Genomic DNA, 70,673 nt, shown 5'->3' with positions numbered 1-70,673 from the left:
GATTTTAGCAGACTGCCAGCGTCCTGGCAACTTTATGTGGTGCTGGTCTATGAATAATGCTGCATTGCAAAAGGAAATGGTTTTCTTTGGATGTTACCTCTTGTCAATGAGAGCAAGGGCATTTATTCCCAGTACAGCCACCCTCTAGCCAAGCAAAGTGCTGGGATTACTTGGAGCTGAACAAGGTTAGCAGTCGGGCAATCTCAGCTCTGGATAAAAGATTTTAGAGCAGCAGTGTTGTCTCGTTCTGTAAGTTCACGGTGGGTCTGTGTGTGGGAGTACAGGGCACATGGGAACTGTGATTTGCTAAGCAAAGTAGGATTGCTCCTCGGCAATCCTTGTGTGGGAGAACTTGGAGGAAAAGCCAAGGGCCAGGCAGGCAGCAGTAACTTGCAGACCCTGAGGTGATGCTCCCCTGGAGCGTTGCAGGGCAGCCTGGCTTCTAAAGACACTGTCCTTAAGGGCAGGGATTTAGCAAGGTCCTCTGCTCCCAACAAAAATCTCCCAGTGCCTCTTGATAGAAACAGCACAGTTGATCCTTGCCTGGCAGGAGTAGAGGTTGCTGGCTCCTCTCCCCCTTCATGCCCCAGTTATTAAAGTAGGATAGTTAACATTCATCTTGCCCTGACCCTCCCTCATTCTGAAAGCTAAAAACAGCAGTAAAGGGGTATTTCAACTATGACTGGCAGATTTAATTTATTTTTATGGTTATGTCCATAGCTATGAGTTAGGCAACAGTGCTAGGCTTCATGAAAGCCCTGACTGTGACTGCAGCAATGGGACTGACGGTCATTGGGGTAACACTGCACAAAGTGCCACTTCAGAGACCAGTGCTGCATGAGCCTGGGTGGCAGCAAGGGATCTTGTCCTCTCTGCTATGCTGGGCTGCCTTCCTCACTGGTCCAGCCATTGTGTTCATTGTGTCTCCCCTCCGCTTTCTCCAGCGGTGAGCTTAACAAATGCCAGGGTGAGCTTAACTTTCTCCCTGCTGATACTTCATTCCCTGGATCCTTCTCTCCTGAGGCCCTTCCCCCAGCCTAGATCCACACAAAGGTGAAAAGGAAGGAGGAGACGATGACTTTCCTCTATCTGCCAGCTTCTCTCTCCACCTCTGACGTGAATGAGGCCCTTCATGGTTTTCTCTTGAGCAAACACAGATGCTTTTGTTTTATGGGCTTGTGGGACGGGATGGAATTAATAAATCAGAGCGCCAGTGCTGTGCCGCCACATTCCTGCAATTTTAAGGCAAGATCACACACAGAAAAGGGCAGAAACAAAATAGGCAATCTCTTCAGAGAGCACTCAGATGATTTGACTGTGCCTCCTGCTTGCTGTCCCACTTGGTCTCCTGCTCCCTCACCCTTGTTCATTCCTCCTCCTCCTTTTGCATTCCCATTAACCTCATTTCTTCTGTTCCCTTTCCCTTCCTCAGGAATCACTTTCAGTCACACCTTAGTTTCTCACCTACACCTATTTTTCTTCCCTTGTTTTCCTGTCATTTAGGCTTCCTTTACCCTTACCCCACATTAAGGTGTGACCACAGTTTTTGCATCCAGGTATGAAGTTCAGGGTCCTGCATGTAAGCTGAAGAATCAGGAATGCCTCAGCTTTTTCACTGTGGACTGAAATGTCTGCTCTTACACCTGCTTCCTCCACTCCACTTCTGTTTTTCCTCCTAAGAATGTTGCTGCCTGAGAGATTCAGTGAATGACTCTGGGAATAAAACACAAAGTATTACTGTTCTCCTCTCAGACATGGTATTTAACAGCGTTCCTTTGAGCAAAATTAGATCCTGCCCCAGAACTGGCAGACCCTTTCCTTTCTTGAAGGATAACCAGAAATGCTTTGCCTAAAATCAATTCTTTTGAGCCAAATGACAAGTTTTAACATCTGTGCTTGGCTACCACCAGGTGGTAAGGAGCTAGGAGAAGATCTTTTTTCTCCCCTGTAATTAGCTAACTGTATGTGGGGCTTCAGGAGGACAAAGTGAACCGTGTGGTTAGTACAAACTACCAGCAAGGGGCTGAGACAGTTTTATTCACTGTGCTGGTTGTTTTTTCTCTAATGAGCTTAGGCACTTGAAAGTCATTTCCCCAGAGTGCTTATACATTGTTGTGCTTATCTCACCTGTGGGGGAACTGAGGCACTGAAGCAGGTGAAATGATTTGCCCAGATCCACATACTGACGCATAGTCGAAGCCAGAAAAAGAACCAAGAAATCTTGTTTCACACTTGACTGCTTTATCCTCTGGCCTCACAGGAGGCCAGCAAAGACCTTTATCTTGTTTAGATGAGTGGATAGTCATTCCAAGAGGGCGCTGGGGCAAGGATATCTTTCTGTACTAATACGTGTCTTAATGAGTCCTGTTGCTAAGCGGCTTCTATGATAGATCATGCATCTTCTTCACTAAGCATTGAAATAATTTTTTAATCATTAAAGCTAATACAGAATCCTCAGAAACATCCAAATCTCACAGCAGGGGCTGAAATTAGCAAGCAAACAGAAACCAAATCCTGATTATCCCTGTGCACCTCTACAAAGCCCACAAGCAGCGTGTGCTGAAGTCAAACACAAGCCCAGCTGAGCTGTAGCTCAGGGCTGGGCTGGGCAGTCAGAGGCAAGCTGGCAAATCCTGCTGCTCCACGGTCCACAGCAAGCTTTTTCCTCCCTCAGACATGTGTGCCAGCTCCTCATCTCCATGGAGCAATAGAAAAGGAGGTAGGAGTGTTAATCATTGACCCCAGATAGCTGAGGCATCCCCTGGCAGATCTTTAGGAAGGAGAAATTATTTGCATTTTGTCAAGTGTTATTAAGTAGCAGATCTCAGCCTGGCCAACATTATTACCCCAGCCTATTTTTGTTTTCTTTTGCCCTTGGAGCCACCTCCTCCATCCTACTCCCACCAACCTCTTACATTTTCTGTTTTGTGAACAATTAGTTATTTCAGGTGTTCTCTCCAGTCAAGTCCCCTGCTCTGCCTTAACTCATGTCTGCTCTCCAGCATGGGATACCAGCACCTCTTGAACTGTAGCTGCCCACAGGCTTCTCCATAACTCCTCCAGTAATCCTAGTGTGTCTCCCATTCTGGTTAGCAACTCTCATACTGTTTCCTATTTTCCTCAAACCTACAGTGCTCAGCAGCATGTCATCCAATTATAACAGGAGGTTTTTTTACAGCCAAAGTGAGGTTTCTAACTTCTGTGTTAGAATAGGACTCTTGGAGCATTAAGGAAAACACAATAAATCTCTTATTACTTGATATGCATCAGCAGCTCCATTACAAGGGAACAGGACCATTACAAAGTCACAGGACACCAATAAGCATTTTGCTAAGATCATCACTGCTGACCTCTGTGCGGACTTTTAGGGGTGAATATAGTTTACCCCAAAGGATTCTTTGAGAAAGGATAATTTAAAATTGCTCTTACCACCTCTAAGAGCCTCTCTTGTCACCCTCTTGAGAATAAATCCAAGCCTGTTCCTGTATCATGACCAGTCTCCCCAGCTGTGCTCCTGGTCATGTCAGTCCGCTAGACAAACTCTGTACTTTTCTTCCCACCTAGCAGCCTCTTCTGGAGGTGCTGCAGAGGATGCTTGTGGCTCTTCTGTCAACACCAGCTCCTGTTCAGTGGTAGATAAGCTGCCATCTCAGCAAGTTTTATTCACAGTCCATCAAACCATGCCAAGCCAAGCCACACTTGGGTTGTAACTCTCTTGAAGACAAACCAAGTCCTGGAGCTGTTAAACACTGGTGCAAAATAGTCACTAGGCAAGATTTCTGCTCTTGTGTGCTCCCTTCTGCACTGCACTTACCAAACTGATAAAATCTGATACCAAGTCATTCTTTCCTAACCCAAACATGGGTCCTAACCTGAGCACCAGAACAAACACAAATGGCCTAGAAATTAGTTACAGCAGCAGAAGCAAAAATCCAGTTTCTTCCTTCTTCTTTCCCAAGCAGTTTTTGGATGTTTCCTCTACCTAGAAGCTGTTGCTGACCCTTCAGGGGTATTTTTTGCAGACCTGGTAACCAATGGAGGTAGTTCACATGTGCATGTGTGAAGCTAGAAACACCTAACCCGGCTTGTTGACCTCCACAAACATCCTCATAACCAGAGACACCTTTCCTTCCCTGAGCACAAGGAGGGAGCCAGATTCATCCCCAGAATCAGGAGAGATTCATATCCACCTCTCAGATGTACAGCAGCAGCCCATTTCTGATTTTAACAAGAAACCACTCTTTGTCTGCCCTGATCTTCCAGGCCAACTTGGTCTGCCTTGGAAGCTCCAAGGGCTCTCAAACTGCAGAGAAGGGTTCAAAAAAAGTCTAGTTCATCTTCCCTCTCCAGCCAGAAGTATCTATTCATCAGTTATTCTGCCCAAGGCCAACTGGCAGCCCATGAATGTGGAAGGTAGGCAAGACAGCACTGCCCAGCACACCCTGCAGAGGGCAGAGGTGTAAGAGCTGGGAGGACACATCTCCCAGGGTTATCGTGGTTCTATTTGTGCAAAGATGATACTCCAATCTCAGGAAACAGATCCAGCCTGAGGGAATATCAAACCCCTTTTGCATCCAGGCCTAGGGCAGCCTGAAGCACACAATTTCACAGATAGGCCCATGAGTACAATACTGCACAGGCTGACCTCCCTCCCAAGGGAAGCTGTATAAACACTACATGCAAAGACACTTTCAGACCAGGCTGCTTTCATGTGCAATTAAGGAGCATGGCAGAGAGCAATCCCTATACAAGCAAGCCCTATGGCAAGCTCCATGCACTCTAAGAGACAGAGCAATTTGTTTCTCATGCTGTGAGCTCATCTGCCCTCAATTTCCTCACTGCCTTCCCTGCCTTCCCAACAGACTCTTCCATTTTAACTGTGCAAGACATGGAAAAACAGAAACCAAAACCCAATGCTTTTTTTCTGGTAGGCTTGGATTGTTGTTAGAAAGGGGCATGTGACTTTTGCTACTCCTCAGCTCCATCTGTTCACCCAAATGCATCCACTGCTAACTTTTTCTACAAAATAAAACTTACTCTGATCATGATGCAGGGATATATGCTGGCAGCTGCTGCCAGTGCCCAAGTTAGATATTGCTCCCCTGGCATTCCCAGATGGTGGGAATTGCATATGGGTTTGATCTCAAACACCTTGGTACATTATTTGAATGTGGCCTGTCTGTAGTCCAGAGTCAACAGTTTCCCTGTTAGGACAGGGAAGGACAGCAGGACACTGACCATCAGCTTCCTGTCCCTTCTTTCTTTTGCTCTCTTCTTCCCTTTTTATTTCACAAGCAGAAGGCAGAAAAATAAACACTGTGTGCTGACTCTAATTTTCATTCTAGTGCTTCTTTTAATGAAGCCCAAGCTATACAGATCAGCTGTGGCATTTAAGGTACAAATCAAGCAGCGGACCATAACGTATATCAATGGCAAAAGACAATTCTCTAGGTGCCAATTTATCCATTCTGCGTTTATTTCTAGAAGTGTCCACATGACACTCGGATGCTGCACAGCAAGTGGCAAATATAATGAGTGCTGATGATTTATTTGGAGGAAGAAATCAGAATTAGCATTTTGGACCATCCCAGTCAGTTTCAAAGTGAGCGTATTTCACACAGCTCAGAGAGCTGCAACAGCAAAAATGTCCATCAGAGATGCCAGAGTGGTGTTTCTCCTCTCTGTGATCCCACACAACTAACACCTGCATGATGTGGCATCAGTGCTGTCCAGTGTCCTCTCTGTCTTAATCTATATGGAGCAGCCACCCACAAGAACATTCCACACAAAGTTGCTGTTTGCACGATGCTTTTATTGATCACATAATTCAGCCAGCATTCCCAAATAAAAACTCAGGGGGATTCTTGCCTTTACACTGCATTCATTCTCTGCCCACAGTTTTCTCCATACAATAACAGATCAGGGCTCTGATTCTTCAGGGGGCCAGCACACACATGTAACCATTAAAATGCCAGTGCTTTCACAGATTTTGGGAAGACAGTAGACATATTTAGCTACACTGGTGTTTTAAGTGACATAACTGCTGCTCCACTCATTTGCACTGTGATTTCAGCCAGAGCAGCTTCTCCTTTGCTTTCTTTTGCCCTCCCTAGGAGTAATGGGGAAGTCCAGCAGGGAAGAGCATTTCAACATTGCCTTTGAAAGCAGGAGGAAAACAAGCTGTCTAAATCAACCAAGAGTGTGCATTAGTGATAGCTTGTTCCTCTGGAGGTCTGCATTTGATGTCATATTGACACACAGCTGAGATCAAAGCCTGTCTCTGTATCCTGGCTGCTATCAGAGGAACAGCATTGGCCTTTGGGCCCCATATCTTTACAAGGAGCTCATGATCAATGTGATTTTTCCCCCCATAACAAGAACCTGTGAAATGTAGTTATCATCAAATAATGCCTAATGCCTTTTTCTCTGAAAAAGTAATTCCTCTCCATCTTTGAAAATGTTCTGGAAGGCAATACTATGGGTTTTTCCTTTCTGCTTTTGTAAAAAAGCTGTAAAATGACAGCTCCCACTCCTGCTGAACAGGCATCAGCTGTTAACTCAGTAGGGAAAGCTCTGAATGAGATATACAGAAACTTTGGAACAATCCACTATTGTTTTTGCTTCCTTAGAATTATTTTTCCTCCTTGGAAAAAAAAAGAGCTGCTTTTTTTTTTTTTTTTGGCTAATGCAGATATTGGGCTGATTCATGCTGATACATTTGGAATTATTATTCTGTAATAGTCATCAGCATCTATAAAGGACCTCAGTTCTGCCAGTGCTCAGCAGCAGGGAAGAGGAGCTGACGTCTGAATAAGCCTGAGTTCCCTTTCAAGATGGGATAACTCCAAGCTTAGAGGTCTTTCAGGAGAGAGCAAGCTTTCTCAGGAGACATCTGGTACCCCCTGCTTCTCTTCGGGCCTGAGCTGCTAATCTTTCTCTGGGTATTTCTGGCACCCCTGGATTATGGCTCTGCAGTGCAGGGAAATTGTGCTGGGGCAGAGGGCTGTGTCCCTCTGAGTCACAGCCCAGCCTGGCCTATGCTCAGGGGGCAGAATGTGGTGACAGGTTATATGGATCAATCATGAAGGACATTTGGGTCTGGGCTGATTAAAAATAGCCTGGCTTAGACCTCCTTTTTCAGGCTCCGGAAGGCTCCCTGCAAGGACGGGCTTTGCAGCCAAGTTCAAGGTCTAGTCTGTATTCAAACTGGGTTATCTCCATTCCTGCTGATAGCCCAGATAGGGCCTGGATACCCTTGATCTATCTGGGGATAGCAGGCTGAGCCACGTGCTGTCTCTAAAGTATTGGCTCCTGTGGGACCTAGCCAGCAGATTTCATTAGCTCTGTCAAATTTCTTTTTTGTTTTCTGTTATTTGTGGGTTTGGGTTTTTTGGGTTTTTTTTGGCTTGGAAGAAATCCCTGTATAAAGCATCACCCTCCTTCAGTCCATGCTCCCACACACAAGCCACATGTCTAGGACAAGGATGCTCTTCAGAAAGGTGCAGTGTCAAGTGTTTATGGACCAGGCTTTGAGGAATGCTCAACTTGGCTTCATGTGGGCAGTGGAGGGATGGGGGCTGTGCATGGTGTATTCCTGAGGGACAAGCCTGGTTTCTGGGCTGAAGTAACTGTGCTCCCATATGGCGAAGGGATCAGAGCTGGCAGGAGAGGATGAAGCCTTTCTTTGCTTCTGAGGAAAAGGTGCAGGGGCTTGGGAAGGGGCAGCTGTTTCATTGGGAGTGACTCACTTCCTGGGGAAGTTGTCCCCACAGGAGCCTGCGCACCAAGGGACAGACTTGATGGGGCTGAGCCTTGAAACTACACAGCTGCTGGTAGTTCTGCTCTTCCTGCTGTGGGGAAGGACCTGGCCATCCTTCCCTGTATTGTTTTATTATTTGGAGTTCCCTGGGTTTTGTCTCTCCAGGGGACTCAGTTAATTTTCCTTTGCCCTCTCTCCCCATGAGCAGCAGGGGAGTGCTCACCTCATTCAGATTGCAGGTATCACTTGCCTGCAGCCCTTCGCCAGGTCTGCGGCAGAGGGACAATTAAAACCCCCAGCAGAAGAGCACTCTTACACCTTGGGACAGAACTGCAGTCTCCTACTATTACATGGGCTACTGGGAGGTCAAGATCCCAGTTGTGGGATCAGAGCCTTTCTTTTCCTGGTTCTATCCACCTTTCCTATGAAGACAGGCTGAAAGAGTTGGGGCTGTTCAGCCTGGAGAAGAGAAGGCTCTGGGGAGACCTCAGAGCACCTTCAAATACCTAAAACCAGCTACAAGAGAGCTGGAGAGGGGCACTTTGCAAAGGCATGTAGGGAAAGGATAACGGGGAATGGGTTCAAACTGAAAGAGCTAGGCTTAGGAAGTTCTTCATTTGAGAGCGGAGAGGCGCTGGCGCAGGTTGCCCAGAGTTGTTGTGGATAGCCCATCCCTGGAAGTGTTCAAGGCCAGGTTGGATGGGGCTTTGAGAAACCTGGTCTAGTGGAAGGTGTCACTGCCCAGCAGAGGGGTTGGAACTAGATGATCTTTAAGGTCCCTTCCAATCCAAAACAGTATATGATTGTATGATTAACATTTCACTTCTGAGAAAAATAACTTCTTTTTTTTTACCCCCTCTTTGTTTTTCAGCCCCCCAGTTCCAGCAGAATTCAGGGGAGAAATTGCTACTTTCTGAGCAGAAAACCAAATCTGTCTTTTCCCTTCTCTTTCCCACCCCCTCAAGAAATACAGCTGGATATGAACCCTCAGGCACTGTCCTTTAGATCTAGCCTATCCTTTCTGTCCTACAACGATGCCATTCCTGAAGACCTGTCCAAGGGTTGGAGGAGTCTCACTGCTGAGAAATGCCCTGTTTTGGCTGTGTTTGCACAGTAATTACCCGTGCTTATCCCAGAGCAGTAACCCATTCCACCCACTTCTGTGGTTCCTTGAATCCATCCTCCCACTTTATCATGCACATCTCAAATAGGGAGGCAGCTGCCTGGTGAGGGGAAGCGCTGCAGCATCTCGGCCTGTCTCAATTTTTAGCACTATTGTAGTTTCAGCTGAAGGCTCTGATGGGCCCAAGGGAATGGAGGGAGAGAGGACAGCAGCTTTCTGTGCATTTCAGCAAGGCAGGGACTGAGCCGGTGCTGCTCACCACAAATACCGGCGCTGCCATGAATTATGCATTCCTTGTTTAAAGAGAGGTCGCTTTCATCAATAATTGAAAGCTCCCTGCTCTGCCTTCAGCATCACATCTCCCACACCGGGAGTTAGGGAACTCATGAAATCTGCATGGACTTCCTCAAGGTGGCTAGGGGCTGGTGGAGAGAGGCAGCAAAATGCAGGAAAACAAACCAAAAACCCTGCTGACGGCTTTGGTGTGTGAAATTAAGAGTCATCTGCAGCTACCTGCAGGTCTGCTCCAGCCCTGCTCCTCACAGCCCTGTCTCCTCCCCTCTCCACACCTGTCTCCTCCCAGGATACACACAGAATGGGAGGCTTGCAAACATGGCTCAAACCAAGATTAGGGAGCGGTTCTTGAAACTTTTGGCTCCATTACCTGAGAGTAGTTTGCTTTGGGCGCTCGCCTAGAAAATCGTTACACTGGATGGCAGGATGTTCCCAAGGGACAGTTTGAGCTGTGAAATTTGTCCCTCTGGGAAGATAAGGATCTTTAGAGCCTGTGTCTCTGACTAGAGCCATACAGTCCTGGGGCTGGGGTTGGTCCAGCATTCAGAGTCTTGTAAGACCGGCTCAAACAGGCTGGCTATCCTGAACCAGAGGCTGGAAAATCACCTTTCCTGCAGAGCAAACTTTTTGAAAATGTGGTTCTCATTCTGGATCAGGCAGGCAGAGGGAAGAACCAAAACTCAGAGAGCTACCAAAGCCCATATGATCCTAACCATTTCTGACTTATCAAAAAGGATGTAAGTTGAGCAGCTTCTCAACAGGGCTGTAGGAAAATCAGAGGCACTGAAACATATCAGCCTTATAATCCCCAGTCAGCTGCGTCTCTCCCTAACTTTCACCTTTCTCCTGTTCACCCAGCATGTCCTTTCAAATACTCCTCAGCTCAGGGAGAATGTCACTCCCTGGGTCATTTTGCAGCCTGGAATCCTTATCCCTCTCTCAATATCTGGGTTGTCCTGCCTGTAACAAATTGTACCCTGTTGGTAATTAGTCAATAACAGATGAAGGGATTGGTCACATGTGATGGTCTGCACCTCAGCCAGATCTTGTTTCTCTTCATCATCATTCCAGGGAATCCAGCTCTTCCCTCTCTGTGCTTCTCCCATTGTCTTCTCCTGAATCCTTTCAGAATAATGCCCCCTGTCTCAGAACAGGAGCTTAAATGGAGACTGAATTGTATTGCATCCGAGGAGCTGAGAAGTCTGACAAAGCAGCGTGAAGCCAAAGTAGTATGAGAAACATTTTGTCCCTATCATGCTCAGCTTTGTGCTCTGTTTGTTTATTTTTTAATGGAGAACAGAAGATTGATGGATGAAATTAAGAAGAGGGATGTGTAATTGGAAAACAGCTCAAGAAGGCTACAGGCAGCATATTGAAGGCATCCATCAAACATTCAGCTAATGTTGTTAAGGGTGTGTAACACAAACAAGGGCTGCAGGAGACACTAGGGAAAAAAAGAAAAGGAAAGAGAATGGGGAATAGGCAGGACAGGAGAAATAGCAAGGGAGGAGAAGAGCCAGCAAGAGAGTACAATCAATAATATTTGTATTGCAATCGCATCCAAAGGCTCCCATTGGGATCAGTGCCGGACTGTACAAGCACATTAAGAGATGGTCCCTGCCCTCTACAGCTTAAACCCAGGAATTACCAGATGAATGCAGGAGATGGGTTTAGATGATCACAAAATTTTCTTCTGATCTTGAATCTCATTTAACAGGATCTACTCTGAGAGGGGTTAAAGGCAGAAGGAAGGTAGCTGGTTGTGCCAAGAATACACACTGCAATGTTTGCCAGCAGGCATGCAATTAATCCGAGCCACTTAGGAGACTTTGGTTTTAATTATAAAAAGTAGGTAAAAATATGTGCAGTAAGCCCCACTGGGGCCATCAGCAGGCTACCCAGAGGCATCGATATGTGACTGGATTTTGATGCTGTGTTTTCAAAAGGATGGACTGATGCTTTAATGGACCACTTTGTGGGAAATATTCCATGAGGGGCGGACATTAAGAGAATGCAAAGGGCCTTTGTGTGGGTAAGGACAGAAGACAAAGGCTAAAATTATTAGTAAGCCAGGGGATTTCTGTAGTCCTGGAAACAGGGAAGAAAAGAGACTCTGAAGGACTGAGAAAAGGTAGGTGAAAGATATAAAGCAACAGAGAAGAGTACACATGATGGATTCAGGGGGAGACAGTGGGAGAGACAAGGTAACATTTTAAAGAGAAAATAAAGTATTGCAATAGAGATTTTTTAAAATGGGGTTGAAGTCAGCTCCTCTGTGAGGTTCACAAGTTATCTGGGGCTTTATGCAGGGTTTAACTTGTTCAGCCTTGCTTGCTTTGGAAAAGCAATAGGGAGAAGGTGCATGCAGAAATAAATGAGCACGGAACACCAGGGGAGTTGCACACACAGGCAGCATCTCCACTTGTTTGCTGTGTTCGGGAAGCATGAACAGGGCTGGCTGGAAGAGGGAAGGAGGAGAAAAAACTAGAAAAGGAATTCATTAAAAATTCTTCCAACTCTGATCCACTCTCCTCTGTGCTCTATTGGTAACACGGCTGCCACAGCTGCCTCCTCCTCTCTTTCCCTCCAGAAGCAACCTGAATTTGCAGCAGTAGCAGGTCTGCTGCATAGAAACTGTGTCTGTATAATTAAGGCCTTTTATTAAAGGGAAGAAGCAGTGGCTGCCTGACTCTGGTGCAGGGACATTTGTAGTTGGAAGCATACTAGAGGAAACAAGGAGCTGTGATGACCCTGAGCAAGGGCCTGGGTGGGCCTAGGTATCTGCAGTTGTTAATAGCAATCCTTGGATTTCTTTTGTGGCTCTGTCTGTTCTCACAGCCATGAGTGATGGGAAGCTTTACTCTGTGCTGCTATGCTGGTAAGAGAAAAGATTTCCTGTAGGGAAAGCAGTCCCTGGTGTGGGTAACCTCATCCTGCCCTGTGTCTGGCCTGGATCTGTAGCTTACCAAATACCTATGCCTCTGGCACTAAAGCCTGACGGACACTCTTGTACCTGCCCCAGAGCCAGTCATCAAAAAGCAATGCAGTTAAGCAGAGCCAGCATGTTTGCTGCACAAGGCTCCTGCTCACATCACCAAAACACTCTGGTGTGCCCCTAGCCATGCAGCTTCCTTGGTCCACTTCTTCATCAGCTTTTTGTAGCTTGAAAGTAGTGAAATGGGCACCATGGTGTTTCCTGAGTGAGGAGGTAAGAAACATTAGATATTAACACCATTAATGGTTGGCTTGGGGAGCAGTCAGTGGGAATATGTTTCCCTAAGGGACTGGTCCATGATTGGTACCATTGGTGTCCAACAAGGAATGAGCTTGTGTTGCAGTAATTTCCTTAATAGGGCTTATGAACATTCACTTGCCCACCAGAGGACTTGCTCAGCTAGTCTTCTGTCAGATGTGGCTGAAACAGGATTGGCAGTTACTGGTGGTAGGGCACTGACAAGTCCTGCAATTGCATATTCCTTGTTTTTTTAGGACACCAAGGTAAAATGTCAGAGAAACAATCAAAGACAGATTCTAAGAGGTCCCAGAGGATGAATTTAGATTACCATCTCCTAATATCTTTCAGGAGTACCCTGTGGCTGCTGTCACTGCAGAGCCCTTTTAGACCAGTTGTCATATTTCTTCTCCCACAACTCTCTAAGGCTGAAGCAAGACAATTCTTCCCCTCTGGACAGATGAGGAGCTGCTGGACCCAAATGCTGGGCAAAGAGTTGCTTTAGAACAAAATGTGCCTGTGTCCCTTTGAGGACCTTGGTTTTAGCTGACTGGCCTTCGGTACACTTAAAAATCCCTGGCAGAGCTGGAATTTAGAGTCAACCCATTTGAACCTCCTATCAGCACGATGCCATCACTCTCTTCCCTCAAAATACCTTCAGCCTAGGAGTGCAGGAGAACCTGGTAGGGCCTGGTAGGTACTCCAAAGTCTGTGATTCCAACAAAATGCTGCAATGGCCAAACACTGCAGACCAGAAGTAGAAAGGGATGTGGGATAGTTAAACATTCAGCAAGCATCACCAGCACTGTGGAATGACCAAGGCAGGGATTTCATGGAACACTTGGTAGATGATAGCATGCATGCCCAATTGCCTCAATGCATCTGCCTAAGGAGGATGAATTAACACTGCAGAAGTGTTTAAGAGGTGCTGGCTATCTAGAGGATGCCTGACATCTGACTGTTTTGTCCAGGTGCATATTCAGTCACACAAATCTTGCACACAGCTCTAAAAAGTTGTACAAAAGAAGCAAATTAAATGGTAACAACAAAGCTCAGGAATGAACAGAATTCTCAAAGAGGGGGCAAGTAGAAGTCCTCTCCAGCTTCAGAATCAGCAACATGAACAACCCTAACTCAAGGACAGTGGTTTCATCATGGGATAGTGGGAGGTTCTTTAAAGCAACAGAAATAGCTAAAAGCTTCTATTCAGTGGTACCGGAGTTGACCAGTTGGATAATGGTTTGCACCTGAAGCGTTAATGGAGCTTCTTGTAAACTTAGAGAAACACTTTGCTGGATCAGAGCCAAACATTTGTCATGCCTCCCTGCATTTTTGGTGACTTGTATTTTGGAGGCCTTATTCTTTTTTCTTTTCTGAAAGGTAGAGAGATGCCTGGGCATTGGAAGCTCCCTGCAGCATGCTGAGGAGACGTAACCTTCTTACCACGCTCCTGATTGCCTTGCCATGGGCTCTTCTCCTAACCTTGTGGCACCAGTACCCAACCACCCACTACCTCAGCCTCCTGAGAAGTAAGTGCCAAAGTTCTGCTGTCAGTGTGCTGGTGGCTGTGATGACTTCTGTTGCAAATCCTCAGCAGGGATGCTCTCTCATGGGAAGAGTTAAATAAAGACAGACTTGCCTGAAGGCCCCCTCTGGGTTTGCCGACAGCAGAAACATAAACTGTTCTTAAGAGTGTGTTAAACATGTACCTTAGGCTGGCTTTGGAGCGAGGATGCAGCACTAACTCCAGATAGATGTATGCCTCCCTGAACATGAGGCAGTCTGTTAGTTAGTAGTCCTCTGACACAGTTTTTTCCCTCTTTCTTCCTTTGTTTTGTCCCAGAAGAGACAGACGAGAACGTGACCTCTAAAGCTCTCCTTAATGGTACATCTGCGCTGAGAGACGAAGTCTTCCCATCATGCACTCGGCAGCAGCAAAGCATAGGAGCAACACCTAAAATCATCCAGAATTATGTGTACTCCAGGCCTCCACCATGGTCAGACACCCTGCCAACCATCTTTGTTATCACCCCGACCTACACCCGGCCAGTGCAGAAAGCTGAGCTGACCCGTCTGGCCAACACCTTCCTCCACGTACAGAACCTGCACTGGGTGGTGGTGGAGGACTCTCCACGGAGGACCAACCTTGTATCCAACCTGCTGGAGAAGGCTGGGCTCAACTTCACCCATCTCAATGTGGAGACACCCAAGAGCCTGAAGCTGGGTCTGTCCTGGATCCCATCCCACACCCCAAGGGGGACACTACAGAGGAACCTGGGGCTGCACTGGCTGAGGGACAGCTTCAGCAACACTGCACCACCGGAAGGCGTAGTCTATTTTGCTGATGATGATAACACCTACAGCCTGGAGCTCTTTGAAGAGGTAAGAAACATCAAACTACATGGGACAGGAAAGCAGGATAGAGCTGCAGAGCCTCTTAAGCCCAGTTGCACTTGCAAAGACCTCGCCACTCTGCACACAGTGGCAGCTGGGTATAGGGCAGATGCAAGCTGAAAGGGCAAAGAACATATCTGCCATGCTATAGGATGTGGATGTGAACAGCCACTCACACATCATTGCACCAGCTGGAGTTCCTCTTGCAAGGGACCACAGGATGTGTACCTCAGAATTTATACCTCTCCTCAGGGAGAGCTGACCTCATTTAAATAAGCACCAAAGACAAACCTCTGGCAAGGTATAAATCTGTGCTGTTGTAGGGGTGTGATGGTTAGGGGATGATAGAAGAGTTGTCTTACTTTCTATCCACCTTTACTCCTTGGCTGCCCTTCAGTTCTCCAAGTTTCAGCCACCACAACAGGGCTGTGCCTCTGGGATCACTGAAGCTTGCCCAGACTTCTGCTGGAGACCTGGCTTTTGTGAGATGCCAAGTCTATTGTGAACTTGCAAAAATCCACTAAACTCTCTTGTCACCCATTTAAACCAAACTGTACTAGGCCACTTGAAGAGCAGAATTATGCATCACAGAATATTTCCAGCTTTCAGAGTTGTTAGGTCTCCATTAAGCTCATGCTTTTTACTTACTTCCAGGTCCTTTCTGACAATTTCAATGAACCCCCACACTTCAAGGCAGTACCCATGGATGGAAAAACAAGGCAGGAAGTGGGGGGAGAAATTGGAAAAGATGAGGACAAAGATGAATCAGTCAGGGAGATTACTTGCATGAGTGTGAAGCTAGAGTGAGTGGAGTTGATAATACAGAGCTAGAGGCCTGGTAAAAGTACTATTTGACATTTACAAAATTGATAAAATTCTACCATAACAAAAAGTTCAATGGGATGAGAAAACCAGAGGTTTTCATTCTTCTGCAGGACTGAATGTGGGCACAGAAAAGCAGTGAGTTTGTTGTTCAGAGAATAACGTGCTAAGAATTTGTCTTGTGGCTGTGGAAGCTGTAGCTCCTCAAGCAGCAGCACAGGTGAACTAGAGCTTGTGCTGCCGAGAGCGATGCGATTGCGTAGGATGTCTGTGGGGGAGGACAGGTGCCAATGAAAGCAGAGGATGGTGCACTAACGGGTTGGGACAGACATGGTGGGGTTGAATTCTCACAGCACTGTCTCTTTCTGGCACACAGATGCGCTACACAAGGCGGGTCTCAGTCTGGCCAGTGGCTTTCGTTGGGGGGCTGCGATATGAATCCCCAAAAGTGAGCCCAGCAGGGAAGGTGGTGGGCTGGAAAACCGTCTTTGACCCTAATCGTCCCTTTGCTATTGACATGGCTGGATTTGCTATCAGCATCAAGTTGATTTTGGAGAAGCCTCACGCCAGTTTCAAGCTGGAGGGAGTTAAAGGAGGGTACCAGGAAACAAGTCTGCTGAAGGATTTAGTGACTATGGACGGGCTGGAGCCCAAAGCAGCTAACTGCACAAAGGTGAGTAGTACAAGAAATCTCAAAGATACAGTCTCTTTGCTGGGTCCTGGCTGCTTTTACAGCCTCCTGCCACACTCTTTCACCTTCCATTGTGCCTGCCCTGTGCTGGCACATGTCAGTGCCAAATGATGCTGGGACAGACAGATGGACAAAGCCTGTTAAATTCTTCACAGATGTGAAACTCAGAGAGAGCTAAGGAGCAGTGCTAGGCATTCTGTATTAATAAAGAAGCTCAGATGTACAATTTGTGCCCAGATTGCTTCTCCAAAATCCAGGAGGATTGGCAGAGGGTTGAGTTGTAATTTTGCTCTAGAATGATCCCTCCCCCTTGTCACTTTTCCATGTGGCCATAAAGCATCTCCCAGGATCAACCACTTTCAATCACATGCTTCAAACAGGTGTGAGCCTCACTTTTCTGAGGATCCCACCCAATGGGTGGAGTACTTTCCATGCTAGTAGTTTCCATACTATTCAGAATGCCCTGAACTCTTTGTGCTTCCCTCTAGGTGTTGGTCTGGCACACAAGAACTGAGAGGCCCACTCTGGTTAATGAAGGCAAGCGTGGGTTTACAGACCCCAGAGTAGAGGTGTAAGCAGAGAACCAGCTCCAGGGTGTGAGTATCTTTGTCTTTATTGTTTTTAGCAAGGCAAATATTCTGCACTTGATTCCTTATTTCTGCTATTATTTCCTCAAAAACTGCATATGTGACTGCTCTGGTAATTCACCATGCCCGCCCCTTGGACAAGAAGTAGATTCTCATCTTTACCCATGTATGCTCTGTATTTCTTGCTCATTCAAGTCTCCTTGCAGACCATATGGGAGTTTTGCCTGACAGAGAGAAAAGAAGCAGCAGAATCTCCCAGTTTAACTCAGTATTAAAGACAAGCCAAAGTCTTGCCCCTGGACTCTTTCATCCAGCTGTAAACTCCCTTTGGTGTGGGAGTTGTCCTACAGCATGGAACAAGATCACACTGCTGCAGGCAACCTTTTGTCCTGGCAGCCCTGCCACCTGTGCAGTACTTCATGCATCCCCTTTCAGCTGCTATCCTGCATTTCATGCATCCCCCTTCAGCTTTTATCCTGCATGAACAGCTGGGGTGTGGGTGCGGCAGGGAAAGGCTGATGGAATGCTTAGAGCACCTCAGAACAGGAACCAGCAAAGCACAACCTACACAGACTCTCTCAGTTTGAGGTGCTGGGTACCAGTGCTCCCAGAGTTAGGAGTACATCTGCTGCTCAGGAGAGACAGGGAATGCACTAGGAAGTACCTTTGTGGTTCACAGAGCACGGTTCAGCAGCAGGATGGGGGATTATGGCAACCACCACGGGTGAGGCAGGAATGTATCAGAGATCATTGATATGTTCTTAGAAAGAGAATGATGATGAAGAAGTGTCCAGATGCCATGCCCTCTGATCTCAATGGGAGATTCCTGCCCCAAAAGTGCAAAAAGAATAAAAGTATCCCAATTTCAGAGTACCCAGCTTTTTCTGAAATCAGTCATAACTGTGTCAGGACACAAGATGCTGAATGATTTAGTCCTACTTTGGAAGATATTACAGCAGTACTTTTAGTTTTGACCCCAATATATACCTCAGCTCAGCTCTACCGGTGGAAATAAAACTGACAGCTTTTATACAGGCAGTCATGAGTATTTCAACTCCTGCACTGATCTCTGTGTGCATCACTAGAAGGTGCACTCAGCATTGCCACAGCACCTCATCATCTCTGAGTGACACCACACAAATAGTGCAAAGCAATCCCAGTGCCTGCACATCCAGCAGCAGATGGTAGGGACTAGAGTCAGTTATCTAAACACAGACACCTGGTGCCACCACAGGGACCCTGGAGTAGCCTACGTGTCCCTCCTACAGGGCACAAACCCTGTACCATTTCTGACAACTTTTTATTAATATTACGGATGTCCTAGAAACCCATAAACGATGCCTGTGCTTAGGCAGCAGGTCCTCTTTTCACCAGTGCTTTTGTGAGACCCACTAGCAACAGGCTCATTTTGCACACTCACCCATGCTGAGTCTGCAGTTGCCTAAAGCTATGATTGCCCAAACTCAGCTCATAAGGACTCACAGTCCAGTTAACTGCTCTGCACGAATCACTTACTTTGTACACGGTGAGCAGGCCTATAAAAAGTCAGATAGATTAGACCCTCCTTGCCTACTTGCCAGAGGAGGGGCTGCTCCATTGGAGATGCACAGTGCAGATGTAATGAGTTCAGAAATGTGCCATTTTTGGATGGGCTCTTTTGCCCTCACCTCTCTCCCTGGCCAAACACTCAGCCATCCTCCATAAGAAATGTAATGCACCAGCTATGGAGTCTCATAAGAATGGCTTTCCATGAGTGATTTGTTGTGGGAAAGGAAATCAACCAGCCTAAAAGATCAAAACACTGCCACTGATCCACCAGCAGGACTTATGCCTTAATCCAAGCCGTCCTCTCCAATGATTTCAATCAGATTGTTGGCTGGATCAACCCTGCAGATTTTTAAGGATCTTTGTACTTGCATTAGCAGTCACTTTGACCACAATCCCTTCTGCACCACTGTCTGTCATGTGGGGCAGCTGCTGTGACACATCAGGTTGGCCGGTGGCATCTACTCCAGGAGACACATGCAAGGTAAATTGCTTGGCAATCAACAGCAATCAAGCAAAATCGTTACATTGCATCTCTTAAAATTTTAAATTGAGATCTCTGCTGAAGGCTTCAGTGTATTGGAAGTTCATACTATCAAGGCTGCTGAATTTCAGAACATTGATAGACATGATCTAGATAAGCCAGTACTGAGAACAAAAAGAGGCAGAATTGCTCCCCTGAGGATCTTCTGTTCTTAGACACAATAGGAAGAATGTTTCCATCTTTCCTTCCTGGCAATTAGTCCTCCTTGAGGATCAGATCAAGCCAGTTAAGTCCAAGACCTCCCAGAACCCTCCTTCCCTTTAAATCCTGCAGATGTGAGTCAGGCAGACATTGCTTGCTGTGGGATTTGGTACTCCCCTAATCTCTAATTGGACCACTTGCATGGCTGCTTGCCACAGAGCAGCCCAAAGCTATCACAGCATACATCCCTGCTGACTGTATTGAAACACCTTTGCAACACAGGCTTTGCCTTCTGAGAACAGGAGATGAAGATGAATTTCACCTCGTATTTTTTTTCTTAAAGTCCTGAAAACTATCACAGAAGACTGGTGTTATAAAAACTACCTATTCTTATTGCTAATTTTTATTTACAGGCATACAAAAGAGGAGAGTGTGCTTAGGTTAGCATAGGACTCCTGCTATTGTGAAATTTGGAAACAGAGAAGGTTCATCTGCATTTCACAGCTTCCAGACAGTCTGAATAGATCCTCAGATCTCATCCTCCTACTCTTTCTTTAAAAAAAATTATCAGAGAAGTTAAAATAATGATTTTAAGTGCAGACAAAAAAAAATCTGTCAGAAACTTTCTCTAATTCATATATAAAATCTCCCAGCTAAGACTCTAGTGCAGAGAGAACAAGCAGCTCTTGAGCCATATCCCAGCCCAAAGCCAGGCACAGTGTGGTTGAGGAACCTGTTTACTGATGCCTGCAAGGTTGTTTGCCTGAGCCAGGGGGCATAGCCATGTTGTATTTACAACTTCTTACCTCACCTTGTGTTTGTTTTGACAGAGGCAGAGGGCTGTGATTGTTCCTGAAGTTCATCAGCAACCATAGCAACTGTGCATCCTGCCTGTCCTGCCCAGCGCCCTGATCCACTGCTGGAGGATGACAAACACCCCCAAATGTCACCACTTCAAACAGCTCCCATTGCCCAAAGAGGTGGTAATAAGGAGGGACAGAGCTGAGGTGATGCCCTGAGATCCTCCCGACCTAGGAGAGGAGCGCTTCCCTTCCCCACTGGGCCCTGTACTTTTAACCATTTGTTAAAACTTACTAGATGTGATCTTCATTCTCCACTGTGCCAGCACAGAGGCTGAAATCCAGGATGGGTGCAGGTGCCTCCAAAGGTCCCTTCTGGCATCTTGCAAAACCTTAGCTTCAGTACAGCAACTGTAAACTGCAGTAGTTCAAGGACAGGAGTTGTCACTAAAGCACAAACATGGACTTGTTGGCCTGAGGCTGGTGTGTTCTCAAAACAGCTTTAAAGCAAAGCTGGCATGAGAGTCTCTCCCTCTGAGGGATGCACTCCAGTACGTACACAGATCAGCCCTCAGTGTTGGAGAGGAAGCTGTGCTGACGAACCTCATTTGGGGTTTGGGAGTTCAGAAGGGATGTGGTGCCTATCCCTCAGCTCAGATCTTGAACTGTCCCTGTTTAAGGTTGTTTTGGAAAACTCCATCTGAGAGCCCCAGGCACAGACCCCTCTGGATGAAGTTCCCCTCCTGCACTGGGAGACATGGCAGGTACTGTACCTCAGAGGCCATGCCTCCATGTGCTGCTGCAGAGAGCAGAAGGCAGGGGCAAAGATGGGTGGACTTGAACATGTTCATGGCCTGGAAGCCTGCTGCAGCACCATCAGGTGCTTCAGGAGCCTCAAATCATGTGCATGGACTTGCTTCCTAGACCTCCAGAGAGGAAGACAACTCTCTGAGAGGGAGGAGGGTGAGAAGTGCTCAGAGAAGAGGAACCCTCAGCCTGCACTCATCTGCCGTGAGAACATCAAGGAATGTGGAGACATCATCGGAAAACCTATCTTGAGCACATACATGACAACTGAAATAACAAATGTGGCAAGGTTTTCCAGCTGAAGTTTGAAAGGAGTGTGTGGTACTGTGAAGAGAGAGGAGTCAGTGTCATGTGGAAGGGTTTCCCTTTCCCTCAATAAAACAGGAAGACAGCCAGGTGGGAGGCAGCCTACAAAACAGGAGGTGCAAATGAGGACTGAAGGAAGGATGCACTGGATTAAAAGCACAAGTGTTGGTACCATATGTGTGCGTGGGGAGTGGTGTCGCTGTGACTTTTCCAGGAAGACTCCTTGAATGACCCAGAAACCCCTCTGAGCAGATCTTTAAAACCTTCTTCACTCAGGTCATGAGAAACAAGGCTTAAGGCATTCAAAACACATCAAGGATTTCACAGCTGGGAGAAAGTTATAAGCAACTGAGTCATCCCTTGCCCAAGGAATTCAGGGCTAGCAGGAAACTTATTTATTTGTTGATTTATTTATACTAGAATTCTTCTCTGCCTATTCCTTGTTTAGCTTTGGTTTTTAGCTTAGGTCACATGACATATTCATGAAGAATATTTTCCCCCTTGCCTCAGAACAGTGGAGCTTGGTGTTCACCGATGAATGTCATATGTTCTGTGCTCCCTGGTGTTTCTTTACAATGGTATCTTAAACTGGCAAAATAATCAGAAACACAGCAAGGGGGGCAGCACAGCGAAGGAAATTACAGTTCTTTTATGCAACAAACGTGGGTGGCACTAAGTTTCTGTCTCCCAAGCAATCACACTGAGGTAAAAACATGAGCAAAGCTCTGCCTCACTCAGCAGACAGTCCCTATGGGCTCTCAGAAAGCCTCCATGAAAGGGGCTCTTTGAAGGGTATCTGAGAGAGGGAGTTGGTCCATATTCCCTCAGTGGAGAAGGAGCACCCATGCATCCTGCTATAGGACAGGACTAAAGTATGGGAGAGGCACAGGGGATGAGATGCCTCCTTTCAGAGAGAGAGAGACAGGAGAAATCAAATAATAGGCAACAACTACAGAAATGGAGACTGCATTTAGTGAGGCTAAGGCCAGGGCCTGTCTGGATAAACACACCAGAATACAAGACAACCTTGCCAACTGTCTCAGCATGAAGGAAATACTGAATGGGGTGAGAAAGCAATGTATTCTCTGGACTGTAGAAAAGTCCTTACAGAGCTTACTGGCACCTGATAGCATGAAGGAAGTCCAGCATCCACAGAATGCTTTTCACTCTGCATTTGTCAGAGCTTTTTGTCCTGCCCTCTGCAGAAGATAGCAGGGCTTGCACTCCAGTGGGTTTCAGCAGCCCACCCTGCCAGAAGGCAGGTGGGCTCAGTGCTTCTACCCAGCATTAACCCAAGATTAAGCCCCCTTCTTTGTGGTTTCAATGAATGAGCAAGAGTGAGGGAATAAAGGAGTTGATTTATGATCCTCCATTTTCTCCTCTGAGATGGGCAAAGTTTCTGCCCGTATGAACAGAAGGAGATGTGGTGATTAATTCTCCAGCCTTTAACCTCACACAGGTCCTACATAGGTCTAGGCACTGACAGTGAGTGTCTGTAGCAAGGATCTATTCCCATTGCAACAGATCCCACCACACACATGTTTTTAGAGAGCTGTTCTCTCTACATCCTTACAAGAAAGCAAAATTACTCTTTCTGTATGTACCACACTGTCAGTTCAGTCTTGGTCAGAGTCGGCTCTCAAGACCAGCCCTATTGGACCACCTCCATTCTTGCCCCAGCCTGGCCCTGTGGAGCAGACCCTCTGTGAATCAAGAAGTTCTGTCAGGCACTACATTGTGCAGAACCAAAACCTCATCTGGACAGCTGGCATTCCAGGCTAGCAGAGAGATGGACCTGTTCAGCACAAATACTCTGTTCCCTGTAGAGCAGCCTGAGGACAGCAGGACTGCTGGTGGCCAGGCATATCAGCTAAGGGTGGGTGAGTAACAGGCACCACAAGATAAGATGGTTGTTTGCCAGCAGAGAGGGGTAGAAGAGCCCAGGACAGCAGCAGCTGCCAGGGTTACAGGCTTCAGGGGAAGTGAGTGCAGTAAGGAGGGAAGCCACAGATCAAGGCTGAAGTGTTTAAACAAGAGAAGGCATCCCAGTGCCTGGTTTTTACTAGCATCTTAGTACCTGATATTCATGTTCTCTGAGATTCACCCAACTCACCAACCAATGAATATTACTAACCTTTCCTGTTGCAGAAAATACTATTGATGAACAAAAGCGAATGTCGAGAAAGTACTTTTTAATGGTTATTTATTTATATTGAATGGTACTAGAGCATTATTAAATATGATGTGAATAGTATGATATTGCATTGTCTTGTCTGCAGCCTAAGTCCTTACTCCTTTTCCAGGAAAACACAGCAGAATCTACAATGGGAAAAGTATCTATTTTAAGTGTTCTCATTTCAAGGCTACTCATTTCACTCTTCCTCTGACCTAAATGTCATAAGCAAAAGTCAAGCAAAAACATTTCAGGTCCCTGAGACCACTGCCTGCATTATGGAGATAAAGGAAATAGGAGACAGGAGAATAGAGCCTAAACTCCAGTGCCTCATGGCATCTCCAGCAGTCATTTTGGGCATGGTGTCCATCCCAAATGAGATTACTCTGTAAAGGTCCTGACCATGACTCAGAAGTGAGTGGTGGTCAAAACATAGTGATGCCAAAACATGACATCAGCTATCTGGTTTTTTTAACAGCAGGGCATCCACCTCTCAGAAACATGGAAGCAGTTTTAAAACTCTTCTGAGGAAGCCTTGCTGAAAATTTAGCATACTAGAGAACAAGCCAAATTCATACATTTGTAATAAAAAAAATCACATTCACAAAGGTGTTGCTAGAAAACAATGTGAAGTTTACAAGCCAAGGTCCTGCAAAGGTTTACAAGCCAAGGTCCTGAGAAAGAACTGCTGTGGCCAAAGTACTTGAAACATGCACCTCACTAGAAAAACACAGTGTCATGGTTTAAAACCACCACACTCCCCAAAAATCAGGGACAGCTCTGCTTGGCTGAAAGCATCCACCTGTAGAAGGACTAATGCTACCTTCCTCTTGCCTTAATGGAAGCCCTGGGAACTGAGAGGGCACTGGATAATGCACATTGACCAGCACTGTATGAGCCCCCAGCCTGGTGTCAACCACTCTGCTACACCAGCTGCTCCTCCCCTCCTCAGGCCCTGCATTTTCAAGGCAAAGCTTCCCAAAGCCACTTTGCTGCACTGTCAGTAGGGATCTACTGCAGCCCCCAGGAGACAGGGCATGGAGGAGAAAGGAAGAGAAAAAGAGCAAGCAAGAATGAATCCCATTAAACAGAATGAGGCACCCCTCTCAGTCTCTCATCATGTTCAGGGCCAATTGGAAGTGAAACCACACTTGGAGGGAGGGAAAGCCCCCTCCCTTGGGACAATCCAGAGGCTCTTGCACAAACTTAATTTCAAGCTCCGTTGAAGATGGTGTTTGGTTTGGGTGTTTTTTGGTTTGGGTTTTTCTCTTTTTTTTTTTTTTTTTTTTTTCCTTTTTTTTTTTTTATGCATTCAACTTAATTTCCCAGGGAGCTGTGTGAAAATGAGAAAGGCAGACCTTTGACTGTGAATCCAGCCCTGTGCCTGGTTCTTACAGATCCAGTCTCACATTGTTTTCCTCCATCACTGCCCTCAATAAATCTCTGCACAAAGGTTGCTAAAATTCCTCCCACCTCCCTTCCACACTTCAGTGGAGACAGTCACATTTTTTTGCATTTAAGCAATGCAATTCATTTTTAATTCAAAACACACCCTAGTCTCCACAGCTCTGTTTAAAACAGGAGCGCTGTGACCTTGAAAAGGTTCAGACCTGCTGGCACCATGAAATTTCTGACCGTGGTACTTTGCTCTTCCTGGCTTGCTTGCTTTCTGGTGAGGAAAAGGCTCATGATTGGGTTTATGATCCACTCATTCCAGTGCTCGTGGTTGAAGGGGAAGGAGAGGAACTGTATTTGGTTTGGAAGGCTCCTGAGGGAGACACACCTGGAGATTCAGCTCTCCGAACCCACACAGAAACACGTGCTGGCTGGTTCCTCTGCAGACAGCTGATCTGCCTAGCTATGTTTAGTTTTCCAGTCTGGAGAACAAATATACACACAGGTGAAAATACAGATTAGGGTAGGCTGTTTCCATCTGACCTCATTCTTCTGCCCAAGAACTGGCACAGGGTGGCAATTTTTACAACTAAGCCCTGACTGCAAGGAAGTCAGCAGAGCCACTGAAGTGGAGCAGCTCTAATAGTCCAGCTGCTCCCTTCTCCAAGACAGAGAGAGGCAGACGTCCTTTGTCCAAATTCTTCCTACACTGAGATTTCCTACTGTGACCCAAGGAGGGATTGCAAGAGAAACATAAAGCACTACTGGCCCTGAAACAATTGCCATCCATAGCCCCAGGTCATACCATGAAAATCTTGATTCCTTTCTTTGTTTCTCAGCTGATGCAGAGATTAATTCTTTCCTGTCCTTGGCATTGTACTTGCTGGAGCTATCAGCAGAACAGCGAGTGTTGCTTTGTTTTGTGGAGGGGAAGGCAAGCAGGGTGGGTTTGCTGTCATTGTAGAGGGAATGGCACAAGGAGAATGTAAACAGTAGATGTAGGTGTACAAAAAAAGCAACCTTGTGGCAGCAGCACTGCATGGATTTCAGTAAAGCAAGACTTTGCCTGGGGAAAAGTTCTCTACATTTTTTATTTAAAAACCCAATTAAGTTAAAATTAAATGTAAAATGATGACAATTTGCATCCAGGCCTTAAGCAATCCGCTTTAATTGAATAATGGGTTGTTCTGCACGGGAGAATGACTGAGATCAAGTTTCCCGTACATATGTTTTATACATCTCAGTCCAACTCTGAAGCAAGAGTACTCCCAGCTCCTGATAAAAGTGATATCACTCTCCCCCCCCATCTTCTTGCCATGCCATCCCATTTGGAAGGCAAACAGCAGCACATGAATCACAGAACAGGTAAGACTGGGAGGGGCACTGGTGACCATCTGGTCCAACCCTCTCGCTCAAGCAGCGTCCCTTAGAGCACATTCCTCAGGACTGTGTCCAGACAGCTTTAGAATGTCTCCAGGGAAAGAGGCTGGCAGTCTGTCTGGGCAGCCTGTCCAGTGCTCAGTGCTGTGCCTGGTCTGGGCCAGGACTCAAGGCTGCCGGGCCAGTGGCCATGCCTGGGAGCAGAATGCAGAGCTCAGGAGCCTGATGCTGAGCTCAGGGAGCCTGCTCCCCCTCACAGATTTCCTTCTAACCCTCTTCCCAGTGCAAACGCGGCCAATGCCAACTCTTCTTTGAAGCCATGTAGGAATTCAATATCTGTAAAATGTCTGTTCCTCTAAGAAAAAGCAGACACATGAGAACAGACAAATGACTGACAGCACAGTCTAAGCCCCATCTGTTTTTTTAAATCAGCCAGAGAAGAGAGGGGCATAAAAGCTGAAATTTTTCAGGGCAGCATGGCCATGACAGGAGGCCTCTCACAGCGGCCAGGCTGCTGTGGTCCCTTTAGGCACTGGCTGAGGTGTATCTATTGCACCGAATCACCCAATCAATCAGTTTGGAAAAGACTTCTGAGATTATTGAGTCCAGCCTATGACCGAACACGACTATAGCAACTAGCCTAAGGCACTGAGTGCCACGCCCCGTCTTTCCTTACACACCTCCAGGGACGGAGACTCCACCACCTCCCTGGGCAGCCCATTGCAATGTATAAATTTCCATTAATCTCTCCCTGATCAGTTTAGTAGCCAATTTAAAGTGGAGACAGCAGTCGGGTTTTCACCGACGAGACGACACGGGGTTCAGCAGCTACCCCATCCTTCTCCCTCCTCGCCCACAGCGGCAGCCGCTGAGGGAGGGGGACGATGACTACATCTCCCAGCATGCCGAGCAGCAGCACCGCCCGGCCGAGGCCCGCCCTGCCCCGCTGTGCATTCTGGGAGCTGTAGTCTCGCCGGAAGGCAGGCGGGGGAGGGCGGGCGCTGCGCCTGTGCCACGGCGAGCCCGTGCCGCTGCCCCGGGGCTCCGAGCGGGCTGGCTCTGGCTCGGCCGGCTCGTCCCTTCCTCCAGCCCGCCTGGCACAGCTCGCACCGGGAAGGGAAGGTCTGGCTCGGCGTCCTGATGAAGCCCAGCTAGGGGAGCACGCTGCCGCCTCAGAAAGTTGGAGGAGAAGAAGGAGGGGGAGGAGGAGGAGAAGGTCTGCGCAGCGATGTAGCCCAGAGCGTGGAACGGCAGCCCCGGGAAGGCACTTCAGCTCCTCGCCGCCCTGATCCTGGAGCATGGGCTAAAAACTATGTTCCTCTCCCGTATGGAAAATCATTGTTTCCTGCTGTTTGTGTTTGTCTTCCAAGCGATATTTATCCTGATCCTCTACCGAGGCGGACCTTCACGTGTGTTCCGCGGGTTTGTAGAGGCGCCTCAGGTGGTGGTGGATTACTCGAAGCGCCACGATGTGTACACAAACCTCAGCTTGTTCACCCGGGCTCCCAATGAGGACACCATGCCCTACTGCTCAGCGCAGTCCCCAGTCCTGGGTAGGTATGAACCTCCACAAACCCTGGAAAGATGGTTTGAAAGAACCTCTTTCATAACGCTGAAGGTGCCATATATGTAAGTTGTATCTTCTTCAAACTTTGAAACAGGCGTGCTGATGTACTTGCACTGACAAAATTCTCTCCTGTTAACAACCCGTGTTGTTTTTATTGCTTGTGCGAGGAAAAGTATTTTACTGGCCTACAAATTTCCAGTACTGAGAATTTGGTTACACAGATGTCAAGATTGTAGAGCAAGAGTGAAAACAGTGCATGGTGATAATATCAAGTTAGTAATGCTTTTTCTTTTTTTTCTTGGCAGTCCTGTGTAAAATGACCCAACAATTCAGAAACTGCATAATATTGACCTCTGACTTTACCTCCTTGGTTCTTTGTCTTAGTCTTATATCAAATCTGTAGTTCAACATGAATTGATTAAGTTGACTTGAAATCAGCTTAAGGAGGATATCTGAGAATGGCACCTTGCTCTTCATGGTGATCTTCTAATCTATGATTGTTACACACCCTTTAGGCTTAGAAACTTCTGTGTTAGACTTAAAAGTCTGGTCACAGTTTAATTTGTATTCACACTAGGACCAAACCAGATCTGATCTAAGAAGCAGCATTCATCCAGCTGTTGCAGTACTAAAACAGTTGAGAAATTTTAAGTCAGTACAAAGTCAAACCAGGTGTGTAAAGCAGGTGTGTTTCTAGTAAAGTGGTGGTGCTGCTCAGGCAGTAGTGAATCCCTTTGACTCGGCCAGCCATTAATGGATTAAGTTCCATCAGCACGCACTTAGAGCTAGTTTGGGGCCATCCCCTTCTTAGAGTACTGTGTAGTAAGTTACTCTTGTCAGGTTTTTCCATACTGCACGGGTTTCTGCATGTCTAAATGTTGTGTACACCTAGCCTTGGACTGCTGATCTAGGAAAGCTGATCACTGCACATGGAGCCCATTAGGAGCAAATGGTTGACCTTGGTTCACGTGGAAGTTCTGTGGGAAGCCAGTGCTTCTGTGTCAAGTTGCTTACTTAGGTTGGAGAACTCTGCTGGGACCCCTTGAATGAGCCTGCTCAGGCTACTACCTTTGTAATGATGCTTGTTCTTTTGAGATGTTTTCTTCCTTCCGCTGTTGCTTGCAATTAAATTAAGTACACACAGTATGTATGATGAAAGTGTAAGATAGCTTTGGGTGTGTGTTTCAGCATTTCCCTCAGAAATGGCTCTACTAAGTCCTGAAATCCTGGTAGCACAGAGCCTTTTTGCACAGGTGCTGGTGTCATGGCCTCAGTGCACTGCTGCCCATTCAGTTCTGGGAAGCTACAATTCCTTGTTTCAGGCTGAATTGTTTTATTTGGAAAAGCACAGCAGAAACGTGACTGCACCTAGTTTGTGTCCACTACTGATGAAAATCCTCTCTCCTAAAGACTCAAATGAGACAGCCTTAGTGTCAAAAAGAAAGAACCAAACAATTCTGCAGCTTGCTGGCAAACCATCAGATAAGTAAAAGTAGTGACGTATATGGAGGAGGCGGACGCAGAGTAAAATTACACTAATCTGTGCTCTTAGAGCTGGGAAATCTTTTTAAGAACTCTTCTTCTGCCCATCACTGAGTGCTGAGAACAGGGGATGGTCCTGGAGGCGGTACTTCAGAGCTAAAATGGAAACATGATGTTAATCGCAGACAGAAACAAACACCAAGCTGTCTGGGAGAAAAAAAAGCCAACCATGAGGCAAAGTAACTGTGTGAGCTTTGCTGTATGAAATTACTGAGTTGAGCATATGAACCATTGTTGAAGTGAAACACAAATAATTTGGAGCACTGATACAAATTCAGCTTAAGAAAAATGAGGTCTCTGCTGCTGCTGAACTTTTACTCAGTGGTATTTCCCTGTAAATATAGGATGTAAATTATTGCTTCTGTCACTGCATGCCAACCTCCTCTGGGTGTTTAGCTTTTTTCTTAGCTCAGAAGCATGCTGTTTTGTGAGGGAGCTGTCCCTTGTTTTATACGTGATGGGCACATATGAATTGAGATATAAATACTTTATAAATGTCTTGAATAGTTGTTGCCATCATCTCTCATGAGACTGATGCTTCTTGGAAGCATTATATTGCAGAGAGCAATGCCTTTTAATATTAATTTCATAAACTCTATTAAACGAGATTTCAAATCAATTCTTGAGGACTCAGCCTCCTGCTCAGAGCTGGTAATAAGTCACTGTGGCCACTCTAAAGTGTGTTAAAGTACCTGGAAGGATGCCAAATGGCTTAAATGGTTTCTGCATCAGGGCTTTTATGAAGTGCAGCACTTTTTCCATTTATATATGTAGTAGATCATTTTGATAACTGTTTGAATGTTAATCAGCTTGCAGCTCATCTGTCTATTTCCTGTCTCCTGAATCTGCAGCAACTTGGTTCTTCCAGGGCTGTGAGGTAAGAATTAAAGTGTAATTGCTAATCATCTCTGCCTTAGAGGAACTAGACTCCTGCTGACTAGTGGCTTTTAAACACCTAGTGGTGTCCACTGAATGTTTTGTGACCAACAACTTGAAAAGCATTGCAGGTATTCAGTGTCTTCACTAATGTAGTGAATAAATTACTTGAGTTCCCTCAAAGGTTAAAGTTTCTACGCAAATAACCCGTTGCCAGTTTCTTCATCCTCTGTTTTTAGAGAAAGTGAAGTGCTTATATGCCAGGGTTATATTTTGTTAAACACAACTAAATAGCTTTTAAATTCCAAATCTGACTTTCTCACATTGCATGCAAGATGTCTTGCTTCAGTTCATCTTTTCCTCTCACAAGGAAAAAGTTTGGTGCTAGAAGATTTGGCTTTATTGTATTATTTCTGGTTTGGTTTAAAGGGGGTACCTTCCTTCGTGCATGGTATGTGCTGAACAATTTGGTTTGGCCCTCAAGGACTTTAATAGTTGAAAGTTCTGTCTGTAAGTTTGCTGTTTATAATTTCCTCATGCTATGGAAGGATTTTTTCCAAGCCCTTCTTATAGTAGTTACTGCCTTTCACTCCCATCTGTCATAACCTTTTCATGAGCAGGACCATCTGCTGTATTAAGTAGCTCCTGCTATGTTTTCTAATGCTGCCAGAGTTTCTTCTCTTGGATTGAAAGACAAATAAAAAAGTGGCAGTGTTGATGCTGAGATTTATTTTCAGGTGCCATTGAGGCAGCCTTGTATTCTATCATTAGAAACTGATGCTTAAATGAAAGCTGTTGGTCTGATTTTTTATTTCTTTTCCTGAGCACTGGTAGAATCACACAAATATGACTCTATTAATGTAGTGTGTGGTGCTGCAGTATCTGAGTGCAGCATTCACCCATGCTACTGTTCCTGTCTGTTCATCTTGTGTAAGTTCTGGTTATTCTGATTGGGCTTGGTAATGACAGCTGCAAACTCTAAATGAGTTCAGAAGTCCTGGAGTTACTTTCATAAGGTGGGATAGATATGGTCAAAGTCAATAGGTCTCCTCATAGGTAAATACCTTGCCTGGGGAGTGAAGCAAGCAGGGAGTGTGCTGTCACTGGCACCAGCTGACAGCACAGGGAATTGTGAGACCTAAGTGTACACTGAAGTTTCATATTCATCAAACACCCTCTGTGTGATGGTACAGGCACAGAAACATCTTTGGAACCGTGGAAAAATTGCTTGGACATTTCAGGGTGTTGATTCCGTACCCTGCCTCAACAGGGATCCTGTGCTTCCTAGTATGTGTAAGATTTTTTTTTCCTTTTTTTCCAAGGCTATGCTTTGGCAGTTTTATTTATCCCTCTTTGGTCCAGCCTGCAAGTGCTCTGTTCACATTTGGGATTTAATTGGATTAGATTGCATTAGCCTTTTGTTAGTTGGACGGCAGGGAGACATGAGAGCCAGAATGTAGCTTGTAGCCCAGGAGTGTAGGGCAGCCAGAGGTTTTGGGGATGTAAGTCACACTGATTTTTTTTTTCCTTCCCTTGGCATATTCCAGATTGAGTTTCTGATCTGATTTGTTTGAGGTATGGAGCCAGGCACCATAGGAGAACACAGTATCTTGCAAAACCTGGAAAATACAAATGTTACAGTCCTGAATGCTTGGGTATGGAAGGAGAGAACAGGAGTGAAGATATTCACATTATCTCACTCATACCCTTACATTCAAATTAAGGTCTTCTTTTTTCTGGAATTTAAAGATTGTTGCTGCAGAATCTTACTCTGCAATACAGAGTCCCAATTGTTTTATAGAAAATAAAACCCCGCCTTTGTGGGAGAATAAAAGGGATTAATTCCCTTTCTTATTTTTTCTTTAGAGAAATAATCTGTAGTTTAAATCCCTGAATATAATACTTCTTTAGCAAGCTCCAGTTGTCATCAAATCAGTGGTTTATGGTGCTTTAGGTTGAAAGATCTGATAATCAGCGACTCAGTTAATCTAAACAGCAACATAAACTGTTGATAACAGTTCGGTCGATAACATTATTGGACTGAAATGTGGGAGTCTTAAGGGTGGAAAGGGAAACTGCTTGCACAGAGGTAGGAAATAACCTCATGAAATGTTCACTGTAAATGTGACCTAGGTTCATACCATCACAATGATTCTGTGAAGAACCCCTCTTCTATTTTGGGTACAAATATATGGCAGTGTACTCTGCTTTCCTTCTGCGGGTAATGCAGTGAAAATCAAATTCTCCAGTATTTTAAATAGTTGGAGAAGGACTGAAAAGTGATGTTTAAGAGTCAGCTATTGCAAAATCTTGCTGACAAGCAAAAGTCAGGCTTTCTTTTTAAAAACAAAGCAACAAACAGAAACCAATGAACAAAACCCACACAGTAGGATTCAGACCAGACATTTTTGACAGCATGAGAAATGGGATCAGTGGCTCTTCAGACTGATTTTGAGGAAATGCCATTTGTGTTTTCCTTGAGGAAGGAAAGGAGACACTTATCAAATGCAGGTTTGCCCATCAGGAATGTGAGGTGTACCAACTTCCTCATAGTAGCAAAATGTTCCCTGGTTCAGAATGGACACTTTGAATTTTATGGCAAATTTAGTCCTTAAGCTTTGTTACTGCTCTAAAAATCCTGCAACCAACCCAAAACCAATGAACCAACCAAACCCCAAACCCCCAAAACCAGTGGAAGGATGTTGCTTCTTTCTGTGTCAGTTAAATAGGATGTGGGTGTGGGCAGGCTCAATTTTTTGTTTTTGTTAGAATTGTAGCAGACATTTGAATATAGGATGGACTGAAAGAAGCATATTCTGGACTCACTTGCTTATTTAGGCTTAAATCAGACCTGTACCTTCTCCTGCTTAAATGAAAGCTCCTAAACACCAGGCCTAAACATTTGCTTTCTCTCATGCTTCATTATCAGAAGGTTTTTGAGAGAATAATTTATTTCAGTGGTTTAAGAGGGAGTCTCACTTAGAAGATACTGAAAGCCTGATTTAGGACAGCCATAGTGTTAATTATCAGCTTGGAAAGAAAAGAAAATCTTGTTTATAGCTATTAAAAAAAAAAAAAACCACCACCAGCTACGAACTTGCCTTGCAGACTTCCGGTGTGAAAAACCATTTTGCCTTTGGTAGCATGGTCTGCAAAGAATTTTTGAATAGAACTGTCATTTGAAATTGCCAGCTTCTAATTATGATTTGGGTGAGTTTTTTCCTAGTTCATTAAAGCATTGGATGCTAATCTTGTTCTGCATCTGTGTATTACTTTCTTAAAAGTTCACAGTTATAGAAAACCATTAAGACACACTGAATTGTAGTATAAATACAAGTCTTCTGCTACTTATGGAAGCTTTTCTCACTACCCAGGAGGACAGGCATTTAGATAATTGTAGCATTTGTTTATTTATATTGTAACAACGAGGTTTGTGTTAAAATGGGTATTGACACTTTATATGGATTCTTTTTCACTTATGACTTGTTAGTATTTTTCCATCTGAAGAAAGGAAGAATTCATGTAAAAATGCAGATTTTTTTTTTAATTAGGCAAAAACTCTTGAAGATATCCAGTATATTTTGTATTTTAAAATGAGGTGCTGAGTAGAACAACAACCATGTATGGTTTCTTTTGCTATCCTGTGCCTGTTCCTGAAAATATAACATCTTCTTTCTCAGTTCTGTCATCTGCTTCTCCCAACATTTTGAAGTACTGCCTGCTTATCAAAGTGTCTAAAATGAAATAATATAGCAAATTCAGCTATTGTGGCATGTGATTGCAACATCAAATTGAACTTGAAATGCTTTTAAAGGTAGAACTGATATTTTCTAAAGCATTTCTATTCATGCAGGCTTTAAACTGTTTCTCCCCTAACCTGCTGAATATCCACTTGCACATCTTTGACCTTGAATCTCTTCTGAAAGAGGCTTAGAGAAATTTTCCAAATGGGTAGCAAAAGCAGATGTGTCTGTTCATCTTGAATGATTTTCAACGCTGTTTCTTTCAGCGAATCCATTTACTCAAGGATCTCATCTAAGCAACACAAGGCTGTAGTAGGCAGGCAGTCCCAGGGAGAAGCAGCTGTGCAGCAGCCCAGTGAGGCTTGCTGGCCGTGCCAGGGCTCGGGATGCCTGGCAGGTAGTGTGTCCTCCTGCTGCTGAGCTGGCCAGCAGGCAGCAGTGAAATTTATCACAGCCACGTCTGCATGGGTGTTGTTAGCTCTTCTCTGGTGGGGCTGCTGTCTGAAGGAGCAAACATGAGTAGCTGGTCTGAAAAAAGGTGGAGAAACATCACTGATCTTATTTATTCCTTTTTCTGTTTCTCCTTACAGTTGGTCCATTAACCATCACCTTCAAGGTGCTCCCTAGTGAGAGGATGATCATAAAAAGAAATCCTTTCGTTCAGTCTGGTGGCCACTACAAGCCACCTCACTGCTTTCCCCGCTACAAATCCGCCATCCTCGTGGCCTACAGGAACCAGGAGAAGTACCTCCGCCACCTTCTCTACTACATCCATCCCTTCCTGCAGCGCCAGCAGCTCAGCTACACTATCTACCTGATCCAGCAGGTAAATCCAAGTCAAACATGCCTGCTGGGAGCTCAGCTACACCACTTAAGGGTTGGGTTCTGAAGAAGAAATGTAACTCTTCTGATGTGGAAGTACTCTTTTATGCATGAGCTGAGAGGAGGTCAGATAGCTGTCCTGCCTCCATGACTGCTAATGATTGAAACAGTGTACCACTTGCCAAGATCATCATTCTGCTATTAATTGGTTCTTTTGTGGTTTTGGGTTTTTTTTCCTGGGGGTATAAATTTGTCACTAAGTGGTAGTGCTGGTTTGAAAGTAAACCAGCGGGAGAAATGAACCCCCACACAATCACCTTGAGAAAGATTTCAGATTGGAATTACAACTTAATAGAAAGATTACAATAAATGCATTAATACAGAAACACTGGCTTAAAGGGACAAAGTCAGAGTATAGCCTGTCCCCCTGTTGGTCAGGATGGTGGTCACAGCCTGATTAAGTGATGGCTGCAGTATTGAAAACGATGGTCCTGTGGAAGATCTGGTCCTCCTCTGGCTCCCTCGAGCAGTGGTGGTGTCCCAAGTCCCCAAAAGGAGATTACATGTGGTCAGGTTCAGGTGGTACCTCCCAGGACAGAGAGTCTCACAATGGAGTGATGTAGTCCTATGAGGGACAGAATATTTTTGGAGTCCTTGGTGGTTGTTGTTGCCAGGTATCCTGCTGGTGCCACTGATGGCCCCTTAGCAGAGACCCCTCAGGATGGGTGGGACTGCTGCTTCACGGGAGGGAGGTACCACAGCTGAGTGTGAAGAAACACTATCCTGCCTTACAGGGCTGCCTCTTTTTTCCTTGTGTAGCCTGAGGAGTGGGTGTGCACTGGGCAGCTACTGCAAACGTCTCTTCTTTAAGAGTTTGTCTGAAAATGATGTAGAGGAAAGTAGAATACAGAGTTCGGTTACGGTCCACAGTAGCACTTTCCTTTTGTAACCCAGGACAGTTGTAACTTTTGTTTTTCTCTTTTTGAGATTTGCATGCAGTTTGTCTGTAGCTTCAGTGTGACTACTGAGCAAAACCTGGAGACTACCTGCTGAAGGGAAGCTGGATATTTTTAGTCTGTGTCAAATACATACATGTGGCTTGGCAGGGCAGTCTGTGCAGGTCAAGCAGCCTTTTGTACCTGACATGGAATGGTGTTGCAAAAGATCAGTGGCAAGGGATCAAGTTTTGGATTCATCAGTTAAAACCCATAGTTTATTGGGAGGGCAAAGAAGCTTTTTTGTTTGACCAAGATATTTTTCTCATTTGTAAGTTTTAGTAAACAGTAGTCAGGGCAAAAGTGTTGCTGTACAAATGTGCACCTGAGGATTGGCTTATGGATCTCTTGAAAGGTGCCAACAGTGCATAGCCCCTGACACAGCAATGGGTGACATTTTCAAAGCTGTGAGCGTGGAATTTGCAGACAGGATTGATTCATTCATTTGAATAAGGCTTTTTGACTAAAACAAGTTTTAACTGAGCTATCTAACAATATCTGTGTTGTTTTGGTGAAGAAATGTAGGTTTTCTTTTCCAGGTAGGGACTGGTTCATTTAACCGAGCAAAGCTGCTTAATGTTGGTGTCCGGGAAGCCATGAAGGATGAAGAGTGGGACTGCCTTGTCCTGCATGATATTGACGTGGTGCCTGAGAATGATTATAACCTGTACATTTGTGATGAATATTATCCCAAGCACATGGCCAGTGCCATGGATAAGTTTCAGTACACGTAAGTGCCCCCATTTGCTTTCTGTGGATATATTCCAGTTGGTTCACTTCCTGTTAGAAAGTATGGGTGGGAACAGTGAGACACAACCTTTATGAGGTTTTCTGTGCGTTAGTTTTGCAGCAGTTTCTTCCTAGGAAAGGATATTTTTGACCCAAGCGTGCAATCTTGAATGTTTCCTTGCCTGTAGTTCCCTGTTCCACAGTTAGCTCAGCTTGGCAAATGACTGGCAGGTTTCTGTTTGACTTTCCCTCAAGAAAAGAAGTATAAGGTGGGAATATTGGATCATGTGGAATATGATGTAGTAGGATACAGGTACTTTAAACTGATCCAAGATACGAATTTTGAAACCAGCTTTACTTTGGCCAGTTTTGGGGGAAGGTGGTGGGAAACAATGAGGGGAATGGAACATGATGGGAATTACACTGGGTTTACTGTTTTGGGGTTTGGCATTGTCATGAGAGTGCCTACAAGTATGCAATTAATGTATGTGTGACTTGGATCACACTGTTAGTTGTGGAGGACAGGCATTACCTTCAATAGTGAACTCTGGTTTTTGGTGGTTGGGTTTTTTTGGAGGGTGGTGATTGTTTGCCTGTTTGTTTTCTCTTTTAGTCTGCCATACAAGTCCTTTTTTGGGGGTGTGTCTGCTCTGACTCCCGAACATTACATGAAGATGAATGGGTTTCCCAACACATACTGGGGTGATGGTGGTGAAACTGATGACATTGCTACAAGGTACCAATGCACAGGACAGGCTTGAAATGGATCTAAGCTGGCAAGTGAAGCACAGCAGCACCCTAGGAAAGGAACCAATGACGTTGTTCCTTAGTGTGCTTGCAGTACCATTATAATCCCAAATGCTGTTGGTATTGGGAATGCTTAATGTCAGGAAATGGTCAGAACCTATGAATCCAATCACTATGTGCTGGGAAAATAAAGTTTTCTCATTTCTGGGGAGCAGAATGTTATTTCACATCCTTGTGCCTTCAGTGCAAGGGGTTATAACCACTTGTAGTTGACAAGTGCCTCCGCTGATGTTGACAGCCCCAAGGGAGGGAAGGAATCTGCAAGCTTGAGGAATAAGAAGGTGCTTAACTAATTCTCAGACAGTTGAGAATTTAAGTTAAGTGCATTTAGGCTGCTCCAAGTGTTACCTAATCACTGATACTTGGGATTAAGGAGCACAAGGAATCTATCTTTTGTCTGCAGTGCTGGGTGATGGAGGAGCCTGTGTACCAGTGTGAGTCAGTGACAGCAAGAGTTGATGGTTTTTCTTGTACTTTGGTTGCCATGGCAACAGCATTCTATAGATGAGTTTAGTTCCAGGTGCTCTGCCTAATGTGAATTCTTCAAGTACAGAATCATGGCTGCAGCTTCTTTATTTATTTCAGCTTTGGAATTGCACTGTGCACCTTTATGATCCAGCACTGAGGCAGGCTTATGGAGAGTTTATAAAACTAAACTGACCATGGAATCCTTTGTTATTTTTGTCTTGCATAATGTGACAAGTTACAGGGTTTTTTTTCAAAGCAGTATTCATCTGGGAATTGAAAGCCAGATTTTCTAATATAGAATTCCTCTTTTGCCTTTCAGAGAAAGCCAACTAAAAGGTTGTGTGGTTGTTTAGAGAGTCAGCATTTATGAAAGGAATAGAATGCCAGGAAAATAGATCTTTACATCAAGTACTACAATGCTGGGTCTATTCAGCTGTTCTTAGTATAGCTTAGGCATCTAATTTGGTTTTTGGTACCCAGGGTGGAGTCATGCCAGTTATGCATAGGAGTGCACTTCTTTGAAGAGAATCCTGGAAGGCAAGTGAATTATATAGCTCCCAGAATAGCCCTTTCTGGGAAGGAATTACAGCCTATGTTTTCAGAGGAAACTTACACTAATGATTAGCAATGTTTTGGCCCAGAGATACATGGAGGCTGTGGACAATGCCTGTTAATGATTTATTCACATTCTGAAGTCTCAGCCTGCAGAAGTTCGGAATGAGCTGGCTGTTCTTCAGTGACCAGCTGGGATCTGGATTTTAGGAGGTGCTCAAGCACTTTTTACCACGTAGCAAAAAAATTAATGAATCTTTTTTTTTGACATTTCAGTGTCTAGTTTTAAAAAAAATTCTGTGCAAAGATGATTTTTTTCTGGGATATTGCTTATTAAAAAGCAGAGTTAATGAAAAAAACTGCCAGCTGCTCTTATAGTTGCCAGACTGCAGTACTCTCTAATACAAGTTGTAGCAAATACCAGAATCTACTTTTTATTAGAAGAAAACACTATTCTAATTGGAGCCACTCATGTGTTAACATTTTCAACTACAGGAAAGTCTCTTGGACTCTTTTTAACAGTAAATGAATGTATTAACAATTCAGTTCTAGTCTTATTTGCAATGCAAAAAACTGTGACAGCAAAGCTAGTTCTTGCTTTAGTTCTTACTTTTTTGTCTCTTTATGGTTGAATGTGCCATAAGCGTATGTTCAGAAAACAAGAAACTGTTTAAAACTCCATGTGAAATAATGGAACTGTAACACTGTCAGTGAAGTGTTATAGTCATCTGATGCCTCTAGCCTGACAAATATTTTCAATTCTGTAGCCTTTCAGCTTCATAACATTCCTGCTGTATCAGATCCCGATGGAACACAGTCAAATGCTGCAAACATGCCAGTTAGATAACCTCAACTGAGCAAACATTCATTCTTACATTCACAGGAATTTTCTCTGCCTAAGGGCTGTCCTGTGATAACAGAGGTTTGGTAGCCCTAGCACTATTGAAGGCACTTTTTATTGGCAAAGTAACAGAGGTGCTATCAGCAGTGGGCTGTGAGTTGCTTGAAAGTCACCAAAATGCTGGGCTTAGAAGCTCTGTTCTGGAATTCTGAGCCTTCAGTTCTCTTCTCTTATCTAACTGTACTGCAGCTGAGTTTACATATGTTTGTCTGGTGCCTGTATTTATCCCTAATCTTTTATGAACCAGTCTAATCAGGCCATCTGAATGAATGGCACTTCTCAAAGAACAGAGAGGCTTAATCTGGTTTTGAAACTCGGGACTGGCTTCCTTTCAGAAACTGCAAGTTTGAGGTATTTTTTTTCTTTTCCCTTAAAGTTTAGGTGGTGGACCTCTAGGCAGCAAAAGCTCTGCTCTTAGGAGGAAGTGGAATAATGCTCATTTGTCAGACTCAGGGGAACTGCTCTTGAATGCTCTGTATGTTGTAGTTCATTCCCAGCTTGCTCTAATCCCCTTGTGCCCTGTCAAAGTGCACTGCAGCTGGGAGCTTTCTAGCCCAAGCCTGGCCTAGAGCCTGCTAGAGAAGGTCATGTGGCCCTGTGCTGCTTCTGCACTTTGTTTTTATTGCATTAGCACTGAAAATCATCTCTGACCGTAAGCTTGGAAGTGGCATCTCTATGCCCAAGCAGGTTTGTATGTTGTTTTACAGGATTCACTTGGCAGGAATGAAAATAGTCCGGACATCCCCTCACCTTGGCCGCTACCGAGTGATGGACTACAATGAAGAGACAGAGATCCTGGATCCTTGGAGGAGGTACCTGGTGGGGCTGGGGGCTACTCTGGACCTTGGGGCAGCTTGGCTCTTGCTGTCACCTTCCCTAGCACAGGCTACATATGCCTCATGTCCCTGATGCTTTTTCTGCTTTAGGAAGGCTATTTAAAAGCAGCCCCCAGTTAGTTTCAACTGAATCATTCAGCTCCTGTCTTCACATTTGAAGGGTTTCTCCTAGTTTCCTGCCTTTTCTTCCTATTGTGAAGGACAGATGCCAGCTAGGAAGCTAACACATAGATTTAAACATGAAATTATATAGGGAGTAAAACTTAAAGAAAAAAATACTGCCTGTCTTATTTATAAGGAGATTTCAGTTTGAAGGGGCACTGTGTTACAAGTTCCCAATATTAAAAGCTTGCTGTTCAGTCTGTGTGGAGTTACAACGTGCCATTAAAATAGTGGAAAGCAATATTCTAGTTTGAAGACATGAGAAAGGTGCTATGAGAGACTTTATCAAAGACTGTTTTATATAGAAGAGCTGGAGGAGGGTGTTGGGTCAAGTGTGGCAGAGGCTTCTCATACCGGCAGTGCAGATCTCTCTGTATCATCTCAAAACTCAGGTTTCCATAACAACCCTGTCAAAAACCTACCTACAGCAGCCTATGTACACCGTGGCTGCAAACTTCTGCCTTGCACTCCCAGGTCTCTCTAAGCTGCTGACAGCTTCTTGGTTTTTGGAGACTCTAGCTGCCACCTCGCTGGTCTCCCTCTCTGATCAGGGTCCAGTCCCAGTTGTCCTCCTTGTTTGGAATAGTCAGTGTGAACTCACTCTAATCTGTACAGTCTGTATTGTGGGAAGAATTGGCTCAGGGCTTTTCTGCCCTCTGGAAGATTCTTTATTCTGCACCTTATTTCTCTAACTGCAGGTCTTATTCCTCCCTCAGGCCTCCTTCCCAACACAACACCAGAAAAACATGGAAAGCTGATGGAATGAATACATTGCAGTTCAGGCTCCTTTCCAGGACTAAGCATCCTCTTTATACCAAGATCACTGTGGACATTGGATATGTTCCCCCATTTTCTTAAGAGACTGAAAACAAAAGCAGAGGTTGGGTGCCACATGGGCATTCAGCCAATCTCTCCCATTTTCCTGTGGCATCTGCCCCACCTGAGATTAACTCTTGCCTTTCACTTTTCTTTTAGAAGAGGCTCCAGGAATAGGATATGACAGCTACTAAACAGTCTGTGGCTTACTGTAAAAATTGTCCAAGTCACTGTAAAACTGACTCCTGAGCCCTGTCTGTGACAGTAAGCCAATCCAAGCTTTCTGGAACCTTTGTTCAGTAGCTGGAGAGCTCTGTCCTGCTTTGTACTTAAGTGTTAATTGAGATGCCATTCAGTCAGACTGGCCTCTGACGTGTTGTATTTTGAGAAGGTGTTGAAGCCATTTACAGTTCTATAAATATCTTTTGTGAATTTGAGTAAAATAAATGGAGTTATGTGTTTGGCTTAACAGTTTTATAGAATACTGAATAAGAGTCTAATAAAAGAGAAAGTTGCCCTGAAACGAGACAAACCAGAGTTTAAATCCCTGATTTTTTTCTCTGACCTGAACCACCACTGTTGAAATTGTTTCATTGTAGCTGCAAGTAATGCAGACTGAGTGGGACCCTAAGGCTGTCGCCTAGTCTAACCTCCTGCTCAGAGCAGGGAAATTAATCTACTAGTACAGCTGTTGCTCAGACATTAAGTATCATTGAAGACTGAGCTGTCTTCAATATAAAATACTTGTGAGAAATTAAATACTAGTTTTTCCTCAAAGTCAAACATGTCAACAGTGGAGCTGTGACCCTGGCAGGAAAGTATTTGTACTTACCTGACTGTGAGACTGACACAGTCAGCCCAAACCCTTGCCCTTGCTGTAAACTTACTTTCTCTGCCAGCTCAGTCTGTAGCACTGCCTGCCAGGTCCAGTTATTTTGAGAGTGTGACACAGGATATTTTGGCTTGTTACTTGAAGATACAAAAACTCCTTCATCACTGAAAAGCTGCATCCATGCCACTATACTTACAAACGTTTAGTTTCACTCTTCTCCACAATTGGAATAATGTCCTAAAAGAAGCTCTCCCGAGCCTGCCTTCACATCAACGTGTAAAGACAGTTAAATACAATGCAGTAAATCCAGTGCTCTAATCAAGACTTCTGCCCAAATCCAGCAGCACAGTGGAACAGCTAGTTACTCACAGCCTTTCACCTGTTTCTTAAGCAAGACTCACAGATGACAATGGCCTGGGTCACACTCTGCTAACAGTGTGGCCCAAAGCATTAAAATTTGCAGAGCAGAATTTCTTCCCCTCCAACACAGCTGGCCACTGCCTTCCCCCAATCCCTGGAGAGTAACAGGATCCTGCTGCAGAATGAGACTGATCACTGCCACGGGACATGGCAGCAGTCCCTCAGCAGGAGACACTGTGGTATGAAGGACAAGACACTCCGGAGTTCAGTGGACTGCATTTATTGAGAAATTTCTAACATCTTCTTACCCATTACCATTACTGCCCTTCCCTCACACATAAGCAGTTTTTCCTTAGGCCAGAAAAAACTAACTTTTCTCATCAAGTTTGTAGTTCTTGAAGAATTACTGTGCTTTTAATGAGACCAAAATAACTTTAGAAAGAGTTGCAAAACCAAATATTTTTTCAGGGACTTGGTTCAAGTCCTTGGACCAGCCCAAACAAGGACACATTTTCTAATGTCCCAGCAAAAAGTGCATAGAAGAACACGAGGACCTGTCCCTTGGGTCAGTCCATAACTCCAGTCCTCACAAAAGGAAACTCTCAACCACCCAATGAGATGCTGTGAAGGAGCACTTTACTCGCTCCTGTGCTACTGAAGGACTCTTCCAAGCAGGTGCTGGAAGTCGTCTGCTCTAACAGCAGCCACAAAGGAGATCTGTTGCCATTTCCTATAACCTGGGAGGTGCTGGCCCCTATGAGACTTTGGGCTGCACACTGAAGTCCACCGTGATGTTGATGTACAGTGGGTTGTGTTCCACAGAGAGCAGTTTATAGGAACAGGAATTCAGCCCATCTGTCTTCCATGTTCTAGAGACCTGACGGAGAAGCTTCATCCTGAGGACAAAGAGGAGAAAAACCTTCACTGACATGCACAGGAGAGGAGTTTTGACCTCTTTCCCAATGGTAGTAAATTTGGAAGCAAAGCTACTGCTATTTTTTACCTACTAGAAATACAAAGTTGTTCCTATTTTCACACAATCTCATATGGGGAGAAAAAGCCTTCGGCTCAAATCTCTGAAATCATGCTTTAATCATACCTATGTAAGTGTAATTTTGGAAGTTTCTAGGGAACGCCACCCAGTCAGTTCTAGGAAGATTTCATGTAGAGAAAACAGCTGCCAGCTGTGAACAGTGTTGTCACAGGGGTGTCCCCCAGAGCCTCTGGGTACCACAAGAAGCCTGTTTGGCCTGGAGCAAAGAACTTGTCCCCCAGGTGCCTGGCTCAGCCACAAACCATGACAATGCGAGGCAGAAACCTGTTCTTGACCCACCTCTCTCGATTCTCCTCGTTACCATGGTCACGGTTGTGGAAGATCATCGTGTACCTGGCCACATCAGCAGGTGGCCTCACCACTTTCATCTTCTGCATCTCAACCCTGCAAGAAGCAATAAGAAGTGTGGTGAGGAAGACAACACCTCTAAACCAGCTGTTAATGAAAAAAACCCAACAGCTGGAGACTTCATCTCTTGTAGATGCTGTGGAAGCAAATACAGAGAGTTGTAAGAGCTAATCTGCATCTCTTCCACAGCCCATTTTGCCAGAGAAATGAGGCTCAGAGTTGCATTCCTAGAGAACAGGTCTGGAGGGGGTTGACAGATACACCTTTCTTTTGAACAGAAGCAGGTAACTACTTACAGTAGAGATGAAGAGCTTTAAGCACACATTGTACAACAGAGTACATTTATCTCAGTATTGACTGGACTACTCTGCACTGCCCTGTAGCAAGTTCCCACATGTTCTGCAACAAGTTCATCTCAACCCCTGCAATAAAACCCCTATACTTGATAGTTCTCCAAAGATAAATTAAAAGCTTCTTTTCTTTTTTAGTAGCTGGCAGACAGCTGCAAAACTTTTATTTGTTCACATTAAGAAAATTTCTCTAAGAACAATGCCAGAAGCACTGAGCCCTATGCACAGATTTAAATGTCTGACATCAGGTGCTTAGTTGGAGCTTCTGACCTTACACGTATCTGTGGAGCACAGCTTTGCCCTGAGAGCAGAAAGAAAGAAACTTTATGACAAGGGAATTACGGAATAGTCCACCTCTTTGCTAGTCACTCATCAGCTGAAAGAAAAATAGGAAACCAAGATTTGAAAAAACTGAGCCCCTTACAGATTTCCATGACTTTGTAGAACTAAATTATCAAACAACTACAACAAATGATCTGAAGAATCTCTCTGTGATACATGCTTTAGGAGGGGGCTCAAAAGAGACCATCACCTTTGTTCCAGAGGCAGATCAGCAGAATGCGAGTCCCTGGCCCCGAGTTCTGAGAGCACCGAAGGGATGCTGCCACCTGCTGACTTCCCTCGGGAAGGCTCCAAGGATCTCTGCACAACAACCCACCAGACAGCAAGCTTGCCATTACCTACTCCTGCAAACTCGGTCACCAGCCCAGCCCAAGGCACAAGCAAAGTCCGGCTGCGGAGCACACACTGGGTCAGGACTTGGTTTCCCCACCAAGAGACCTCAAGAGCTGCAAAGTTACAAAGTGCCACACAAAAACATCACTTGTTTCCAACCCCTTGCAAACATCATAGAGACCCACAGTAAATCCTGCTGTCCCGCTGCTTCTCTGCTGCCCAAGGGAATATCTGAAAGAACTATTACCCACGGGAAGCCAGAGAATAAAATGGCACCAAGCCACCCCCTGAACTATAAAAGTCAGCTCCCAGGAGGTCACTGAGAAGTTGGTGCATCTAGGCAGGAGTAAGAAGGAAAAAATAGTTGTTGTTAAGGGACAGAAATCCATACCTGCAGCAGACCTTTCAGATTTCTTCAGATAGAGCTGACCAATCTGCTGAACTGACACCAAGAAACACTTTTTATTTGGAAGTTCCTAACTTCTAACACACTTAATCCCCTCTATATTTACATAACATCACCAGGGATAGATATAAATTTTAGGTCCCTGAAATGTTCACATATTTAAGCAACTGAAAAGGATAAGAACTTAAAAATGACAGAGTATAAACCGAGTTACAAACCGATAGGCTCTGCCAGCACAGCTTGTGGAGTTGTGAGATCTTATCTGCTGTTTGCTTGTGGTTTTTTCTCCATTTACTAATAGCAATGCAGGGTTAGAGGTTTATTCCTAGGCAAAGGGCACAAGTTCAACATAAAAGTTTGGTTGATTTCTTTGTCCCACTAAACCTCTCCAGCCAACAGGTTTCTCCTACTTTGACAGGCACATCTGCAAAATGAGTTTTCACAAGAGCAAAGGGCATATGCATGCATACGTAGCCTTTCTAAAATTCAAGTTATTTGCTATCTTCACTATAACCAACACTACACAAATACAAACTAAGCCCTACTTGGAGTAAATCCAGTAGTCAATGAATGCAAACCACCCAGTCCCACCAAAACACTCCCACATTCTAGCAAAGCACTGGAACTCCATACATTTGTGCATCTCTGGCAAACCACACTCCAGACTTCAATTATAACCAATTTCCAAGCAAGAATACAAATGCTGTGTGTCTGAAACAAAACCAAACCAGACCAACCAAATAACTTAACCCACACCCAGCCAAAAGTGCCATGAGGAAGAGGATTAGGCATTGGACATACCTAACCCTTGCAAAGAGAAGACTGCTCACAGAACTGCATCTTGGACTTCACATCTCCACTGCAATACTCTTCAATGCTGTTCTGAATGAAGGCCCCTGGGGTGTTTTGCTCTTGGAGGCTTAGTGCAAAGTTGGGCCAATTTTTAAAATTTCTTAAAACTAGTTCCTCATTGTTTACCTGATTCGAAGGTCATCATCTTCTCCACCCCAACCCCAGTAGTTGTTAGAGAATCCATTCACTTTGGAAAACTGATCTCTTGTAAGAGCAGTTACACCTCCAAAATATCCCCGGTACCGTAACCTAGATGTACAAGAAGAGAGAACGAAAAATTAAAAGTCAAATTCTATCAACAATGAAAACATTACCCTGATAACTCCAGATCTAGACTTGTCTTTCACAGAGTTAAGGGTGCACAGATCTTTAAAAGCTGGTCCTGTTCTCTTCCTCTTTTCACAAAAAGATGGTGATTTGCTTTAGGCCAGAAAAAATTACCTCTCCAACTGAGAGAACAGAGTCTTATTCAGAAGCTTCTCTCTTTTTACACAATTCCCCTGCCAGCCAAGCAGGTACTTCATTTCAGAGACTCTAAGGTATAGAACAGCAACACAGCTATGCACTAATACAGTGGAAGCTCTGCAATAACAACAGTGAGCCATTGATTATCTTAGAGCTGAATCTGAAAAACTTGGAAAGAAATCAGCTCACAGGCAAGGGCACATGTGCTACTGTGCCATAAAAATTCCAAGGTAAAGTACAGTGCAAGTTACTTAGTAACCCAATGCAATGGAGCTCAGCTGTAAAGGAGATTAATTTCTAACTTTTACCTTCGTCATCCTGAAAAATGCATCTACTTTTACAAGATGTTTACATATCATGTTTATTTGCCGCCTTAGGCCATTCTGCTAATTGTTTTCTACAATGCCCTCTGTCTTGGCCCTTAAGGGAACATTACAACACAGCGTCTATTATCCTGCCCCAGCCCATTCAGAGGTGATGGCACATGGCTACAGATTGCATTTGTATGTGAATCTAAACAGATGAACAAATTATTATATGTAAGTACACATTATGGCATTGGACATGCCAGACAGTGCTTATTATTATTTCTGGCTTACCATTAATATAATTTTAAAAACACCAAAGGAGAAAATAAATCAACACAAGACCCTCAATACAACCTCCCTCAAGACTGCTTTTCCTGGCTGATTTTTGCTCACAGCATCACAGAAGAATTGTGTACATCACAGAGGAATTGTGAATTTGTGTACAAAGGGACCCTGGAGATCGCATAATCCAACCCCTCTGCTCAGAGCAGGGTCTGCTAGAGCAACTTGCTGAGGAACACGTTCAGTTAGATTCTGAGCATCTCCAAGGATGGAGATTCCACAATTTGTCTGGGAAGCCTGTTCCAGTGTTTGACAATCCTCACAGTAAAAAAAAAACTTTTTCATATATTTAAGTGGAATTTCCTGTATTTCAGTTTGCGCCTATTACCGCTTGCCTTTCACTGAGAAGGGTCTGGCTCCAGAGTCTCTACTCCCTTCCATCAGATATGTATACACATTTCCAAGATCCCCCTCTGCCTTCTGTCTGCTAAACAGCCCCAGCACCCTCAGCCTCCCTCACATGTCAGATGCTGCATTCCCTTAATTCTCAGGCTCTCCTCTGGACTTGCTCCAGTGTGTCCCAGAACTGGGCACAGTACTGCAGGTATTTTTTCCATGGTGCTGAGTAGAAAGGAACAGACCCGTCCCCAAAACCTGCTGATAACTCCCCCCCAAGATGCCACTGGCCTTTGTCACAAGGGCACACTGCTGGCCCAAGGTCCTTTCTGGTAAAGCTGCTTTCCAGACAGTTGGCCTCCAGCAGCTACTGGTGCACAGAGTTACTTCTCTCCAGGTGCAACACACTTCATTTCCCTTTGTTGAACTTCTCTGTTCAGATTCCTGCTGGCCACATTCTCCAGCCTGACAAAGGCCCTGCTACATAAACCAGCCCTGTGAGATTTCTGTCCTCTGAAAACCTGCTGAGGGTGCAATCTGCCCCATCTTCCAGGTTATGATGAAGACTAACTAGTACCAGCCCCAGTACCAAACTCTGCTGTAAACCACTACCAGTGACTGGCCTCCAGCTGGACTTTGCTCTACTGATAAGAGCCCTTTGAGCCCAGCAGTTCTGGCAGTTTTAGCCCATGTCACTGTCCACTTACCAATCCATACTACATCACTTGGTCAGTGGGGCCATTATGGAGACAGTGCTGAAAGCCTTCCTAAGATAAACATTATCCACTACTACACCCTCATCCAAGGCAGTCAAATCAGAGAAGGCTATCAGGTTGGTCAGGCCTGACTTGTGAGCAGATTTGTTCTCTTTCCTTTATCATCCCCCCCAGAGGAGACAAGCCACACAGTAGAGGAAGTTCCATCAAGTTTTAATTGCACATTACTACCTTGAGACTTCTGCTATGGATACTCCAGAGGAATGCAGTAAACAAATGGAATGGACAGCAAGGTGGTCCCACAAACAGGAAGAGCAGGCAGAGCCCTCCCTAGCCCTGCTTTCAGGACAGTCCCCAACAAGACCACATCCCATTCCAGCAGCCTGACTGTTTGGGAATGCTTCCCATGCACACACCCATATACACACCCCAGTGCTCACTTATTCACCCTGTAATTCTCCTGCACCACTGCAGAGGTGTCACAGACACATTTTATGAAAAATCCTTTCCTTAGGATTTTTTCTCCTGAGAAGCTGAGAGGCCTCAGGAACAAAATGTAAACAGTGGTTATCTGCTGCTGTGGAATGCAACAGGTGCATCTGTGATTGGTCTCATGTGGTTATTTCTAATTAATGGCCAATCACAGTCCAGCTGTCTCAGACTGTCTGAGAGACACAAGATTTTATCCTCATTCCATTATTTTTCTATTCCTTGCTAGCCTTCTAATGAAATCCTTTCTTCTATTCTTTTAGTATAGTTTTAATATAATATATATATCATAAAATAATAAATCAAGCCTTCTGAAACATGGAGTCAGATCGTCATCTCTTCCCTCTTCCTGGGACCCCTGTCAACACCACCACACAGAGGCAGACACCAAAGGAGCCAGAGTTGGGGTGCACTGGGAGAAGTGGGGCCAGCAGGACGAGGGGAGGATTCTCCTCCCCTGCTCAGCCCTAGAGGCCACGTCTGGAGTGCTGTGTTCAGTTCTGGTCTCCACAGTTCAAGAAAGACAAGGAACTGCTGGAGAGGGTCCAGCAGAGGCCACAAGGATGGTGAGGGGTCTGGAGCATCTCTCTTATAAGAAGAGGCTGTGAGAGCTAGGCCTGTTTAATCTGGAGAACAGAAGACTGAGAGGGGATTTCATGAATGCAAATAAACATCTGCAAAGTGAGTGTCAAGGGGATGCTGCCAGACCCTTGAATGGTTTCCAGTGACAGGATGAAAAACAAGGCCATAAACTAAAGCACAGAAAGTTCCACCTCAACATGAGGAAGAACTTCTTTCCATGGAGGGTGGCAGAGCACTAGAACAGGCTGCTTAGGGAGGTTGTGGACCCTCCCTCTCTGAAGACATTCCAAACCCACCTGGGTGAGCTCTTGTGTCACCTGCTCTAGCTGACCCTGCCTTGGCAGAGGAGTTGGACTGGATGATTCCCAGAGGTCCCTTTCAACCCCATCCATTCTGTGATCCTTTAACCAGGACAGTGCTGCCCACTCAACCCTCCTCAGGCAGCACAGAACTGGCAGGGCCCAGGCATAACTTGGTCCCAGCTGACATCACCTGCAAAAATGCATCTCTGTAACAACCCCTGTAACCACCCCTTCCCTGAGGACAAGAGAACATCAGCTTCTTTGGAATTCTTAAAGTTGGACTGAAGAATACATATAATAGGAATGGTCAGGAGGAAAAGATGTTGCGCTAGTCTCAAGGAAAAACCTTAATTAAAATAGAAGAGTTTTCCCAACCTTATCTTCAAAACTTTAATATATTAGTCTTCTGTCTAAAAGAATCCAAAACTGAGTTGTAGTTTATGTAGCTAAAGATAAGGCACTGGATCTCCAAAGGCACATGGCTGCTGGGATTACTGCACACTGCATCACAATAGAATATAGCGCCCTGGAAGAAAAATAATTCCCCCCACTCCACACCAGGAAATTAATAAAACCTCAAAACCAAAAAACAGACAAACAAACAAAAAAAGAACCCACCACCTCCCCTAAAAAACGCCCCAAAACCAACATTAAAAAAGTCCCACAAAACACAAACCAACCCACATTTCTGCCCAGGCCATTTTGTGTTAATACAGAACGTGGATGGGTTCAGTTTTCTCTACCTCATCTGGGCAACAAGTCTCAGTATGCTCACCTCAGCTGCAGCAAAACACTGAGGTCACCCAACTAGGATTGGTATCAACCTGTGGTATCAGCTCAGTTCAAGTGTCATTCTTGAGTTCAGAATTTGAATTCCTTCAGACATGCCTTGGAAGCAGAGCATTATTAACCCCACTTCATGGATGCAAAAACACAGGCACCGACACAGAAAAAGTATTACTTATCAATTCAAGTTGAATTATCAAATTCAAGCCACCAGCATTCTAGTGGAATACTCTGCAAGGCTCTGCAAGTGCTCCAAAAGCCTGTCACAACTCTACTACATATGTACTTGTTCCAGTTTTCACTAAATGACTGGAACATGAATATTATTCTGTGTCAGTATTGGCACATCCCACGTCTTTCTCATATATTTAACAAAGGAAATGCAGAAGCAAAGCAGAGCTTTACTTCAAAGTACTTTGAAATCAGCTTTTGAAAAGCCCAATTCTAATCAATATTTAGAGTGATGTGACATGAACTGAATCTTGAAAGAAACAAGTTCAGTGAAAACACTTTTAGTCATTAAATTCACCAAGCTCAGGAGCCTTTTCTCTCTGAGGTTGACTGAACTTGACTTTTCACCTTGAACTATTTATATCACATGAGCACTTATGGGACTCATTTAAAAATCAGAATGATCCTGTGTTATACACTGTTGGTCAAATAATTAAAGGACAGCCCTATGCCTTGGCAAATTCCCACACTTGAGCTCTCAGTATCAGATATTACCTCTTCAACAGCAGAAGCAAGTGGCAAGTTCTGTTACAGTAGGATCACACCCACAAATACCAGGATCAGGAAACTTGCAAACGTGTATCTAGCTTTGCCAGAAGGTCTCTGCACAACCTCAGGCACATCACTTTCCTCTCAAAATGCCCCTTAATTCAACTCCAGAAACCAGAACAATGACAATGATCACTTGTGCAGGTGACCACAGGGCTGACTGCAGAGGTGTCTGTCCAGTTCTGTACTCCAGAGAGGTGAAGTGTTACCACCAGAAACCTCGTGTCATGAGGAAGGGTAGATACCAGCACACAGCTCCACCAGAAGAGGAACATTATCAGTAACATGGCATTTCCCTGTTGGTATTCTTTCCATATTCCTGGTTTCCTACCTGTATCCAGTATTGTTCCTGCCAACTACAAGGTGCTTTGGTTGTGTGTCACACATGTAAATGTTAAAGTCATTTTCTGGCACCAGATCCACATCATGGAAAATGAAACAGTCCCAGTTTGCTTCCTTTAGGGCCTCTAGGTATCCTACATTCAGCAGTTTGGCTCGATTAAATTTGGTGTTGCCAGCCTGTGGAAAAGAATGGGAAAAAACAACTCTGAAGAAGGTGCCACAGCTTTTGAACCAGAGCTGCTCCTGGGCACTTGTTCCGATTGCATGGTTTGCAACCACACCTGTGTGGCTTTTCCAGCACCTCGGGAGCAGTGACTGCACAGGGTGCCCTCTCACACTGGGCACAGCACCTGAGTGGCCAACGGTGCAAAGTGTTTCTCCAGTCTCCACTCATCACAACCGCACCCAGCCAGGGCCAGGAAAGCCTGTGCTTAGCTGGGCACCACAAGTGTGATTGCTCCATGGCTCAACCACCCTTCTGCCCCAGTCCTGGAGTTACCATCAGGCTCCAGAACAGAAGAGGTACCAGTACAGTCTAGAAACTGGTGCTCCATACAGCTGCATCAGTAAGGCTCATGGAAGTTCTTTTTTAAAAAAGCAAAACCAAACCAAACCCCCATATTAATCCCATGCTAATTAGTCTCTAGAGGTCAGAGCCCTTGCCATGAACTATTAATGCCTGTCCCCTCAGCTTGGAGGACAGCAATGCTGAAGGAGCTCTCTGTATTTCCTCAGCTCACACATGTGGCAGAGTGGGAGTGAAAAGCAGGTCTCTTCATTTTTACCTCCCACCTATAACCTGATGATGCTGTTGCAGGGGATGTGCTGCTAGCACAGAGCTTCACCTTTTAACTTGTCTTCATCGTTTGTTTCTGCTGTAAGTTACTTAGTATTCACTTTTCAAAAATCTAATTCTTCACCTCTGAGGTGCGAGTGTATCCACACACACATGGCAGTTCTGTAAGCTTATCATGTCAACATTCAGTGTGAAGCAAGACATGTGCTTATCTTGCTATTTTCATTTTTTACCTGGCTGCACACTGTATCAGTCTGCAGAAGGCTTTCTGCTCTTGAGGACAAAGTGAGGATTTGCCTCAAGTTCCCACTTGGGAGCCAGAGGGCCAACCCCAGCCCTCCCAGACACAGACAGGACAGTCATTTTCCTAAGCAAGGAACCTGTGTACTTGAAAGAATAATAATATAAAAAAGCGTTTTCAAGAGGAAGTGCTTGGAATTCTAGCAAATTTTCTAGAAGGTGCCTGGACAGAAAGAGGGTCCATGGAAAATGAGAAAGAAGCTGGCCTCCCCAGGCTGAGAGAAGGTGAGCTGTAGGGAAAAGCTGTTGTGTATACAAAGCATGTTTTATTGTTCCAAAAAGTAACACTTTGCTCTAAAGTAGGATTTGTTCACTAAAACAACCATCTGCTCCAGAATGAAGAAGATTTATGGGATTTATGACTCCATACCTGCAGTCTGAAAAATACAATACAGTGCCCATTCTGAGAAATTACAAGATGGATAATCAATTGCATCCATCCTCTGGAGGGAAATTTTCCAGTAAAAAGTTTAGATACCAATTCACTCAAAATCAAGATGTCACATTTCTGAATGGGGCTTTTTTTGTGTGCTTTTTTTTTCTTAAAAAGTCCCATATATAAAAATACCCATGAGACAGTCTCCTCCTGGGAATGAAAACATAGGTTATTGAGTGCACAGAACAAATCAGATGTCTGATAAGGTACATTTGGAGACCATCATTTGTGTTGAGTATCAAACCCAGCTTAGCTCAGGACAGCCTCTTCCATCTGCTTAAATTCTGTTGTCCTTATCAGTGCAAGCTACCACAACAGCCAGCAGACATGGCTTTCCAGAAAGGGCACTTTGCCATGTCAGACCATGAACAAACAGCAAAATTTACTCATCTTTTATCGAGGACAGAATTGCCTCCCTTTGTTTCTATGGAAGAATAACACTGACCACAAGACAAACTTCTGTTGGGAAAGAAATTATTCACCCTTTAGGGATTACAAACTCACATTGTTTGGAGTGCAGCACTCATGTATACACACATTTAGAGGAGCATGACTTTACAGATGTTAAAAGCAGCCCATAAGGAAGAAATCTGGAGTAAGCCCTCCAGTGGCTCACAGAAAAAAATACAAAAAGCCCATTTAATCTACCTCCAAAGTAGAGTGTGTATTGTCTTTCCTCAAAAGAGACCTAGAACAAATACTGACACCACAAATCAAGAGAGAAAATGGATTTGTCCCAGAAGAGTTTTGTTAGACCCACTTTCCAGTCTTTGGGCATGCCTATCTACATGGAAAAGTTATGTGAAAGCTTCCAACCTTCCAAGCACAATCTCTGATAGAACAAGTTCAGACTTGACACTGCTGTGCTCATCAGACAAAACTTCCATACTTTTGTATTCCTTTTTGCTAACATGACAACAGCAGTTCTCCACATATTTCAATAAATTAAAAAGATATGCCCATTCTCCCAGTAATTTATTGCTAACCACTGCTTCCTGCTCGAATGAGCCAGTAAATGTATGATTATAGTACATATTAATGCAGAAAAAAAGCCCTCATTTTTCCACTCTAGAGGCCACATGATGACTCTAAACAATGAAAGAACAATTCATTCCAAGTAAAAATATCATGCCATGACTTTTATTGCTCTTCTGCTGAGACATTCAGCTGAGCAGAAGCATAAGAGTGGAAGCTTTCACCTAGAAAGCACTGTCTCATACTGATTAATTGACTCTAGGCTCTTTAATCAGGAGAGAAGAGAAACTGTATTAATTTATCATCACCTTTTTCTTCAGCTGTCTCAAATGACTTTTTGGAGCCAAAGCAGAACATGTAAGTAAACAAGTGCAATTGATTATCCAAGTAAACAACAGTAAAAGAAAGCAAATATAACAGAAGATCAAGAAAAAGACAACATATTACAAAAGAGAAATATATAATGCTTTTAGCACATGCAATTAGAACATAAGCACCTTGATGAAAGACAATGTGGCACAGGTCTGCTTAAGTTTTAGCCACTGGAACAGCCTTGCTAGAAAAAATGCAAATAAGGAAATTAATAAATCTTTCAAGAACCAAGTGCTCTTCCATGACAACTACTTCCCACTGCACTTGCTGGGCAAATAAAGCAGCTACAAGCAGCAGCTGTCATGTTTAGTTTGAGAAAGCAAAAGTAAAACCACACAGTACACACAACTTACTAAGCACAAGAGCCTGACAGGAGAGAAGAGCTACAGACATACTGGGGCCTTCTATCCAAACGACTCCAAATGTGAAGACAGACAGGCCAGCCTGTCTGTGGATACTGCAAGAGAAGTCAGTTGCATTAGCAGTGCAAAAGATGCTTACCTTGCATGCTAACTCAGAAACACCAAGTTACTTAGACTGAGAAATTAGCACCAGTTAAAAACACTGCCAATACTCCCCAGCCCTGAGATCCAGGAATGCCACCAGCGGTGGCTGCAGGCAGTATGGATCCCTCAGCAAGCAGAATTGTTGGAAGCAGGCTTGGAGGACTGATGTCAGACAGCAGAGGCAGCAGAAGCCTCTCCTCAGGCTGCAGGGCACAGCCATCACCCTCACCCAACCAGCCCTGCACAGCTGCCTCACCTGGTGGATGACATAGATGCCATAATCCAGCTGCTGCCTTTGCAGGAAGGGGTGCAGGTGCTGCAGGAGGTACAGCAGATGCTTCTCCCGGTTGCGGTGCGGGATAAGGATGGCCACGTGCTGCAGGGCTGAGCACTCCACAGGGTGGTACCGGCCCTTGGCTACCTGAGGGTTCTCCTCTTGCACCTCTTCCAGAGTAACAGATGGTTTGAAGGAGAGTTTGTTGGCACCTCCTGTAAGAGAAGCACAAGAACCTTTCCTGAGTCATTTCAGGCAGTGGCTGGCCCAGTCACGTTATGAGGCACTGTGTAACCAGTGTAAGAAACCCAGGTTCAAGCCCCAACTGGCTTCCCTGCCCTACCAAGAGAAAAGCAGCACTACAAGGATTCTATGCAGGCAGCAGAAGGAGAGGATGTCAAGCATGTTAGTTGCTTAAACTGACTGTGAAGTAGTAGCAATAAAATAAAAATATTTTTTAAAAACCCAAGAGAAGATCTAAGCTACTGCAGAAGAATTGGGCATGAATGACTGCCAGGGCAAAGCAAAGGAGAAGAAAGTGGAAAGAGACACAGAACTGGGGCTGTAAGAAGTCATTGGTACCTAAAGCACAAAAAAAGCACAACAGGCTTAAGGCTATAAATTAATAAGATAAAACATACCAAGGCTTTCTGTAGCCAAATGCAATTTTCAACCCTTCTCTTGCACTGAGCTATAATCCCAGCTCCTCTGAACTCAGCAAGCCCATGAAAAAGTACAATACAGGCAACTGTGATGGCTGCAGTCACTGCTGCATTTGCTTAATCAAATGTGTCTTGGGGTCAGGGTGTGCAGGGAGACAAAGGTTTTTGTGCTACATCAGGGAAGAAGGAAGAGTTTAGCTTCCCAAACAAATCCCTAATCAGGTTCACAATAAGGAAGAGAAAGAAGATAATGACATGATACTGATAATGAAGATAATGACATGATACTGATGCAAAGCAGGAGCCTGGTGCTGCTAGCAGTACCAAGCCAAGAAGAAAGTAGAATAATAAAAATGCCCAAACCAGGAAAAGAGTCACCCATTTGAACCTTCATCATAATTAGCGCCAACTCTAACAGAGTTGTGAAGTCCTTCAATTGTTAATACAGAGACACAAAAGTATATTTAATAATAAAAAGGCAAAAAACTGAGGAAATATGAAAACATTTGTGGTTAAGACAAAAATAATTTAATTTTTTTAAAAAAGAAAAAAGTAATTTAATTTTTTTAAAAATAAAAAGATGCATGTGTAAGCAAGGGAAAAAGAAAAATTCCTTCATTAATCCCCATTGGCAGGCAGCATTGGCCACATCCAGGGAAGGGCTTCAGCACATACAGCAGTTGTTGGGAAGACAAATGCTGCCACCATGAACATCCCTCCTTCCTCCTTTCTGCAAGCTTTTACTGTTGAGCATGATGAATGGCACAGTCACAGGCTATGGAATACCCCTGCAGTCAGCTGGGGTCAGCAGTCCAGGCTGTGTTCACTCCCAGCCTCCTGCCCATCCCACTGGATTTTAGGGATCCAGGACTGACAGAGACAAAGCCTCACCAGACTGCAAACACTGTTCAGGGTTGGCAAGTTACTGGTGTGTTACCAAAGCTGTTTTATCAACAAATGCAGAGCCCAGCACCAGCTGCTCTCCCAGCCAGACCCAGCACGGGCACTGGGTGCCACAAGACACTCCCTCACCCAGGAGTGCTTCCTGCAATTTGTTGTATTGGTTTCACAGGAAAGGAATCCAACTGGAATATGGCTAGGCAGTTAGCAGCACTAGCAGTAGATTAACCCATCAGCGAGGAGAGGAAAACACCATCACTTACGCAGGTGCGGAGACAGAGCTGGGCAGGGATCCTGAAATGACTCCACCATGGGAACATCTGCAGTGGATTCAATCTTCTCTTCCTTTTGACTGTGCTCCAGGCGAGTTACCTTCCAGAAAAACTCCACCATGCTCTTAGCTTTAGGAATTTCCTGTCTAGTGTCCACTAAGTAACTGAATGTGGTCCATAGCACCATCACAAATAAAGTGACAAGCACCAACACTTTGAACTTATAGAAGAGGTTAAAAACATTCCAGCCCAAGGCCATGGCTTTCCCTGATCCACAAACAGCTTCCTCTGCTCTGATGCCGAGGCAGGTCACTGCATATCCAGCGGGGATGAAACCACAGCTCCCAGTAAGAACGTCACAGTAGGGAAGTAAAGCTGGAGGTAGGGAGGGCTGCCACACTTCCTGCAGTTTTGAAATTCATGGAGCCATAGTATTGTTTGCTCTTCAAATGTCACAAAATATGACTTTAACCTGCACCACAAAAAAGAAAAAAGGAAGGAGAAAATTAGTTTCTATCACCTCCACTGCTACACCTTCACAGATTCCATGAAAACTGGTTATGACGATACACAAAAGGAACAACAAGTACGAACAACTGGTCAAAAACCAAGACCATGATCTTTGGTCTTTGTTCAGCCATAAACCAGCTGCATGATTTTATGCAAATCACTTTCCTGTTTTGTTCTTCTCTCTCAATCTTTCTTTTTTTTTTCAGATCAGAAAGTGCAACCACTATCCCATGTTACGTCTGTGTACAATGCCTGGCAATACACAGGTTTTATTACTTCTGTTCCTACCAAAATTAAAAACAGCTGCAAAGCAAGAGATTCTGCTGGCTATGAGTACAGTCCATCCAAAATGACAACCATATGAATCTCTGCAGAAATAAACTGTGTTCTTCTGAAAGACAGTATTATTGATGTTACGTTGCTCTGCACAATGCAGTGTGAAACAACACTGACTGGTATCAGAAATCATTGTTCTTTATCTGCTGCCTGTCAGTACCACCTTTTGGGTCTTTGTCCAGTATTCCTCCTCTCACACACTTGAAGGAGGAAAATCTTCCTGCTTTTTAAGGGAAAGGTTCAGTTTTTCAAAGGTGTTATGTGTGTGAGGAGCCAATCCTTTATTCCCCCTCCTGCCCTCTTTCAAGGGCTCCATTTTCATACAGCCTTTCACTGCCATCATACTATAGTTACCACTCTACTTCTTTTGGCTGCTATTATCATTTCATAGCAAAGAAAGAATGAAATTTTAATGAAAGAGATGTCTGATATAGAAAACACACAAGAAAACTGCAGCCTCTGAGAAGAACAAGGACTGAGGCTAAGTGAAGCAAAGGCAATGATTAAAGACAATGCACATGAAACAGGCTAGATCAAAGAGAAGAAACATAAAAACATGGAAAAGGTTATTTTATACCAGTCTCCAAAGTAATTGAGACCCTGGAGAGATATCACAGGCACAAGGAGTGCAGTAACTCCACATTTCCACTAGTTTAGGCCTGGTGTCTTCTGGAGAATTTTGCTGATCCGTGGGAATGTATATGAGAGCCTGACCCAGCACTACCATGATGAACTCCCAAGCCTTTAGGGTTCACTGGGAATTACCAGCTGCTGTCCCTCCTGGCAGGCACTTCATGGAATAGCCAACCTGCTCTCCCCATTCACATGCAACACATAGCAATGCTCTAAGTAAAGGGACTCCAATAAAAGACAAAATGTCCACCCTTCCCCACCAGTTCACACCCTGCAATAGTTGCTCACAGGAAATCAGTGATAAGCTCAATGAATCATCTGAGAGCAGTGTGGACCTCGTGGGTAATAATAGCCTGTAATTAATAAATCAAAGACCTTAGAATTTGCTTATCTAAACTCTACCTATAAGTTTCTATGGAATAATCTAAATTGCTGCCTTTAAGCTACTATGCAGTATTTGTCAGGTGAAGCACTTCCCCAAAGGGTGTAGTTTCCTCCAAAATAAACCAAAGGTCTCACAAGGAAATTTCCTTCTCCATCACCCAATCCAAGTGCACCCCAGATTAATCTGGGCTGAAAAGGACAACATGAAAGTTAACAAACTGAACTTTACATGCAGCCAACAACTATCAAAAGGTGTTTATTATATTCACAGCTTCCCACTTTCCCAGAAATGGACTACGATCTTTAAAAAGAGTTAAAACTGTTGCTCACCACTGGTACTCAGATTAGTGCAAATGGGCTGTCCCCCATAAGAAATTATTTTGTTAATAAATAAAGTTAAAAATTAACTATCTGTGGGAAAGCACAAAGAAAAACTAGGAGGCAGTCAGTATTAATCAGAAGAAGTAGCTTCTGAAATATTTTGTTGTTTTTGTTAAAATATCAGAAAGAGCATGCAGGTGTAAAATTGCTAAGGTACTAGGATGTTAAAATTATGGACATAAACTATGAACTTACTGCACCAACCTTATTTCTACTCTCCTCCACTCCTATTCCAAATCTCACACATATGAATTTCCTTTGTCAGCTTTGCAAGATTCTATAAGTAGTTGCTACTAAAAGTTCACGTTACTTTGACAAATCTTCACACTGTTCTACTGTCAGTGTGAATAAATTCCCATAATAATTAAACTCACATCTCCACTGGCTTCTATGGCAGCAACAGAATGCTGCTCCTGCTTAAAATACACTTGAGCAGGGCAGCATAAATATGCACACACGATCACAACCATCAGTCACCTTCAGCTCATCACAACTCTCATGCAGAGGGGCAATAATTCACATTTCAGAAACCTACAGTTTGATTTTTTGGTGTTATCTACAGAGAATACAGCACTTATTTCAAAATGCAGACACACAAAGGTATTTTGGTACCTTAAATGGAAAAACACAGATGAATCAATTGACACACCAATTTACCTTCCATTATTACTTCAGAGGTTAAAAGGTTGTTTGCCTGGCTTTTTTGTCTGAAACATGAGAATGGCATATTCACAGAAAGGCAAACCTGATTCTATCAACAGAGAAGGAAGAACTGTGGAAGAACTGTACCCTTATGAATGAAGAAGTGAAGAGCTGTCACTTTTATGACTCCTGCCAAAGACTGAGAACTTGGGAACTTAAGAGGACAGTAATGGAGAATAAAAGGACAAGCAAGAAGTTAAGCCTCAATAAGAACCTGCCTGTCAGAGAAACAAAAAAAAACCCCTTGGCCATTGCCCCTCTAGAGGGTGTTGTGTTACCATTTCACACTAAGGACTCTTCAGTTCAAAAAGTCATCTTTCACCAGCAAGCCTGAAGTACCTTGGTTGCCAAGTCAGGCAGCTAACCCAGGGACAAGAAGACCAGAGCTTGGACCTTGTTAAAGAAAAAGTTAGCTCAGGGCCTGCTGCTAAAAAGCCATACTTGGAGAAGTAGTATGAAAGGCAGAGTTATAATACATTACATGAAATCATTATTAATGGAATAGTCTTAATCAAATACTGATTAGAATAGTCATGCAAAACCTACTCCAGCCTTAGTAGTCTTGACAGTAACAACTGCGGCAGAAGAGATATTCAGCAGCTACATCCTTTCCACATCTTGAACAAGCAAGTCCCCCATCCCACTGATCAACTTCCCATCTTTCTTTTGTTCCCTATGTAGTTAATGAAGCGCATCTTTTCATCTTTGATATCCCTGGATTATGGCTGATACATTGGTTGGGGGTGGTGGTGAGAAAAGGCCACCTAGTCATACATTATACCATGTGCAAACAAAAATTCAATACTGAACAAATCTTGCTAGAAACAATAGTATCTCAGAAGCTGGAAACATGGTTCTTTTTTCTCCTGCAGTTCAAAATTCAGGGTGACCAACCCTTAAACATGGGTGGGAGAACACTTGTGGTGCAACTAAACTCTTATAGCTCTGAAACCTGACTCTAGTTGTGTGTGACCTTCATAAAACAGACCAAAGAAACTTTCATAGGAAACAAAGTGCAACTTTCTTGTCAAAAAAAATCTCAGTGAAGCATAACCAAACCTAGTTTAGAAAGTTACAGCTGGCTAGAAGGGAACGGCCCTTCAGACCACAAGGTCAAAACCACCACAGTACCCATTTCAAAATGCATAATTGAAAAAAATTAAACAGAACAAAGCCACAGTTATGCAAATATGGCATAAGTCGGAATTCTAAAAAAACTGACGTAAAAGGTGAAAGGTCTCCATCTACATGCAGATATACTCGTATCTAAACAGATGCTGTAACACAATTCTAAATAGCTCCCTGATCATGTTGAGGCACAAAAATAGTGCATGTTCTGCCTTCCCCAAAACCACATCTGTACCAACAACTGTCCCTGTGCTCTGCAGCTTGTCTGACAAGCCAAGTTCTATAGGCTGCAACTAGTTTTGAATCACACGCCAAATCCTGCTTCCTTGTTGGAAGGTTCCTGGCACTGCTCATAAGATATTTATCTGCAGGAACCCATCCAGGACACAGAGCTGTATGACTCCTCCAGGAACAGGGGTGTTCAGTTCTCATCCTTGAGCGTGATGGCACAAACACGAACCCCTAACTTGCCCTTTTCCATCCAGGTAGGCCAAAATAGTAAGCAAGGTTCCAGCATGGACAAGACTTCTGAAGCAAACTAGGATGATCAGAACCCATCTATACTCATCCAGGGTTTTCCCAGCAGAAATACACATGCACTGGAGTCTGACACACTGTGCAAGCACAGAATGAGCAAGCAACACATGCACAAGCTGGTTCCCCATGTAAGGGCTGCAGGGTCAGCCTGTGCATTTGCCTCCTGATTGAAGCCAGTAGCACTACCAAGCTCAGAAATGCCCAGGAATACTGGGCTAAAGGCTGTTCGCTTTCATTGATGCAAAATTCCTAGACAAAGTCAGTATCAGCTAGAAGACTGAGAACTCATAGCCCTGATCTAGATATAAGTGAAGGAAAGTAACCTTATGAACAAAATTTGGTAAGTAACTGGAGTTGATAAAAAAAACTCATTATGTTCCAAACCGTGATTTTTCCCTGATACATTTTTAGATTAAAACTGTCATTATGATGATTATGCTAAAGCCTAGATTACTTATCCAAAAAAAGTTATGCTTAACAGTATAAACAATCAGTGAGAACACAGTGCCTAAATTTTACTTTTCATATGTTCACATTTAAAACTATTCACCCTGTAGGGGTGAAAGATATTTTCATCTGACGAAAGGAAAATTAATTTTTAATTTACACAAACCAACTTTGACTACCTGTTTCACATGGTTGAATAAGGACAGATTTCCCACGCAGGATTTTCTAGAAGCCCTTGCAAGGTCATCAAGCTCACGCACAAATTCCAAAGGCAGCAGAACAGGTTCAGCAGCAACGAGCATTCACTTCAACCTAACTCTAAAAACTGTAATAAGTTCAAGCAGGAAACGAAGCATGAAAGAATTCCCTGGGACTGCATTTAATCAGTTCTGTACTAAACAGACAATTATTTGTTATTTTATCTAGGCCAGAATCAAAAGCAGCAATGGGTTAGCTCCGGCTACATCAGAAGTGTAGCAGTCTTCTTCACAATATCCACCAAGAAGGAATTAAAATTCCTGACAACTGGCAAGGTAGAAAGATCACTGTACAGCATCAGATTTTCTATGCAGGATAGTTCAAGTCTTCAAGTTTTACAAGAATCTATACCTGCTCCTTTCACAGGCATTTCCTTCTTTTCAACAGGTTCGTTTCTTATTACGGCCGTTAAGCCAATAGCTTTTAACACTTCTTTTACGCAACACTTTCATAATCCTGTTACCTCTTCCTATTTAAAGCCCACCAACTGCACTGAGAAATGGTGCTATTTCAAAAGGAAAACAAACAAAAAAGATAAATCGAATCCTCAAACAAATTCTCTTTCTACTTCTCAGAATTTCAAGCCAAATAAAGAAAGCATCATTAAACCACTCACTGCTGCTGCCACATCGCTCCTTCCCGTGGAACACTCACTCAAGAACTACGGAGAGCGCTTCACAAGCAGCGGATACTTTTTATCCAGGAAACCCCACACCATAAAGAGACCTCTCTGGTACCTCTCGCAGGCTGCAGGAAAAAATCAGCTCAATATCACAGTATGGGAAAAAAAATTTAAAAGGGGAAAAAAAAAAAAAGAGCCAACACATCCCACTTTTCCTCAGGCCAAAGAGGCTCCGTGGTGCTGTCCCACATGCTCCTCCCTCAGCTCATGAACGAGCTCGGGATGGCAGCCAGCCTCCCTCCTTTCCTCCTAGCACGGCAAAACCAGCACACCGGCACTTGGGCATACCAGACAGAAATAATTCCCACAACAAACCCTTCCATTAGAAACAAAGGCTCAAGCCTTCGCTCCTAAAAGCAAACCACAATCTACCAGTGCCCTTTTGGCATCTTTTCCATTTGGAGATTTTAAACATTAGAGATGTCATTCTTCTTACACACATCAGGCTGCCCAGTCTCTTGCCCATATCTGTGGAGAAGTCCCAATGCTCCCACTACACTCCTCTCTGTTATCACCTAGACAGACCCATTGATGACAATCCCTACTGTCTACTTTATGAAAAGCATCTACTTTATGCAAACTACCTGGCTTTATCGTGAAAAGCAACCTATTACTAGGTTGTCCCTCCCTGGGGCTTTTTCTACCCCTCTGAGCTGTAAAACTCCTCCAGCAACCCCACAGAATCAGCTGGATCAAAACAGAGGTGTCACTTTGTCATCTCACCCATCTGGGGCTCCCTCAAACTACCAGGGATGCAGCACTGCAAGGACCTGAGTAGACACAGGGTACACGGGTAAGGTGGATTGCAGAAAAGGATGGGAGAGAAAGTGTAAGTACAGCCTCGTGACAAGTGTTAAATTTCTTGTAACTCAAACCTGTTTGAACTCTTTGGGCAATACATGCATTCCAAGCAGGAAGGTACTTCAAGACTTCCCCAGTCAGTGGCACCTCCTCTGTGCCACAAAGGTCTTATCTATTTTCAGGACTGCACAAGAATTTTGGGGGAAAGCTTCCTCCTTTCAGACACTCAGTACTGCAGAAAGAACCTTTAGCACTACCACATGTTTTAACTGATCAGTCACAAAGCCAGACCAGTCTGGGTCTCAGCTGTCACCATCTCATCTTTCTCTCTGGTCCAGTCCCCAAACTAGAATTTCTCTGCACCAGCACAAGCTCTCATAAAAAAATAGAGCTAGCTGGATTAGGAAGCAAGCAGAATTTCTAGCAACCTTCTGCAATCCTTTGTCTACACTTCCCACTGAAAAATGTCAGAAAACCTGATATGACAACCAGCAGAAAAACAGTAGTTCAGCTTTCAGTTGACTGGGAATGGTTATTTTAGGAGAATGATAACAGATATTTCCAGGCAACCACAGGTAACATTCTACAAACTGCCTGGAACCAGGCAATTTTAAAGGGGAAACGTATGAGTTAAAAAGAAACAGACCAAGTTGCACTTGTGGGGCCTGATTACAGTAACAGCCACTGCCAGCTAAATACTTCAGTTATGTCAAGAAAACAAAGAGATACACAGATGTGCTGACTCCACACCCTTTATTCCTTGATAATTGCTTGATACTCAATATAAAAGAACAAAGGTACTGGCAGCTCCAACTCCCTGAATCACAAAACCAAAAAAAAAAAAAAAAGATAAAAGAATACCTAACACACCAGGAAATAACTGCTGCGGTTTAACCCCAGCTGGCAACTCAACACCACACAGCCACTCCCTCAACTCTGCACCAACAATGGGACAGGGGAGAGAATCAGAAAAGTAGAAGTGAGAAAACTCACAGGCTGAGATAAAAACTGTTTAATAGGACATAAAAAGAAGAAAATAATAATTAGAATAACTGTGGCAATAATGATAATTAGAATATACAACACACATGATGCAGTTGCTCACCAATGCCCATCCAGACCCTGAGCAGCTGTCCCTGGCCAGCCCACCCCTCAGGTGATGCACTGAGCACGATGTCCTTCAGTATGGAATATTCCTTCGGCCACTTGGGGTCAGCCATTCTGGCTGTGCCCTCACAAATTCTTGTGCCGCTCCAACATTTTCACTGGCAGAACATGGGAAACTAAGAAGTCCATGACTTGGGGAAAACACTACTCAGCAACAACCAAAACATTCCTGTGTTATCAACTGAATTCTCATACTAAATAAAAACCACACCACTGTACTGGCTACTAGGAAGAAAATTAACCCTATCCCTGCTGAAACCAGGGCAATAGCCCGGATATTTTAGCTTACACAACTTACTGTCTCCAGGAGTGTGGGCATCACCAAAGAAGTGATTGCAACAATGTAAATTGAGGAAAGGTTTGGCAGATAAATACAATAAATCCAGTACACAAAAAGAGAATATCACAGCAAAAAAGCACTGAGAAAGAACTTTCCATACATTTTTAATTCTGACATGCAGGACAGGTAAGAAAATAGGAGTGTCTCATTATCTTGCATATCCCTAACAGGGACACCATTGTTCTTCCACTCAACATTACCTGAACAAGGAGTGCTATTCCCGTGTTCCAGCCTGCTCTGGTTTATGATCAATAAGCTGAGCAACTGTCTCCACTGGGAATTCATCAGACAAATGCAGCAGTCTCTAAGCACTGGTATATGTGAAGTCCATTGTCCTTTGAATGTGTGTTCCTGATTTTCCACCTGCTAGAGTCTCACTTTACCACTCTGGAACAGAAGAGGGGGAGGTAAAGACTCAGAGGTCACTTACCAACTGACAAGGCAGACTCAACCTGGGGAAAATTAATTTGTTGTCAATTAAAAATTGAGTAGGATGGTGAGAAGCAAAAAGTACACTTCCCTTCCACTTCCTTCTTCCCGGGCTCAACTTCAATCATTCATTCCCACCTTATCCACTTCCCAACTCACAACAGTGCAGGGGGACAAGGAATGCAGGTCACAGAATTATAGAATCATCTAGGTTGGGAAAAACCTCTGTGATCATTGAGTCCACCTGCTAACCCAGCATTGCCAAGCCCACCACTAAATCATGTCCCTAAGCACCACATCTACATGACTTCGGAATACTTCCAGAAACAGTGACTCAACCACTTCAAAAGGCAGCCTGCTCCAGGGCTTGACAATCCTTTTCATAAAGAAATGTTTCCCAATATCCAATCTGAACCTCCCCTGGTGCAGCTTCAGGCTCTTTCCTCTTGTCCTGTTGATTGTTACTTGGGACAAGAGACCAACCCTTTCAGGCAGTTCTAAAGAGAGGTCAGGTCTCTCCTGAGTCTTCTTTTCTCCTGGCTGAACAGCCCCAGCTCACTCAGCTGCTCCTCACAGGACTTTTGCTCCAGACCCTTCACCACTTCTGCTGCCCTTGTCCAGACTTGTTTCAGCACCTCAATGTCCTTCTTGTAGTGAGGGGCCCAGAAATGGATACAGGACTCAAGGTGTGGCCTCATCAGTGCCGAGTACAGGGGGACAATCACTACCCTAATCCTGCTGGGCACACTGTTGCTGATCCAGGCCAGGATGCCACAGGCTGCTGCTCCTTTCAAGGCATCTCCTGCTACAACATGAGACCGACTACTGCACACTCAGGTGAGAGAGTTCTCCCCAGCCACAGCAAATGAATGGGTGCTACTCCAATCCTGCAGCACAGTTTTCACTTCCCTGAGGCACAGTGAACCCTGGTGCTAGGCTAGGAAATGCAATCTAGCGTCTCCAGGCCAAGAATCACATTAATGAATGGCCCCTCTTGTTACACAAGTACAGCTGAGCCACTGACCTCACTGTAAGACACGGCACTGTCAGCCCGAGCCCAGCAAAGCGACGGAGTGAGGGATACAGCAAAGAGTTCTGGCACAGCCCATCACTCCCTAATGCTTACCAAATAATATTTTTTAAGGAATACAGCACTTTTTAAAAACACCTTCCCGTCCAAGATGAGTGGAATATCCTGAAAAAACACATGATCACACAGGAACCTCATGTGTAATGGAATGCTCAGGTCACCAGTCAGCTCAGCAATACTCTATCTTTCTCTGGCAGCTGTGGCCTTGTGGAGTGGCATCAGTCAGTACAGACAACAGATGTCAGAGGCCTTTACAAAAACACTTCAACACATTCCTGGTCAAATTTCTCACTCAACTCTCTCCTGCACAGTAAAATAACACCTGAGAAAACCATTATATTACAATACCACATATTCTTATTTCAGCTTCACAATACATTTTTTTTAATGAAAGTGTCAACCACAGATAGCTAAAGCAGCACAAAAGAAGTGTAGACCTGTGGCTTCTTAATAAATTTATAATTTTCAGTTCACAAGTATCTATGAACAAAGTTGTAAAAATAAAAAAAAAGACAATTAATAGAGTTGAACATGTATTATGAAAGCATAACTAAGAACAGTTATTTGTTTCTCATGAAGAATATTTTTTGTTTCTCATGAAGGTGCTTCAGCACGAGAACTGCACCAAAGACATTCCAGCTGAAGTTTCCTTAGGCATGAACAGATTTACTTTTTTGTTATTTTTGCAGTTGTATCCCAGTAAGGATTATAAGTTCTCAGGGCCTACTGCAAAGACATCCATCAAAAAGCTGTACAGACAGCGTGACTTTGTTAAGCTATTAAATGTACAGGACTTCTTCCATGTTAAAACACAATTTACACCTATGCCAGTTTTCAACCAATCTGCTGATGGACTTTTATGCAGTAGGAAAGTTTCAAACATACAATTTAAGAGCTCTAACTCAAACCCCTTGGAAGTGATGTGGCCTAGAACAACATTTTGGAGCTCAAAACTAGCACAACATTGCAACAAGAAATTTTAATCAAATGCTTGCAGAAGTAATTTGAAAAATATACTCCTGAGAGTCAGGATATTGTTAAACCTTTTGGACCTACTGTGCAGGTCTTACCCCTTCCCATCTCACTGATGCAAAAAATCAGATGCAAGAGCTCAGAAGTCAACTACAGGACTAAAGACTGAGGGGAACCACAAGATTAGCGCTGATGATGCCCCACCAACATCAGAGCCAAATACATTGCTATTACTTGTAAGTGCACACATTTACAATCACCACTGTATCTGTTTAAAAGGATTATCTGAATTATAATGCATGACAACTTTATCCCACAATTCCCTGCCTGATAAATAAATATTTACTCAGCTGTTGCTCTCAGGACACCAAGATGACACAGTTGTAGCTGTAAGGCATGTTACTTGTAAGCGTGCCAAAGCACTTCAAACAGAAGACAAAATACTTATAAAACACCCTAAATATGTTGAACTCATAAAGAAAAAAATGAAGGAAGCACTCTCCCATCATTTTACAATATTTGCAAGGTCTCATTTGTATGCAGGGCAAAATATCCAATCTCTGACACAAAAAAAACCAGCTATCCAGGAGCAGACCTGCTGGGTGACTTTTGAACTACGTATTTGCAAAAAAATTAAAAAAAAGGTTTTTAACCAAATTCTTGCATCATTCACCCAGGCTACAGAATCTCAAGGCACACACCTCCCTCAAACTAACAAAAACCAAGTTCACCAAACTCATAAAGCTAACTTAGACTTAAGATCATATCACAAAAAGCAAGCAATCAAGCACCCTCCAATTTCTATTTTCTCCTACATATTATTTAAAAGAGAAGGACATACCAATTCAAACTAAAGAGTAGCAAATGTCTTACTTCTAACTGAAACATATTTGTGAAAATGAAACACAGCTTTTACAAAAATGACAAGGAAATGCCCACATAAATCAAAAGCAAGATCAATCATACCTAAAGGAAATGTTTATCAAGAAAACTCAGTCACAGTTACATTATCTTGGATGAAAGGTGATACTTCACACTGTTAAAGAAAGGTTCATGAAACATTATCCAGGTTGAACAGTGAGAGAGAATAATACAAAACCCCAAAGTTGCGCTTCTACATAGTCTAAATTTAATCAGTGTTTGTAATTAACAACAGAAGACCTACACAATCATCACTGAGTTGGCAAAGAAAAAAAGTATTTAGAGAAAGAGCATCTCACATAGCTACCAACTTTACTGAAAAAACTGTAAATATTTGAGGACTGCAAACTGATCACAAAGTTTATTTCTCCGAGTTCTTTTAATAGCAGCTATCTGAAAGACATCAAACTTTCACCTTCCTTTTCTCTAAACCTCTCTGTTGAAAACTGTCTTGTAAACTGCCTCGGCTGTCTCTTGGGAACTTCCACAGCTGTTAAATGAAGGGGTAGAAAAAATGTTAAATCCACCAGAGATATTTCATTGTTAACTCTTTGAGACAAGCAAGCGTTAGTAACAACTGAATACACATATTCTCCTTTTTGACTGTTACTACCAAAATGCTGTGAAAGTCTTAAAGCCTGCAAGGTTTCAAATCTTATCAGAGCTCTACTTTAAAAGCATTTATATTATGATTCAGAACTAAAACCTTATTGAATACTCATGCTAGTAGCCCCACTTCTGCTCCCCCTCAACACCTCCAAAAACATTTCACAGAATCACAGAATTAGCTAGGTTGGAAAAGATGTTTGAGATCATCAAGTCCAATCTATGACCTAACACCACCTTATCAACTGAACCATGGCACTAAGTGCCACATCCAGTCTGTTTTTAAACACCTGCAGGGACAGTGACTCCATCACCTCCCTGGCAGCTCATTCCAATTCCCATTCACTCTTTCTATGAAGGATTTCTTCATAATGTCTAACCTAAACTTCCCCTGGCACAGCATAAGACTGTGTCTTCTTGTCCTGTCACTGGTTTCCTGGGAGAAGAGACCAAACCCCACCTGGCTACTACCTCCTTTCAGGTAGCTGCTTCCATCATCACCTGGAGTATTTTGGTCAAATGACAGTTTCTGTGAATTTGTCTACGTCTCCTTTCAAGCCCACTGATCACCATTTGGCTCTTCCAAATTAACATCAGGAGAAGCAAGTGAAATCATTTATGTCTTGTCAGAGAAAATGTTTAGTGAAGAGCATCACTTGGCTGTTCTCCGGTCTCCACGTGTGAAATGGAGAAAATAACATCCGGTACTGCATTTACTTTAACACAATACCATCCAAAGCTGTACTTAAAATGCAAAAACCAGTGCAATGCAGACGTCCTCCTAACTTACAATCCCCAAGCCCGAGTACAGTAACTACTTCCACGGAGTACGTAATTTTTAAATATATAACTACTGCCAATTATTTCAGTAAAGCTATGCTATGATGAACATTATGTCCCGGTAGACTTACTTGCATGATCACCGCCTCAACTCCCGCCTGTGATGCTCCATGAGGGGCTCCCCACACGCACACGGACTCCCTGGAAGTCCCAAGCTGCACAAGACGACCCAGTTTCGGCCACAGACCAGATGCTCCAAGTCCGAGGAGGTGCAATGAAACGAACACCCTTCGCCTTTCGGTGACGATCCCAAACCAAGCGCCAGCCGGACACTCGTTACCCCCAGCGCTATTTCCACACCCGCCCCCGCAGTTGGACCGCTCACCCTCAGGACGGGCAGCCCCTCACCGCGCTCCCCCGCTCTACAGACGGAGCTCGTACTTACGGGCCCCGCGCCTCCCACTGCCCGCGGGGCCGCAGGGGCACGGACACGCTCGCAGCGCGGTTCCCGATGCCGCAGGGACACGGACACGCTCCCGGTGCCACGGCCCGCTCCCGCCGCGGCCCCCAGCCCGCCACCCACCGGCCCGCTCGCGCAGGCGCCCTGGCGCCGCGCCGCCCCTCCCGCGCTCCCCTCAGCGCCCCTCCCGCCGCGGCTGCTCCCGCTCCCGCTGCCGGGCCCGGGCCATCCCGGGAATAGCGGGCCGGCGGGCCGCAGCTGCTTGTTTGCTTTGGGCTTCCCGAGCAAACGCGGCAGGCACGGCTCTGTCGGCGCGGCTCGGACGGTGCCAGCGGCTCGGCACGCCCGGGGCGTTGGTGGCGGTGACAGAACTCTGCCAGCTCTCGCTATTTACGGGAATGCTGAACCGCCCGGGGTTTGGTTTTTTTGGAGCTGCGGGGGAGCTCCGAGAGTTTGGGCATCACAGCATTTGCATAGCTGGT

General features: G+C 44.4%; 3 protein-coding genes across 7 annotated transcripts in view; 2 read left to right on the top strand and 1 right to left on the bottom strand.

Moving 5' to 3' along the window:
* The window catches only part of LOC115908924 (galactosylgalactosylxylosylprotein 3-beta-glucuronosyltransferase 1-like), a 28,301-nt gene extending 5,002 nt beyond the window's left edge, over nucleotides 1-23,299 (top strand). The window contains exons 2-6 of one of the 2 annotated variants that reach the window (XM_030957885.1): nucleotides 13,793-13,937; nucleotides 14,252-14,790; nucleotides 16,001-16,297; nucleotides 16,804-16,911; nucleotides 19,963-23,299. In XM_030957885.1, the coding sequence (XP_030813745.1) occupies nucleotides 13,826-13,937; nucleotides 14,252-14,790; nucleotides 16,001-16,297; nucleotides 16,804-16,890 (1,035 nt within the window). In that variant the 5' untranslated portion in view covers nucleotides 13,793-13,825 and the 3' untranslated portion in view covers nucleotides 16,891-16,911; nucleotides 19,963-23,299. Of the gene's footprint in view, nucleotides 1-13,788; nucleotides 13,938-14,251; nucleotides 14,791-16,000; nucleotides 16,298-16,803; nucleotides 16,912-19,962 lie in introns of both variants that reach the window. The other variant, XM_030957876.1, reaches the window with a different exon arrangement.
* A 3,658-nt stretch (nucleotides 23,300-26,957) lies between these two features.
* On the top strand, nucleotides 26,958-41,328 carry LOC115902891 (beta-1,4-galactosyltransferase 3-like). Its single transcript, XM_030946797.1, has 6 exons — nucleotides 26,958-27,546; nucleotides 34,312-34,547; nucleotides 36,078-36,268; nucleotides 36,881-37,003; nucleotides 39,703-39,807; nucleotides 40,710-41,328. Exons 1-6 carry the CDS (start codon nucleotides 27,306-27,308, stop codon nucleotides 40,849-40,851), a joined length of 1,038 nt encoding a protein of 345 aa, XP_030802657.1. The 5' UTR covers nucleotides 26,958-27,305; the 3' UTR covers nucleotides 40,852-41,328.
* Nucleotides 41,329-42,265: 937 nt separating this feature from the next.
* B4GALT4 (beta-1,4-galactosyltransferase 4) lies at nucleotides 42,266-70,312 on the bottom strand. 4 transcript variants are annotated; one of them, XM_030956354.1, is made up of 8 exons: nucleotides 69,863-70,293; nucleotides 65,134-65,320; nucleotides 56,619-57,099; nucleotides 54,776-55,008; nucleotides 51,124-51,311; nucleotides 45,813-45,935; nucleotides 43,335-43,439; nucleotides 42,266-42,897 (listed from the first exon to the last, which is right to left on the bottom strand). In XM_030956354.1, the coding sequence occupies exons 3-8, from the start codon at nucleotides 56,884-56,886 to the stop codon at nucleotides 42,756-42,758; spliced, it is 1,059 nt and encodes a 352-aa protein (XP_030812214.1). In that variant the 5' UTR covers nucleotides 56,887-57,099; nucleotides 65,134-65,320; nucleotides 69,863-70,293; the 3' UTR covers nucleotides 42,266-42,755. The 4 variants fall into 4 exon arrangements, with proteins under 4 accessions (XP_030812214.1, XP_030812229.1, XP_030812236.1 ...); XM_030956369.1 differs by having other exon boundaries at nucleotides 70,177-70,292; XM_030956376.1 differs by lacking the exon at nucleotides 65,134-65,320 and having other exon boundaries at nucleotides 70,177-70,312.
* Nucleotides 70,313-70,673: the final 361 nt, after the last annotated feature.

Source organism: Camarhynchus parvulus, chromosome 1 (genome assembly GCF_901933205.1).
Source record: "Camarhynchus parvulus chromosome 1, STF_HiC, whole genome shotgun sequence".
NCBI lineage: Eukaryota > Metazoa > Chordata > Aves > Passeriformes > Thraupidae > Camarhynchus > Camarhynchus parvulus.
Note: the sequence above shows the minus strand (reverse complement) of the source record. Positions and strands in the feature narration are given on the sequence as shown.

What these genes read in the sequence shown, in the direction of transcription:
- B4GALT4 (XM_030956376.1), bottom strand. Translation starts at nt 56,886, where the DNA reads ATGGCCTTGGGCTGGAATGTTTTTAACCTCTTCTATAAGTTCAAAGTG. An exon ending in AGCTCTGTCTCCGCACCTGC is followed by an intron (nt 55,009 to 56,618) that starts GTAAGTGATGGT and finishes CTTCTCTTACAG; the next exon opens with GAGGTGCCAACAAACTCTCC. An exon ending in GCATCTATGTCATCCACCAG is followed by an intron (nt 51,312 to 54,775) that starts GTGAGGCAGCTG and finishes TCTTTTCCACAG; the next exon opens with GCTGGCAACACCAAATTTAA.
- LOC115902891 (XM_030946797.1), top strand. Translation starts at nt 27,306, where the DNA reads ATGTTCCTCTCCCGTATGGAAAATCATTGTTTCCTGCTGTTTGTGTTT. An exon ending in AGCGCAGTCCCCAGTCCTGG is followed by an intron (nt 27,547 to 34,311) that starts GTAGGTATGAAC and finishes TTCTCCTTACAG; the next exon opens with TTGGTCCATTAACCATCACC. An exon ending in ATCCTGGATCCTTGGAGGAG is followed by an intron (nt 39,808 to 40,709) that starts GTACCTGGTGGG and finishes TTCCTCCCTCAG; the next exon opens with GCCTCCTTCCCAACACAACA.